This window comes from Podarcis muralis, chromosome 4, assembly GCF_964188315.1.
Source record: "Podarcis muralis chromosome 4, rPodMur119.hap1.1, whole genome shotgun sequence".
Lineage (NCBI taxonomy): Eukaryota > Metazoa > Chordata > Lepidosauria > Squamata > Lacertidae > Podarcis > Podarcis muralis.
In genome coordinates, this window is record NC_135658.1 from 97,701,616 (window position 1) to 97,773,704 (window position 72,089).

The following is a 72,089-nucleotide window of genomic DNA, read 5'->3' on the forward strand; positions in this document are numbered from 1 at the left end:
ATTCTTCCTCCATTAGAGTAGCCTAGTGTGTGTATAAAGTGAGGGATCCTTTTAGTTGTTGGTATGGTTAAATAATTTGGAGAGAGTGATCCTGGAGGGTCTACTGCAAATCTTCTAGAGATCTACCAGTTGATCTGGAGCTACCTTCTCACCTACGGGTATGAACATTGAATCAGGCTGGAACTAGACACATCAAAGAAGCGTTTCGGTTAAACGCATTGCAAACTTTGTATGAGAAATCAGGTTGGCAAAAATGGTACTCCACAGTGCCCTCTGGTGTCATCGTGTTAGACTGCATAAACAGTCTATAAAGCACTTTTTCTTTGCCAATATATGTAGCTGAGTCCTCAGTCTACAGCATGTGGTGTTGCATTTAAGAGTTGGTATACCAAAGAGACTCAGGTTCCTGGAACCCTCTGGTACAAATCTAACCTTGGCTGTGAACTCACTTGGTAGTCTAAAGCAAACCGCTATCCCTCCACGCTCTAGCATCTGCAACACAGAAGATGGGAAAAGATAATCATGTTGACCTATTAAGGTAAAGGACCCCTGGTTAAGTCTAGTCAAAGGTGACTATGGAGTTGCGGCTCTCATCTCGCTTTCAGACCGAGGGAGCCGGCGTTTGTCCACAGACAGCTTTCCGGGTCATGTGGCCAGCATGACTAAACTGCTTCTGAAGCAACGGGACACCGTGACAGAAACCAGAGCACACAGAAACGCCGCTTACCTTCCCGCCATAGTGGTACCTATTTATCTACTTGCACTGATGTGCTTTCAAACTGCTAGGTTGCCAGGAGCTGGGACCGAGCAATGGGAGCTTACCCTGTCGCGGGGATTCGAACCGCTGACCTTCTGATCGGCAAGCACAAGAGGCTCAGTGGTTTAGACCACAGCACCAGCCCTAATATAGGACTGTTATAAGCATCACTCAAGCTATATGTAGTGCTTTGCATACTAAAAATGCTCCTTATATATGCTTAATATTATTATTAAATGCATAAGACTTACATAATACAGGGTAGGCATGGCAATTTTTAATTTCCATGTTGGCTAAATGCCTTTCTTTAACATGGTACTGCACGAAGCTTTAATTAGTTCAGAGCAATTGCTTAACTTTAAAAGCTTTTACGCAATTATTTATTTTCTCCTAATGTTCATTAGATTCTCTGGAATTTGAAGAGGAAGTGGGATGTTCAGGCTTGAGAGAAACAATTATAAGAGAGAAGTGGATAGCTAAAATTAATTCAAAGCTGATAATCCAATAAGGCCACTTTTCTTATCGCAATAGCTATTAAAATCTAGTTTGGGATATCAGCACTGTAATTTTTAATCACAGCCTACTTGGATTATAGATGACTTCAAATTTGGCATGCAGACTGCAGCTTGGCTTAATCCAGAGAGAGCTGCAGAATATATAAAAGTTGACATCGACTAGTACAAATTGAGAAAACATGACCTTTTAACGATGTTACAAGGCACCTCACCAAAATGAATAATCAGTACCAATCTGAAAGTTTCCTTATGCTATATAATTGCTTGCGTTGCCTAAAAAAATACACTGCCCTGATAAGTGTGAGCACTTGTCAGACATAGCCTAGATTCCCAGTCTTTTCCTGATAATGACAAGACAGAAACAGCAAAGATGTACGGGGGAGCGGGGAGACCAAGCAGATAGGTAGAAGACAAAAAATACTTTTACGGTCTATTAAGTTGTTGATGCACATCATGTGTCCACTGATTTTGTTCTCCCTATATCACATCTGGTCAAATGGGTTTTGTAAGATTTTGTAATGCTTCAAAATCCTGTACGACCTGTTTACTGGTGATGAGAGAAAGATAAATGTCCACAATGATGACTGATTATTGTCTTGTCTTTGGCCCTACTGTGTTCTTGTTGCTGCCATAGCTATATATAAAGAGGCTCATTGTTTTTTTGATGTTGTGTTTCACACTAAATCCACTAGATTTAATATTCACCCCTCTCTTCCAGTATTAGCACAAGCATGTCTAAAGGTTCCACTTTGTTGAATTCAGAGTAGTGAAATAGCAGCTAAGATGCTCAAATCATATATATATATATATGACTGACACCCTTCTTTGAAAATTTAACCAATGTCCAGACTTTAATGTTCAAAAACTTTACTTGTGGAAACTTATAGTTATAGATAAATTAAAGCATAATATTTACACCCAAGCATGGGTTTACCATCTCTTCTTCTAACTTCCAAACAACTGTATTTTCCTCTCTTTCCAGAGCTCAGCACCCAGCCTTCGGAATCATATTTAGGCCATGCCTTGCAGCTCCTATGAGAGATTTCCACTTTTACCTATCATGGAAATTATCACGGGGATATGGGAGTTGTAGTCTAGCAACATATGGAGGGTCACAAGTCCATCACCCCTTCTGTGTGTACCTGGGAGTAAGTCTCACAGAGTTCTGTGGGGTTTACTGCTGAGTAGACATGCATGGGATTGTGCTGTGGGTCTCCTCCTCCTCTGCCTGGCAAAAAGGAGAAAAAGCACCCAAATATGTCATGTGAAGTTTCAGAAAGATCCCCTCTTTAGTTTTTATGGACGCAACAAATCAGGGGTCTGAAATAATCACTTAATCCCACATATGGTTGCTGAAGAACCATCTAGAGTTAACTTTTGGACACGGGAGTTAAATATCTGCTACCTAATTTGTGCCCCAGCATCTAAACCTACTTAATTTCATCTGTCAGTTTACAGCAATTTCTATCTTGTACTCATGTGTTTCTCTAGCCACATTATCCTGTCTTTCAGGGGAATGTTTGAAAATTAATAGCATTAATAAACATGATTGATTAAAAAATACCCCAAGACTTCATGCTGGGTGCTGTGAATAATTATGAAATAAATCACCAGGATAATCTTCACAATCAAGATGTCCTTGTTCCTCTTTATTTTAAAATCTGGGGCTCAGCTCTTTGTATAGGGACCTCAGAAAAAGTCCTCATAGACCTCAGAAAATTTGCCCAATCCCCCCTTTAAAACCATCTAAGTTAGTCAGTGGTCTTCACCACAATTTGAGGTAGTGAGTTTCATAAGTTACCATACTTTTCCTTGTATAAGACTATTTTACTCTAAAATAATGTTCAGAATTTGGGCTCGTCTTATACACGGATAGTATCTCCCCCCCCCCCCATTTTCTTAAATTGGAGTCCCCAAAAATAGTGGGTGTCTTATACATTGGGGGCGTCTTATAGATGGAAAAATAGTAATTATGTCCTTCCTTTGGGCTGTCCTGAATCTCCTTCCAGTTTCACTGAGCACCCCCAAATTCTAGCGCTGGGAGAAACCGCTGTCCAGGTTCTTTACATCACACACAATTTCCAATGTGTTCCTACTTAGTTGGGTCTCCCCCCCCCCCTCCTATATTAAAAGCTTTATAGCCTTTCCTCATAGGGAAGCTTCTGTAGCACCACAATAATTTTGGTTGTCATTTTCTGCACCTTTTCCAGCTCTACAATGGCCTTTTTGAATGGGGGCAGTCCGTAAGCGTACACCACATTCCACGGTCTTTGCATCCTGGATTTGTGTGATAAATATGCAGATGAGTGTGTAGCACCAACAGTTTCATCATGTGTTGCAGCCTGCCTGGTACTTAACAGCCCTGCTGGTTTTTAAATCCTGTGCAGGCAGCAGAAACAGGAAATGTACCATGGCTTGGGGACATCGTTGCACTTGGAGTCTCACAATTTTTGTAGGCCTGTTGTTGTCAGAACCTCAGACAGAAAAGACTCAAGAACATATTACTAGAAGGAACTGAAATTGAGATAGATGTATGTATGTTAGGACCCCTATTCTGCTAAGGTTAACCATGATGACTGAATCCCAGTGGAAGCAATGGAATGGGGAACCTGTGGTCATCCAAATATTGTTGGATTTCAGCTCCCATCAGCCCCAGCCGCTAAGGCCTATGGTGAGGAATGATGGGAGCTGTAGTCCAGCAACCAGCGGTCCACAGATTCCCTAAGCCTGATCTACATTGACTGACGGAGCCTCTCCAGGGTTTTGGAGCTTCTACCACTAGGCTAAAGCCCTGCCCGGTTGATTTCAATGGGATTTAGTAATACCTAGCTTTAGCTTTATTCAGCCCCATCATTCAGAACTTTCACTGATTTCACTAGTAGATTAATCTACTAAAGCTTTAGTTTATTCATCAATGGGATGGTTTGAGATCATGAAGGCACATATTTGTTTGAGGCTATTTTTTTTTGTCCCGGTGCACTTCTGTACTAGAAAGTACACATTTGTACCACTAACCATTCGTCGTAGTTTTTATTTGATGAATTATGATTAACCACACACTTATTCCAGCATCTCAGGGGACGCCTATATTGAGATTTTGGTTATATGCAGATTTGTTTTTATTAAGTAATCAATTGGTTAAAAGGAAGGTGATTAATCAACTAAAATTATTTAATCAGAACATGTTTATAATCTAATTGCAAAACTGGGTAAGAATTGAGTTGCGATGCCATATTAATGAATTAATGCAACTATTACATAATTTTTCAATTAGCTATCTCTTCCCCTGAGTTTTGTTTTTTTAATTTTTTAATAAAATATATTCCTTCCTGTTTGTGATGTTCTGGTTGAGTTCTCCTAATTTCCTCCCATCCTACAGTCGTTCCTAGAAAGAATCAACCTTCCAGTATTTTTAATCAGGCAGTTGCAAATTATTCCCTGAACTGAGTACACAAGGCTAGCACAAGGGAATTCTATATTGGCCGTCAGACTAGATTGCAATATTAGTTACCGGAAGACGAAAGCATAATTGCTTTTTCTTGTGGTGTGTGTTTTATACCTGCGCTTTAAAAACATTTGGCTAAATAATGACCTACTCCTTCTGTATCAGTGCATTGGCTTTCTGTTCCAAACGATTCAGGAGAGGGTTTATTTTGTTTTGTTTTAAAGAAAGCTCTGCAATAAGGCAACCTCTCTATCTTCCTATCCAGCTTCAGAGGACAGAATCCCAGCCTGGCTTAAATATCCAGGTGTCTTGAATGCCCATGGTAAGGACTTTTCTTATCACGAACTGGTATCTAGCTTGTGTCTCCAGCTGCTTCCAGGTAGTTGCTGTTTTTTGAAGGGATTCAGTCACATACCAGCAAATACATGTTGTGCAATTATGGTTTGGTGCTCTTGCACAGCAAGCTTGTTTCTCCTCAAAAAACAAACCTTTGTGATATGGAAAGCAATGGGAATAACTGCACTAGAAAGTGTGGGGTAACAGTTATTGGACATGTCATTGGTTAACTTCCCAGTAAGTTAACCGCTCAGTAAATATAGGGCTTCCATACGTCTGAAATTACCGGGATGTCAAAGACGGAATTGACGTCCAAAAGGCGGCACTTTGTCCTGGATCTTCGTCAAGTCAAAAAGCTCAACCATTTTGGAATTTTGGGGTCTTCCTAAAAAAATGCTCAGCAAGCCTAGTAAATAGTCAGAGTCCTCTAACCTCCTTGCTGGCTGACAGAGGAGAGAAGTATCCTCTTCCACACCCAGCATAGAGAATAGTGGGCATTTGGGGGATGGATAGAGCTCAAAATCCCTCACCTGTCAGTCACAGGAGGCAAGTGAATTTTGCTTTGCAAGTGAAATATACTCGGAGTCGAGTGTGAATTTCACGCTCTTTATTCAGCTCGTAGTAGCAACGAATGAAACTTCCCCCAAAACGTCTAGCTATATATACATTATTTACACAATGGGCCCCGCGTGATTGGCTAACTCCAGACTGCTCCTGTAGGCCAATCAGGTTGCAGATTCACCTCCTCCAGAAGCCTGATTGGCTGCTCCTGCAGGCCAATCAGGTCACTGATTCACTTCCACCTGGAGCTGGATTGGGTGGCTCCTGCGGACCAATCAGACTGCTGCATTTTGGGTCCTATTGTTCTAGGATTCAGCTCAGTACATAACAGCAAGGTAGCAACTTTTGTGGGTTTATTGACAGGGCCACACTATTGCATCACTTCAGAGTCAGCCCTGTTTGCTGCAAGCCAGGAAGATCATGCTGTAGAGGTATCGGTGGTGGTGATCAATCTTCTGTGACATGCTGCCTATTCTTTAAAAAGTTACCTTTTGAACCCGAATATCATACTCACGTACCAGCTAATTTAAGAAGGAATGAATGGCATGATGTTACTTAACTTGAAAATGAAGGATTCTGAATGTTGCCAAAGTACCAAATATATATTGCTGCTGTGTGACTCTGGTGCAAGATCCCTTTGTACAGCTGCCCCTGGGAGCCTGCAAACTGCTGTCAGCGATGGGGTGATTTTGCCCATTTGTACTTGTCAAAGCCAAGGCAATTTAAATGTTGACATCCCGCTGCCGTTTCCCTCTTTGGATATCCCGGTTTAATCCTTCTTCTATGAAAAGGGCTGGAAGAGACAATGACCCTCCAAACCGACTTTCCCTAGTCAAAAAAAAAAGAGGGGGAAAAAAGCATTAAAAAAGCAAAATTAATTACAGCTACTAAACATTTTATGAGGACCTTTCAGTTCTTCTGTGCTCCATTACTGAAGTGCCTGAAACACACATGGTTATAAAATTAACACAAAAACCAAGGCTGAGTTTGTGGCTTTAAATTGTGCAAACATTTACACTCAATGTAAATGTTTAGTCCAGTCCAAATCACCCATCCACAGAGAAGGCTGCCTACTGCATCTGTGCATAATTTGTAAGGTAGGTAAAGGTACCCCTGCCCGTACGGGCCAGTCTTGACAGACTCTAGGGTTGTGCGCCCATCTCACTTAAGAGGCCGGGGGCCAGCGCTGTCCGGAGACACTTCCGGGTCACGTGGCCAGCGTGACAAAGCTGCATCTGGCGAGCCAGCGCAGCACACGGAAACGCTGTTTCCCTTCCCGCCAGTAAGCGGTCCCTATTTATCTACTTGCACCCGGGGGTGCTTTCGAAATGCTAGGTTGGCAGGCGCTGGGACCAAGCAACGGGAGCGCACCCCGCCGCGGGGATTCAAACCGCCAACGTTTTGATCGGCAAGCCCTAGGCGCTGAGGCTTTTACCCACAGCGCCACCCGCGTCCCTTGCATAATTTGTAGCCTGGTATTATTCATTTTTATCACATTCTTCCTCGCAGTAGCTCAAGATGGCATACATAGCTCCTCATCCCTCTTTAAAATATATATATATATATATTCTGCTGTAGGTTAGCAGTGACCGGTCCTTGATGGAGAAATTCACATCTATACTAAACATTTCTATTATTTCGATTTTTATACCTTTAAAAGACAACTGAAGGAGGCCCTGTTTAGGGAAGTTTTTAATGTTTGATGCTGTATTGTTTTTAATATTCGGTTGGAAGCCACCCAGAGTGACTGGGGAAACCCAGCCAGATGGGTGGGGTATAAATAAATTATTATTATTATTATTATTATTATTATTATTATTATTATTCATTATTGCTGAAGAAAAAGGGATGTGTTGACTTTGGACAAAACAAGTTAGAGGTGGAGGTTGTGGTTCAGAGCCCCATTTTCCCCATGGGGAAAATGCATTTGGTACTCCTGACCCAGAAAAAACAAATGAGCAAGTCATGCCCTTGAATAATCCCCCCCCCCCCCGGTGTTTGAATATTATAAATTTTGCATGTGGCATGCAATTAACCATGTAGACCAATATTTCTGTATGTTGAGGAAACTAGTTTACTCTCCAAGAACTGCAAAGACATCGGTTGGGCTAACAGTCATACCTCGGGTTAAACGTGCTTCAGGTTGAGTGCTTTTGGGTTGTAACGGAACGTGTTACTTCCATGTTTCGCTGCTCATGCAGGCGCTCAAAATAACGTCACACCCATGCGCGGAAGTGGCGAAACGCTGCATGCGCAGACGCAGGTTGAGTTCACTTCAAGATGCGAACGGGGCTCTAGAACAGATCCTGTTCGTATCCAGAGGTACCACTGTACTGATTTCTAGGTGGCAGCATAGCCCAGAACCCCTGTCCTGTGGGCATCCATCTATTATGTTGCTGTGACCATAGATTTAATGACCTGTTTTGGCACAATTGCACCCCTGTAGCTCTTTTCATATTCTTGTGCCAGCATCTGGTTTGGGTGCTGCGTTTTTTTGGTTTGCTGGTGGTTTTGCTTTGTTTCACTCGTCCTGCCTTTTTTGGAACCGCATGACTCTCTTGTTGCTTTTTATTCACTACTTCACTCCACTGCATTGCTCTCTTCAGACAGTTCTTGGAGAACAGAGTCCCAGGTCACCCCTTCAGCTGCAGAAACTTCTGCTTTGCTCTTATGCACACCTGTTGAAGTTATGCCACTCTCAACAGCCTCTATGGCTCACTGTGTAACCTTGTGGCTCCCCCTAATTCCCTTGGTTTCTCTTTTGCGAAGAAAGAAATCTGTGGGGTCTAGAAGAACTTAAATGAACACAATGGATCATCAGTTGTCAGATTGTTCCAATCAATGTCCTCCTCCTTAAACTTGGGAACTTCAGGTTGAGGAACTGCATCAGGACTCTTCGGGGTGGGGGAGCGGGGTGGGGGAGCGGCGGGGTGGGGGAGCGGCAGGGGTCACAAGCCTTGTGAGCCGCTACTGGCCCATGGGCCTTAGGTTACTGACCCCTTTCCAGCCCCAGAAGAAGTGATGGGACACACCTGCCCACTGCAGCCGACACACTAATGTCTCACGACACACATTTTAGAAAGCTCAGAGCCAGTGTGGTGTAGTGGTTAAGAGCGGTAGACTCCTAATCTGGTGAGCCGGGTTCGCTTCCCCGCTCCTCCCCATGCAGCTGCTGGGTGACCTTGGGCCAGTCACACTTCTCTGAAGTCTCTCAGCCCCACTCACCTCACAGAGTGTTTGTTGTGGGGGAGGAAGGGAAAGGAGAATGTTAGCCGCTTTGAGACTCCTTAAAGGGAGTGAAAGGCGGGATATCAAATCCAAACTCTTCTTCTTCTTCTTCGCCATGCTTTTTCCGCAAGCCACAGTCCTCCTTCACCCTGTTCTGTGTCCACCTTGAGTGCTTTTGTCTGGCTGGAATGTCTCCTTGAAGGGGACCACTCATAGGGAGTGTGCAGAGACCCCAGACTTTAGTATGGTTGGCATGTAGCTACTGCCACATTGCTCTGCCCATTTTTGCCTCCATTCCACTTAACATTGGCAGGCAGCTGCTGGCTCTGCAGATATTGCGTTCAGGAAAGTGATTGGGGAAAGTTTGGCATGAACAAATGATTAACAGATAGATGCATAAACAGCCCACAAGCAAATCAGGATGACAGTTCCCTGCTGTATCAGCTCCCTGCAAACAAATCACAACAACAACCACAACAACAATTTATTACTTATACCCCACCCATCTGGCTGGGCCTAAAAGTCAGATAGTTGTTTATTTCCTTGACATCTGATAGGAGGGTGTTCCACAGGGCGGATGCCACTACTGAAAAGGTCCTCTGCCTGGTTCCCTGCAACTTCACTTCTCACAGGGAGGGAACCGCCAGAAGGCCCTCGGCGCTGGATCTCAGTGTCCGGGCTGAACGATGGGGGTGGAGACACTCCTTCAGGTACACAGGGCTGAGGCAGTAGTCCAAGCGGGAGATAACCAGAGCATGCACAACTCTGGCAAGACAGTCCACGGGCAGGTAGTGTCTCAGCTTGCGTACCAGATGGAGCTGATAAACAGCTGCCCTGGACACAAAAATGACCTGTGCCTCCATGGACAGCTGTGAGTCCAAAATGACTCCCAGGCTGCGCACCTGATCCTTCAGGGGCACAGTTACCCCATTCAGGACCAGCCTGCCCGCTGAACAAGTGTTCAGTTTTTTTTAAAAAAAAGATATAATCTAACTTCTGCATGAACTTTCTGAAAGCAAATCAGGACGAATGGCAAGTAAGTAAGTAAGTAAGTTTCCTGTAGGAGCCCTATATAGCCTCTCAGTCTCCCCTGAACTTTTGCTGAGTTAACAGCTCCCTTTGGAGCTCATTAATGCTCTGGCATCCACATTCGGTGATGGTCATGAGCAGAACCAATGCAGACATTGCACTATGCTTAAAACAGGCAATAAACTGGAATGTGTTTATTTATTACAATTATGTACAGTGGTACCTCGGGTTACAGACACTTCAGGTTACAGACTCCGCTAACCCAGAAATAGTACCTCAGGTTAAGAACTTTGCTTCAGGATGAGAACAGAAATCGCAGGGCGGCAGCGGGAGGCCCCATTAGCTAAAGTGGTACCTCAGGTTAAGAACAGTTTCAGGTTACGAAGGGACCTCCCAAACAAATCAAGTTCTTAACCCAAGGTACCACTGTATATCCTGCTTCCACAAATTCTTCTAAGGCAGCTTACAAGTGACATTAAACAGCAATAACATATTATAAAGTTGCCAGAATCCTTCCCACGGGGCAGTTGATGGCTGGTCATCCTGTTAGTGCCAGTACTAACCAGCTAAATGAAAATTGGGTTCCTGGCATATTGAGAACATCACCAACCATTTCAGAGAAGTCATTTGTAATAAAAACAGTAAACCTAGCATTTTACAGCCCTGATTTCATTCTCTGAGCAGTCCCTTGGGAAGAAGCGCCATAAAGAGAAAAGGTGCAGGAAGATTCCCCCAGAGATCCTTCAATGGAAGGATGCAAAAAGTTGCAGAAAAACATTTTTCAAAAAGAAAAAAATCACCTGTTCAGAATTTTGAATGAAAAAGGAGCTAGGTAAGAAAAGAAAATGTCACTTGGATTCCAACACTGTTTATGAAATAATAATTTAAAAAGGAAGCAATTTCAAGAGAAATGGCAGATCCCACCTTTCTAAGATCATTGGACAATGGGGACAGTCAATGAATCCCCAAGATGCATTGTGGTGTGATGGTTAGAGTTTGGACAAGGACGTGGGAGACCAGAGTTCAAATCTCCACTCAGCCATGAAGTTCCCTGGGTGACTTTGGGCCAGTCTCCATCTCTCAGTCAAACCTACCTCACAGAGTTGTTGTGAGGATAAGACGGGGAAGGGTACATGTGGAGGACCTTGTGCCTTGTGCGATCCCTTGAGTTCTGTGGAGGCAAGAAGCATAGAATCATAGAATTGTAGAGTTGGAAGGTAAAGGACCCCTGGACAGTTAAGTCCACTCAAAGGCGACTACAGGGTTGTGGCACTCATCTTACTTTCAGGCCGAGGGAGCTGGCTTTTGTCCATAGACAGCTTTCCGGGTCGTGGCCAGCATGACTAAACTCCTTCTGGTGCAATGGGACACACCGTGACGGAAACCAGAGTGCACGGAAACACCGTTTACTTTCCCGCTGCTGCAGTACCTATTTATCTATTTCCACTGGTGGGCTTTCGAACTGCGGAAGCTGGGACTGAGCAATGGGAGCTCACCCCATCACGGGGATTCGAACTGCTGACTTTCTGAACGTCAAGCCCAAGAGACTCAGTGGTTTAGACCACAGCGCCACCCATGCTCAAGGGTCACGAAGTCCAACCCCATGCAATGCAGGAATCTCAACACATGGTCCTTCATCCAAGCAACTGACATTTAAAAAAACATTGCACCACAGAAAATAAAAAAAGAAAAATTGATAAATAAAGTATTGACATTCCATGCAACATATAAAAAACAAACCCACACCCCAATAGAAATTTAATTTTTTTAAGCCAGTAAGTATATCCTGGGGGGGGGGGGGGTCATGTCAGGACAACAATGGTGGCATCTTTGTGCCCTAGAGATGCAGCCAGGCAGCTGAAAACAGTGGTGGCAAAAAAAATTCACTGAAAGGGAGACCTTCAGCTACCTTGCATTTAAAGCTAGGACATCTCCCCTCCTCCCTCATGAAAATTTGACTGATGTAACGCAGGTGGTGCTGTGGTCTAAACTACTAAGCCTCTTGGGCTTGCAGTTCAGAAGGTCTGCGGTTCGGATCCCCGCGACGGGGTGAGCTCCCGTTGCTCTGTCCCAGCTCCTGCCAACCTAGCACTTTGACAGCATGCCAAAAAAAGTGCAAGTAGATAAATACCTCTGGCAGGAAGGTAAACGGTGTTTATATACAGTGGTGCCTCGCAAGACGAAAAGAATCCGTTCCGCGATTCTCTTCGTCTAGCGGTTTTTTCATCTTGCGAAGCAACCCCATTGACAGCTTAGTGGATTAGCGCTACAGCTGTCTAGCGGCTTTTCACGATCAGCTGTTAAGCGGGTTATCAGCGGAACAGCTGATAGGTGGCTTAGCAGCTTAGGAAAGGGGGGGGGAGCGGAAAAAACCCGCGGGGATGCACAAGATTTTTTCGTCTTGCGAAGCAACCCCATAGGGAAATTCGTTTTGTGAAGCGCCTCCGCGACGGAAAACCCTTTTGTCTAGAGGGCTTTCCGTCTTGCGAGGCGTTCGTCTTGCGGGGCACCACTGTATAGGTAAAGGTAAAGGGACTGCTGACCGTTAGGTTCAATTGTGGCCGACTCTGGGGTTGCGGCGCTCATCTCACTTCATTGGCCGAGGGAGCCGGCATACAGCTTCCGGGTCATGCGGCCAGCATGACTAAGCCGCTTCTGGCAAACCAGAGCAGCGCACGGAAACACCGTTTACCTTCCCGCCAGAGTGGTACCTATTTATCTACTTGCACTTTGATGTGCTTTTGAACTGCTAGGTGGGCAGGAGCAGGGACCGAGCAACGGGAGCTCATCACATTGCGGGGATTCAAACCTCTGACCTTCTGATAGGCAAGTACTAGGCTCTGTGGTTTAACCCACAGCACCACCCATGTCCCTCTGTATATCTATACTGGTGTTAATAAAACAATCCCTTTAGTAAACAGTTATTGCAGTGCAAGTCTTTTACAGTCTTGTAATCTGGTGAACTGGGTTTGCTTCCCTGCTCCTTCACCTGCAGCTGCTGGGTGACCTTGGGCTAGTCACACTTCTCTGAAGTCTATCAGCCCCACTCACCTCACAGAGTGTTTGTTGTGGGGGAGGAAGGGAAAGGAGAATGTTAGCCGCTTTGAGATTCCTGAAGGGGAGTGAAAGGCGGGATATCAAATCCAAACAATGTTTGATTTAAAAACCGGACCAATTCAAGATTCCATTACAGTGGTGCCTCGCAAGACGAAATTAATTCGTTCCGCAAGTTTTTTCTTCTTGCGAGTTTTTCGTCTTGCGATGCACGGTTTCCCATAGGAATGCATTGAAAATCAATTAATGCGTTCCTATGGGAACCGACTTTGGACCAGGTCCGGGGACAGTCTGTCCCCCGACCTCTTCTGAAGGCTGGGGGGGGGGACAAGGGCTTTTCTTCCCACCCACCCCCAGCATTTTAAAAAACCCAGGGACAGCGGAGGACTTCTCCGCTGTCCGGGGCGATTTAAAAGCCCCTGGGAAGGCAGGCAGGGGGGACAAAGACTTTTGCCCCCCGCCAGCCTTCAGAAGAGGTCCAGGACCTCTTCTGAAGGTGGGCGGGGGGCGAAAATCTTTGCTCCCCCCCGCCTGCCTTCAAAAGCCGTCGGGGACAGGAAAGCCAGGAGAAGCCGTGCAGCCCTTTTAAAGTGCGCGCGGCTTCTGCCGGTTTTGCGGGAGGTGGGGGAATTCCCCCACCTCCCAGAAAAGCCAGGGAAGCCCTGCGCAGTGTCTCCCGGCAAGGAGAGGCTGCACGGGGCTAAAGGGGAAGGCAAAACAGCAAGCGGGATCCATCCCGCTCGCTGCTTTGCCTTCTTCCATAGCTGCGCGCAACCCCTCCGCAAGGAGAGGCTGCGCGGGGCTAAAGGGGAAGGCAAAACAGCGAGCGGGATCCATCCCGCTCGCTGCCTTGCCTTCTTCCATAGCTGCGCGCAACCCCTCCGCAAGGAGAGGCTGCGCGGGGCTAAAGGGGAAGGCAAAACAGCGAGCGGGATCCATCCCGCTCGCTGCCTTGCCTTCTTCTATAGCTGCGCGCAACCCCTCCGCAAGGAGAGGCTGCACGTTTCTCCGCTCTCCCGGGAAGGCAGGCAGGGGGGAGCAAAGACTTTCGCCCCCCGCCTGCCTTCAGAAGACCTTCGGGACCTCTTCTGAAGGCGGGAGGGGGGCGAAAGTCTTTGCTCCCCCCGCCTGCCTTCAAAAGCCGTCCGGGACAGCGGAGAATCGCGTTGCCCGGGGCGATTTTAAACCCGCTGTCCCGGGTTTTTTAAAATGCTGCTGGGCGGCAGCGCTGCCACCTGGCAGCATTTTAAAATCGCCCCGGACAGCGGAGAAGTCCCCCGCTGTCCTGGGGTTTTTAAAAAACCTCTCCGCCCCCGCCAGGCTTCGGAGCAGCCTTCTGAAGCCTGGCGGCGGGAGGAGGTCCGAGGACAGTGGGGAAGACGCGCTTCCCCGCTGTCCCGGAGATTTCCCTATGGGCTGTCGTCTTGCGAAGCAAGCCCATAGGGAAATTCGTTTTGCGAAGCGCCTCCAAAACGGAAAACCCTTTTGTCTAGCGGGTTTTCCGTCTTGCGAGGCGTTCGTCTTGCGGGGTACCACTGTATTAGCTTATAAATAATTTGCCGTACTGTATTTTACCCATGCTTTTGAGCACCAGCCTGAAAAGTCCCCTTCAACGACAAAAAAAACTACTCAGCGTCCGTTGCTGTGTCACTACTGTATTAGTCTGACTCAGTGTAAACATAATAATAGTGGTATAATATAGGTCAGCTTACATAATCCTAGACCTATAAAAAGTAGCAGATGAGAAGCAGAAGATGAAAAAGTTATTTACACACGGATGAATTAAGCTGTAAAAAGACTTTTCATCTAACCAAACCTAGGGTCAACAGCTTATTACCAATAGGAAGGCCTGTTAACAGATTGTAAAAATATAATAAAATAAATGAACATCAGATAAATGCACTGATGCTGTGCAGCTGAGCTTGAGAATTTAAAGTGCAAGAACGTTTCACACATTTTGTTCCAGAAAACAGGAAACTTTGAGGGGAAGCGTTAAGATAACTGAGAGGGGTTAAGTCAAGACACTTCATTTTAATTGTTAAGACTGCCAAAGGCTCTTTAAGTAAAGGTAATCTTGAATTTGAAATAAAAGAATATTTGAAATTTTGGGTGATCAGTGAAGCAGCAGTGACCTGGCTTATTCTTTTGAGGTCCTCTGATAGTTGGAGTATTATATTTAATTGTAACCAGTGCATTCAAACTGTTAAAACATTTATGTTTTAGCAGAGATCAGCAAACCTTTTCAGCAGGGGGCCGGTCTACTGTCCCTCAGACCTTGTGGGGGGCCAGACTAGATTTTGGAAAAAACTATGAACGAATTCCTATGCCCCACAAATAACCCAGAGATGCATTTTAAATAAAAGGACACATTCTACTCATGTAAAAACACGCTGATTCCCAGACCGTCTGCAGGCCAGATTTAGAAGGCGGTTGGGTCGGATCCGGCCCCTGGACCTTAGTTTGCCTATCCATGTTTTAGAGGAACGTGCCCTAGGAACAACTGAGCATCTGATGCTCACCTGATTGGCAAACTGAAAAACCCTGAGTTTTTGTGGGTGGACGAGTCAGTGAGATTGCACACTCCATGAATCTCTGAGGTCTGCTAAGTGCTGATGGGATCAGCCCCTCCAAGTGTCCCTATTTTCCAGCGACAGTCCCAGATTTACTGAAGCCGTCCCAGTTTCTGATTTGATCCAGGAATATCCCGAATTTTCTTAGGACATCCCTATTTCATCAGAGAAATGTTGGAGGGTAGGGAGTTATGCGACCCCTGAGCCAAGGAGGTAAGAAACTATATAACCTTTAGAAGACATCTATACTACTTTTGGGAGACATCTGTCTAGGGAAGTTTTTCCAATGTTTAACATTTTCTTCCATTTTTGTATATGTTGGAAGCTGCTCAGAGTGGCTGGGGCAACCCGGTCAGATGGGTGCGGTGCAAACAATAAAATTATTACTATTACTATTATGGAATAAAGGTAAAGGGAACCCTGCCCATTAGGTCCATTCGCGGACAACTCTGGGGTTGTGGGGCTCATCTCGCTTTATTGGCCAAGGGAGCCGGTGTACAGCTTCTGGGTCATGTGGCCAGCATGACTAAGCCGCTTCTGGCGAACCAGAGCAGCGCACGGAAACGCTGTTTACCTTTCCGCCAGAGTGGTACCTATTTATCTACTTGCATTTTGACGTGCTTTCGAACTGCTAGGTTGGCAGGAGCTGGAACCGAGCAACAGGAGCTCACCCCATCAGGGGGTTTCAAACCGCCGACCTTCCAATCAGCAAGCCCTAGGCTCAGTGGTTTAGACCACAGCGCCACCCACGTCCTTATTCCTATTATGGAATAGGACATCCCTATTTTCATCAGAGAAATGTTGGTGGGGATGTGAGATCCCTTTGTGAGGAGGTTAGATTACCCTCTTCACAGGTGAAGGATGGAATTTGTTTCCACTGCAATGCAGAACTTGCTTTTATCTGGTTGGAAAATGTAAAATAATGCACCTGGGCAAAACCTGCTAAATTAGGCCATTTAATTTCTCTCGTATTATCCTTGAGAATTAGCAGAGGTAACTGCATGAGGTTTCCCGTTTATCTGCATTGCTCACTCCAGGATTCACTTTGATGGCCACACTTGAGTGTGATGGGATCTTGAGACTATGTGCCTTCACAGATGTGCATGTTTACTTTGTGAAACTGCAGTATGTAGAGCCCTTGACTACCAATGGATGTATACTAATAGATACAGTGTAGATACCATCACATTCTCCCATGCTTTTAAAAAATACAAACCTTTCTAGTTTATTGTGATTGATAATGGTCTGATTCCCTGGAGGCAGAAATATTCCAGGCATACAAATGCTTCCAGACATTGCCAACATAGTAGTCACTTGCTTGGTTTGATGTTCATTGCAGAATTTTGTTTCCAGGCAAAATATACACTTTGCTTTTGAAGGGCACCCAATCCTTCGAACAATGAGTTGTTTTTTAAGGCAATGAAATGTAAACTATCTCAAACATCTGTACCGATGTTTTGGTAACTTCCTCCCCAGAGTTCTTTCTCCTCCTTCCGGTTCGAAATTCACAGTTTCTGCTGTAACTCCTGATTCCTCACAATCCGTAATAAAACCCAAGTGTGTTTATGTGTTTCCTCACATTCTTCCTGGCTGCCGCCTCAGCCTCTTCTAAGTGCCTCATCTCGTACCCTACTTCCAGCTCAGTCAAAATTTGATGGGGAAAGGAACTGCAAAATGCCTGTAAAAAAAAAAAGTATGTCATTGGTGTTGCATACGCACACACACACACACAATTTTTATATATTACTGTACTTTTCCGTGTATAAGATGAGTATTTTTTACTGTAAAATAATGTTTAAAAACTTGGGTCAACTTATACACAGGTACAGTGGTACCTCGCAAGACGAATGCCTCGCAAGACGGAAAACTCGCAAGACGCAAGGGTTTTTTGAGCTGCTTTGCAAGACGATTTTCCCTATGGGCTTGCTTCGCAAGACGGAAACGTCTTGCAAGTTTGTTTCCTTTTTCTTAACACCGTTAATACAGTTGCGACTTGACTTCGAGGAGCAACTCATAGCACGCGGTGTGGTAGCCTTTTTTGAGGTTTTTGAAGACTTTGGTGATTTTTGAAGCTTTTCCAAAACTTTTCCGACACCGTGCTTCGCAAGACGAAAAAAATCGCAAGACGACAAAACTCGCGGAACGAATTAATTTCGTCTTGCGAGGCACCACTGTAGTGTATGTGAGGGACGTGTCATTGGTTGCAGCCACGAGCAGGAGCTTTCAGCTCAACAACTCCGGGCCATCTCCCGCAATTTTCTTAAATCTGAGTCCCCAAAAATAGGGGTAGTCTTATACACGGGGGCGTGTTATACACGGAAAAATACGGTAATTGCTTATTTACAAATTAGTAGTGTTTACAAGTAGTACTAATAACTTGTTTACAAGGCAGAGTTATTAAGCTCACACTTCTTTAATCAGCAGAAAAGCTGAATGTGAGTGTTTTGTTTTTCACACCCGGAGGACATGTTTATTTTTAAAAAATAAAAAATACAATAGAACAAATTTTTTATAATATAATGGCTTTATGTGCAGGGCTGAGGGTGAGTTTGTGGCATTAGTCAGTGGTACATAGAACCAGCTCCTCTTCTTTTTGCTGCCCATTTTACTGTCACCTTCCACGCTTTTAGTAATAGATGGATACCACCACCACAATCTTCACACACACACACACACACACACACACACACACACACACTTTCTCTCTCCCATTTATCGTACTGGAACCTGGGATCACCCAATGAAATGAATGGTGGCAGTTTGAGGGCAGACAAAAAGCTTAGTACTTCACACTGTATATTTTTAAATTTTGTTTATTTTATAAAAATGTCTTGTAAAATCAAATAGTTGTTTATATGTTTGGCATCTGGCGGGAGGGCGTTCCACAGGGAGGGTGCCACTACCGATAAGGCCCTCTGCCTGGTTCCCTGTAACCTCGCTTCTCACAATGAGGGAACCTCCATGCAACAATATTATATGCGGCACACCTTTAGTCAGCTTGGCGTGGGGTTTTGTTTAAATTAAACATGTGTTTCTGAATTAATAATTGTTTCCATAACTTCTCCGTCCTTTGCTTTTTGCAGTTTTGGTTAAGGATACTCCCTTTTGTAGCCCCATGGGACTTGTTTTATTTATTTATTATTAGTTTGTTATCTACCACCTTTATCTTGCAGCGATTTGCAATGAGAAGGCCTGCATGCTGAGACATTGGTTCATATAGTTGGCACCTAAAGCACCTGGCTAGATCAGTTGATTAGAACATTGGTGCTGATAATGCCAAGGTTGCAGGTTTGATCCCCATATGAGACGCGGGTGGCGCTGTGGTCTAAACCACTGAGCCTCTTGGGCTTGACATTTGGAAATTCACTTAACACCGTAAACTGTTAAGTGAATTTCCAAATGTCAAGCCCAAGAGGCTCAGTGGTTTAACTTAACCGGTGTTAAGTTTACGGCATGTAATGCCTTAAGAGAAAACATAATGAAAATGATTTACAGGTGGTACATGACCCCAGTCAAGCTTGCAAAAATTTACCATTTGCCCGATAACAAATGTTGGAAATGTAAAGAGAATGAAGGTACCTTTTATCACCTTTGGTGGACATGCCCGAAGATTAAGGCTTTCTGGGAAATGATTTACAATGAAATGAAAAAGGTACTTAAAAGTACTTTCCTTAAAAAACCAGAGGCCTTTCTCTTGGGTATTGTCGGCCAATTGGTGTTAAAGAGAGATAGAACTTTCTTTATGTATGCTACAACAGCAGCAAGAATACTTATCGCAAAGTATTGGAAGACACAAGATCTACCCACTCTGGAAGAATGGCAGATGAAAGTGATGGACTATATGACACTGGCCGAGATGACAGGCAGAATCCGTGATCAAGGAAAAGAGACGGTGGAAGAAGAATGGAGAAAATTTAAAAGTTATCTTAAGGACTATTATAAACTTGATGAATGTTAGAGTGTTATGGTTTTCAAGAACAAAGGGATACAGTGATATAAGGTCAGACTATAGAGATAACTAAGGACAGAGGCTGGAAAGTAACAATTGGGAGTTGCTATAAAACTATGGACATTGGGATGCAGAAAGGAGGGGGTATGGGGGAGTCTCAGAAAAGAGGTTTATGAAAAACATTAGGAAATTATACGTGTTGGTATGTCTTTTTAAGTGTTTGTTTGTTTTTAAAATTTTGTAAAACCAATAAAAATTCTTTAAAAAAAAAAAAAAAAGACATTTGGAAATTCAGCAGTTCCAATCCCCGTGACGGGGTGAGCTCCCGTTGCTCGGTCCCAGCTTCCGCAGTTTGAAAGCACACCAGTGCAAGTAGATAAATAGGTACTGCTGTGGCGAGAAGGTAAACAGCGTTTCCGTGTGCTCTGGTTTCTGTCACAGTGCTCCATTGCTCCAGAAGCGGTTTAGTCCTGCTGGCCACATGACCCAGAAAGCTGTCTGTGGACAAACGCTGGCTCCCTTGGCCTGAAAGCGAGATGAGCACTGCAACCCCAGAGTCATCTTTGACTGGACTTAACTATCCAGGGGTTCTTTACCTTTTACCTTTACCTGCATTGCAGGAGGTTGGACTAGATGATGCTCAGGGTCCCTTCCAACTCTGCAATTCTATGATTTTGTTAAAAAAAGGTAAAGGTAAAGGGACCCATGACCATTAGGTCCAGTCGTGACCAACTCAGGTTGCGGCGCTCATCTCGCTTTATTGGCCGAGGGAGCCGGCGTACAGCTTCCGGGTCATGTGGCCAGCATGACTAAGCCGCTTCTGGTGAACCAGAGCAGCGCACGGAAACGCTGTTTACCTTCCCGCTGGAGCAGTACCTATTTATCTACTTGCACTTTGACATGCTTTCGAACTGCTAGGTTGGCAGGAGCAGGGACCGAGCAACGGGAGCTCACCCTGTTGCGAAGATTCAAACCGCCGACCTTCTGATCGGCAAGTCCTAGGCTCAGTGGTTTAACCCACAGCGCCACCTGCGTCCCATGATTTTGTTACAACCTCACAAATTCTCCAAGGTTGAGTGTGTGCAGATCGCCAAATGTCTCAGCCAGGCCTTAGCAACAATATTCACAAGGAGACAGCATAGAAGAAATGGTTGGTTGCTGCTTTTGCAGGAAGGCTGTGTGGTGGATGAGAGATCTTGTGGGATCAGAGGGTAGCTATATGAAAGCATATGGTGTTCACCTGTGGCTTCTGGAGGAAGAAGAGAAGATTTAACCCATGGACCATTCGATTCCTGATGCCCAGGATTCTTCTAAGCAGGCCTGGAGCAGGTAGCACCTCACTTTTTGAGCAGTTGACAGCCACTTCCTTCCTCCCCTTCCCTTCCAAATGGCAAATCCATTGATCTGCAGCATCTGAAAAAAAGAAAATGGCTTTGGGAAATTCTCCTTAGTCGAGCTAATCTTAACAAGACAAACTGCTTTTCTTTCCAGAGTGCAATGAAAGGGACCTCTTCATTCCCCAACCCTGCTTTGATTGACACAAAATGGTTTCCAAGCACTAGTGTGGCTGTTAAAAGATTAATTTTAATGGCTGAGAATAATAATAATAATAAAAAGCATGGCTCCCAGATATGCTATAAATCAGTCGAGTAACAGGTTTTCAAAATAGCTAAATATAAAAGCTGCGTACATGGATAAACAAACAATTCCTCTTGAAAAGGTATGGCCTGCACTTGGTGGGTTTTATGCAAAGTGCTCATCTGGGAATCCCTGCTAATGTTTGCCATTGTTGCTTCGTTCATCTTTTACTGCGCCAGATTTATTAAGTCCTATTCTAATCTGCTTTTTGTGAAACAGTCCAGTTTTAATGTTGTCTCGTGGGTATTGTTTTCTAGTACTAGAAAGGATCGTTGCATTTCAGGGGGTTGGGCTAGACGACCCTCAGGCGTCTCTCCCAAATCCACAATTCTATGTTTTCAGGTTTGTGCATCACAGGTAGGTATGACTGGTTTCAAATTTGCTTTAGTTTTTAAAGTTTATTAAGGTTTTGTTTCGTGAATAAAGGTAAAGGTACCCCTGCCCGTTCGGGCCAGTCTTGCCAGACTCTAGGGTTGTGCGCTCATCTCACTCAAGAGGCCGGGAGCCAGCGCTGTCCACAGACACTTCTGGGTCACGTGGCCAGCGTGACAAAGCTGCATCTGGCGAGCCAGCGCAGCACACGGAATGCCGTTTATCTTCCCGCTGGTAAGTGGTCCCTATTTATCTACTTGCACCCGGGGGTGCTTTCGAACTGCTAGGTTGGCAGGCGCTGGGACCGAACGACGGGAGCGCACCCTGCCGCGGGGATTCGAACCGCCGACCTTTCAATCGGCAAGTCCTAGGCACTGAGGCTTTAACCCACAGCGCCACGTGAATAGGAACAGATAAATACCTGTAAGTGTTTCTTTTTGTTCCGGTAATGGCTTTTGAGTGCCTTTGTTTTTTGGAATAGAATTCCTTTTGTCACAGATTTGTACATAGTATATATAAGATATCTCCACACACATCCTACACTCCCAATTGAAGCTTTGGTAATAATACTTAACCTCCTTGCGCTCAAGACTTGTTAAACCTGCTTGGCATTAACTTAGTGCTGGTATTCTGCGGTGGTTGGGGAAAGTTTTTAACTGCGTTGGTGATAAATCTTCAAATATGAGGAAATCTTTGCTGTCTCGAATGCGGGGGCACAGCTGGGTTCCAGGCCGGTGTGTTAAAAGCTCAGACTTCAGTGCTGGAAAGTGAGGGCTGTCAAAGGCCGGGGGAAGAAACAGAGTTGTCAAATCTTGGCAGGCTGCCTTTGAATTGAGGGTTTCTGAGCAGCTTTGTCAGCGGTGAATGGGGACTGAAAAGAGGTGATCTAAGGGAGAAAGCGGCTGCATTGATCTGGGCGCAGCAAAAGCAAAATAAGAAGAGCCCAAACCAAACAATGGAAAAGAGGGTCAGTAACGATTCCACGGAGAAGGTGATCGTTAAAATAAAACCTGTTTTTGTAAAAAAATCAAAAATCGCTGCAAGGTCTGAAAGAGAGGGAGAGACCAGCGTGGAGGACAGATACAGTCTAAATGAAAAGCCGTATGAAAGAATGGCCTGTTGTCTTTGAGAGCTGGACCATAAAGAAGGCTGATCGCCGAAGAATTGATGCTTTTGAATTATGGTGCTGGAGGAGACTCTTGAGAGTCCCATGGACTGCAAGAAGATCAAACGCATCCATTCTTAAGGAAATCAGCCCTGAGTGCTCACTGGAAGGACAGATCGTGAAGCTGAGGCTTTAATACTTTGGCCACCTCATGAGAAGAGAAGACTCCCTGGAGAAGACACTGATGCTGGGAAAGATGGAGGGCACAAGGAGAAGGGGGCGACAGAGGACGAGATGGTTGGATGGTGTTTTTGAGGTTACCAGCATGAGTTTGACCAAACTGCGGGAGGTAGTGGAGGACAGAGGTGCCTGGCGTGCTCTGGTCCATGGGGTCATGAAGAGTCGGACACGACTAAACGACTAAACAACAAATGAAAGAATGGATCAGGGTCAGGCCATGCGGTACCATCCTGAACCAAGGGAAAGGGAAAATATTGGGCAAGGCTGAATCTGGTCCAGCTTCAAAACCAAGTGGGAAGGGTGTTTAAAACCCTTTCAGTCCTTTTCCGACTTTTGTTGACTGCTTCCTGCCTCTAGGTACCAGGAGGCTTCAAGGCTTCCTCCTCAGACACCTCAGTCTCTTGGTCCCCTCTTTCATCTATTCCCCATGCTCTTTTATAAGGAACGGTGCAAGCCAATCACAGGAGCTGCACCTGCAATCGCAACAGGAGCCCGTTTCCCCAAACTCCCTGAGCTAGGGCTACCTAGCCACACGGCCACATGCCGCAACCTCCAGACCTTTTCTACTTCCCTTAACTCCTCCTTCCCACTGGGAAGCCTTGGCCTCTTACAGACATACTTGGGAGTAAGACCCAGTTAGTTCAATGGGACAAACTGGAGAGTCAGTGTGGTGTAGTGGTTAAGAGCGGTAGTCTTGTAATCTGGTGAACGGGGTTCGCTTCCTCGCTCCTCCACATGCAGCTGCTGGGTGACCTTGGGCCAGTCCCACTTCTCTGAAGTCTCTCAGCCCCACTCACCTCACAGAGTGTTTGCTGTGGGGAGAAAGGGAAAGGAGAATGTTAGCCGCTTTTGAGACTCCTTCCGGTAGTGATAAAGTGGGATATCAAATCCAAACTCTTCTTCTTCCTAAAGATCGCTTACTTTATCAAAACTAAGCGAAAGAACTGATGTCATTCAGAGGTCCAGTCATTATTCCACACTTCTGACTGGCACTCTTGTTGTTATAGTGGAGGATCTGGGGCAAATAGTGAAATCTTTAACTCTTCCTCGAAAGGGCATACGTGGAACAGGTTTTATGAATCTCTCTTCTAAGACTATTTCCTGTTCCAATCAGCAGTTACCAGCTGTGCTCTGTTTGAAATTAAGATGTTAAACACATCACCGGGGGAATTTTCTCTGCCTACAGATAACACTGTTGTTAATATCTATGTGGTCTCCACACCCTAAGTTTATTGACAATGTTCTGTTCTTGTAATGACTGAGGAAGACCAGAAATCACTTGTGGTCCCAAAACAGACTCTGCAGAACAACTTGGCTAAGATTGGGTGTAGGAATGTTCACCATAGCGCTGGTTTGTAATGGCATGTCATTCCTGTTATTGTTATGAGCCGTGCGCTCTAGGAAAGTGTGAACCTTCTCCTTTTATTTACACAGCCATTTCCGCATTGCCAAAGAGGGCATTACATGATTTCAGGACACTTGGTACTGCTTTATGCAGCAATTTTGTTAGCTGCAGATGCGCCAGTGTACACCATAAAAAGCATGCAAAACGGCCAGGAGATATGCACATTCTTAAATAAGCAGCAGGCCTACACTGAGAATCAGCAGCCTCTCAGCTTTGCTAAGAAGGACATCCTAGGAAGGCTTACTAAGATGTACCAACCCTTCATACTTTGCATCTGTTCTTCCAGAAAAGCTGGTGCAGCACTGCTATAGTTGCAGCAAACATGGCCAGCGCATGAAGCATGAAGCAGCCCATACCCACAAAATTAAACATGTTGGATTAGATCCCGAGACATGTAAGCAGGGGCGGGAAATCTGCCAGCATCGTCGTTCTGCAAACTGTTGCACAATTACTAGTGGAAGATTTTGTACAACACAGACTTAGGGCAAGCAAACTTCTTTAAGCCATTGTGAAAAACCTGGTGAGACCAGAAGCACACTGTTCTATTTTCTCACACAAGGATCTTGTGCTGTGTTGGCCCAAGTCCTTCCACACTCGTTCCAGAAGACTGCCTTCAGGGCAGCTCTGAAGTGAACTTGGTTTTTTGTTTTGTTTTATGTTTATAGAAGAATAGGTTAAAAGAAAGCGTGACTTCGTCTGATATTTGGCACGGCAAGTCCAAACTGTGCCAATTTGTATGCCTCTGAAGATACCATTGCTCAGTTTGATGTGATATAGCCAAATCTGACATGATGGTTCTAACCAGTGCCGATTTGGATGCCTCTAAAGATGTTGTCACCAACAGCAGATGACTTCTGAGGTGGGGTGGGGGGTCTCTGTTTATGTTTAGATGCCAGATGCCATGTTGACTCAAGATGGTGGACCAAACAAACCATAATTCAGCACTAGTAGCCCACCACAAATTGATTTGAGGCTAGGTCAGGTGTTCCCTGGGTCAGAGTCAGGTCTGGGGTTGGTGTGTGGGTGAGTGCGTGAACAGCCCGGAAACTCACAAATTACAATATCCATATAAAAATCGCAATGTTGTTGGTTTCTTCAGATTCTCAGGCAGTGCCAGGCATTTCCCACTAGTAGATGAATAAATGACCCTAGTCTTGGCTTGGCTCTCTATGGGACATTAATGGGCAATTAGGCTGCCTTCAATCCTGATTCCTGAGCAACCTTGCCATTCCCCCCCCCCCCCAGAATGCTTCCCAGCATGGCAGGAACATGCTGTGAAACTGTGCCTTCTAAACATGGCAAGCGAAAGACCTGTGCTATTTTGAATTGACCGGCAGAAGATCTTACCCATTTTTGGGGTGTACACTGATTTCCAGGAACTAGGACTATTTATATACCATACATTCAAGCACATGACTTCCCCCAAAGTATCCTGGAAACTGTAGTTTACCCACACACAGAGCATCAGTTCCCAACAGCCAGAAGTCATGTGCTTTAAATGTACAGTGCACATGCAACATAGATTGAGCTCCCTCTTAATGCTTGTGTGTGTGCTCACTTCTGCAATTCTGTGACATCTGCTTTTACATTAGTAAAGAAACAGATTATTACAGAATCATTTGAGTTTCCCGTGCTATGTCTCTAAAGAATATTGGATAAAGGAAGGCTGCCCTGAACTTCCTATCAGTAGTGGGGGGTCATGAAACAATATATCGGGTGGAGGGGGGGGGGAATGAGATGAAAACTGCAGATGTCTTCAAATGTCTTCCTCTCCCAGGAAAGCAAATCTGACAAATTCCTTATATAAGCCTTCAAGTCTGGGTGGCGGATGTTTAATCATCCAGCTGCATCAGACACACTAAGACATTTTCTAGTGCTTGTGATTAATCACTCAAAATCAATTGTGACTGACAGGTTTATAGTGAGAATGAACCAAGGAAGGAAGGGAGGGATGAAAATGTTACTTTGTTTGCCTAAGAGTCACTGTACCAACCTCAACAACAACAATATTCCTATTATTACTACTACTGCTATTACTACTACTACTATTACTATTCCACTCAGTGTTGTTCCATCTGTAGTGTTGAGAGGCAGCAGGAATCATCCCCTCCTGTGCTTGATGGAGCTTCCTGCTGGAAGCACCAAAGGATTTCAGCTTTTCCGGCAGTCCCCTTTTCAAGCTGCTCCCTCTCCCTCTCTTCCCTCAAGATTGACATCACTTTTCCATCATCATGAAAGCAGGCAGATCTTGCCGTTGTGATTTCAGGATCTCCGCAGCTAGCCAGAAGCAGACCATGGCTTGGATCCTTAGAAAAGTTAACAAAAGTTAACGAAAGGTATGGGGCAGGGGGTTTGGATCCTAAGTCAAGGAATTTTGCATAAACTTTTCCCATTTCCTCCCCACCTCAGCAGGCCCATGTCTCATCTCACATTGTTTTGGAGGTCTTCCGACTCTCCCAGGAGACTTCAGGGGTTGCAGGGGGGCAGCGGGGGGGAAGGTGTGGGGTCAGTAAACTTTTCTTCCATGAGTTTCCATAAGCTAAGAAGTTCTAAGCCATGATTATATTTGCCACTGCTCCCACCACCTATTTTCAGTCCAGTTTTGAATGCAGGTTTTCAAATTTACATTTTGACATTTAACAGCTTACCTAAATATTTAAAATGTCTCTGCTTTGGTTTATTCCGCAGGCGTCAAATATAAAACATCATAAGCTGTCAACTGTTCATGCAAAACAGCATTACATGTCAATTATCAAAAACAGTCAAAATATTAAGCTATACCACACCAATGCAAATTATCAGATACAAAATACCATCGCAGTTCAGCTATTAAATCTTGCCAAACATCATCTGTAAATTATTTGAGAGTGAAACTGTATATCACTGGGGTAAAACACACTGAATATTTGGCAAACGTTCACCAATAATTTAGAGAATTGCAAGTAGAACTTTTCACAGCAAACTTGAACTGCGGTTCAAGTTTCTCTGTTCAGAACTTTTGCATTCTGATTTGCCAGGGCTGATCTCTTTCCCCTTTCACTGCTATCGAGGAGACGTGTGCAATAGTTGCAAAGAGCAATTTCCCACTAAGATAAATTTAGAGCAAGTGACTAAGTTGATGGCTGAACCTCAAACGCCCACCAACTTGACGTGTCAGATGGTTTCCTTAGTAATGTCTACCTAGGATACCTGTCCTCAGCTACCAGCAAGAGGCTGCGTGAGACAGTGGATTCCTCCAGGCCGGCGTTTCCTTGGTGATGCCATTCCAGAAGCCAGCCACACGCTGCAAGTCTCCTTTTTAAAACGTAGGAACAGGTTAGACTATAACCCTGTGCTAATGACTTTGGGGACTCCTCCAGACATCCTCTTTATCATACATTCATTACGATGGGTGCTCCTATGATAGGATAATCTTTATTGTTATTGTCCCATACAGAACAACGAAATTGAAAAAATCTACATCAGACATTCAAAAACCAACAAGCCTGCTATCCCAGCCTGGTTAACCCCCTAAAAACTCTGATACCCCATAATTAAATACAATATACTCTCACAGAGACTACCTAACACTGCTTTTAAAACCAAAACTGCATTTGGATAAAAACTGTTTCTCAGGCAGCTAGTCCTGGTCTTTATAACCCTGGACCTTCTTCCAGAAGGCAGAAGCTGAAAGAGATCGTTTCCGGGGTGTGCACTATCCTGCACTATCTCTGCAGCTTTCTTATGGCACCTGGAAGCATAGATTTGATCCAAGGTGGGAAGAGTGCACCCAATTATTCTCTCCGCAGTCTTTACAACCCTGGACAGCGTTGCTTTTCCCCTGACCGTGCAGCTCCCAAACCACAGACACAGACCATAAGTTAATGCACTCTCAACAGTACAATGGTAAAATGCCATCAACAGGTCCTTTGAGAGATTATTTTTCTGGAGGATTCTCAGAAAATATAACCTCTACTGTGCTCTCTTCATCAGGTCTTTACTGTTTTCTCACCAGGTTAGGATCTCTCAACTCCATTCCCAGAAATCAAAACACTGAAATCGAGATACAGATTCTCAATGTGAAGGGGAACACTGATCCCTCCTCATGCCAGGAATTTCTGCATGTGTGTACCTCGGTACGGGTGTAGAGTCTCTTCTAATGCAGGGCACCTGCACAGACCTGTGGTCCTCCCTTGAGTTTGTGGTGGACTCTAAGCCATTGGAGGTTTTGAAGCAGAGGTGGGAGGGGGCCCATTTGTCCTGGAGGCTTTAGTTGAGATTCCTCCATTGCAGAGGGTTGGACTAGATGACCCCTGGGTCCCTTCCAACTCTACAGATCTATTTATGATTCTCAGAAGGGTTGTCTGAATATGCTTTCATTTACTGTGGCTTTTTCTCAGTACTGGCCCAAACAGAATATCGGTTCTGATTTCAGTGTTACCAGAACACCAAGGAGCTGCCATGATATCACATTGCCTCAGACAAAGCCAAGACGTTCCAGAGAGCAGCATTCAGCTGCTCCCAAGCTCCTTCTACTCTGCCGCTCATAACTACTGCAAGCAGAATTTCACTGACAGAAATGTGCCAGGAGTTTGGGATTTGATTATTATTAATACAGTGGAACCTCTACTTACAACCATAATCTGTTCAGGAGGTCCGGTCATAACTAGAAACGTGGCTTAGGGCCCTCATATTTACGGGACCGCCTCTCCTGGTCTGCCCAACAGAGGACCTTATGGTCCATGAATAATAATAGTTTAGAGGTCCCGGGCCCTAAGGAAGTCCTCCACAAGGGCCAGGGCCTTCTCAGTGATGGCTCCGACCTGGTGGAATGCTCTGTCCCATGAGACCAGGGCCCTGCAGGATTTAACTTCCTTCCGCAGGGCCTGTAAAACAGAGCTATTCCACCTGGCTTTCAATTTGAACTGAGCCTGATCTTTTATTCCCCTTCCTTCCCTCCCCCTCCCCTTTTTATGAAGATTACCCGCTCTGGGATCCCACAGCTAATTCTCCCCTGGTCTCCTCACTGGTCCAAATAGAACTAATTTAGCCAGCTAGCCCTGGTGATCATCTAAGGTTTATTGGGTGGATTTTCCCCCTAAATTGATTTTTGAATTCTGAATTTATTGTTATTCATGTTTTATACTGTATTTTATGCTGTTTTTTGTTGCATCAATTAAGTGATTTAAATTTGGTGTTAGCCACCCTGAGCCCGGTTTTCTGACCGGGAAGGGAGGGGTATAAATAAAAAATTATTATTATTATTATTATTATTATTATTAGAGGTGCACTTTTCCATAGAAAGTAATGGAAAAGTGAATTGATCCATTCTAGACAATGAAAAACACCCCCTAAAACAGCAATTTAACGTGGATTTTGCTGTCTAACAAGACCATAGATCCATAAACTGAAGGCAATAATCAATGTACTGTACTATAAAATAAATAAAACTGTATTGTAGATTAAAACAAACAAACTTTTTTTCCCATACGTGCACTGAGGGTGGGTGGGCTTACCTGGCTACAAGCTGGGGATGGGGCAAGGGTCAGTAAAGAGCTGACTCACTTTGGCCGGGGTCACTTTTTTTTCTTTCCAGGCCAGGTTCTTCTCTGGACTTTCTCAGGTTAGTTCCTTGGTGGGGTTTGGGGCTGCAGTCCGCCCTGCTGTGCCCCTTGCAGGCGGCACCTCTTCCACAGCCTCGGGGGTGGGATGGGGGCCCTCTCCTCAGCGGTGGAGGCCCCAGCGCTGCCCCGCAGCCAGCCGGGCGAGCTCCAGGCTGCTAGCAAGGCCTCTGTTCATATCTAGAGGAAAGTTCATAAGTTGAAGCATCTACCGAAGGTCGTAACTGGAATCGTACGTAAGTAGAGCCATACCTTAAGGTCCATGAATAACCATAGTATAGAGGTCCCGGGCCCTAAGGAAGTCAGACTATCCTCCACCAGCACCAGGGCCTTTTCGGTGATGGCTCCGACCTGGTGCAATGCTCTGTCCCATGAGACCAGGGCCCTGCAGGATTTAACCTCCTTCCGTCAGGCCTGTAAGACAGAGCTATTCCGCCTGGCCTTCAATTTGAATTCAGCCTGATCTCTTATTTCCCTTCTCTCCCTCCCCATCCGCTTTTATGAAGATCACCCGCTCTGAGACCCCACAGCTAATTCTTCCCTGGCCTCCTCGCTGGCCCAAGTAGGACCAATTCAGCCAGCTAGCCCTGGGGATTATCTAATGCTTATCTCCCCTAAAGTAATTTTTGAATTTTGAATTTTATTGTTATTCATGTTTTTATACTGTATTTTATGCTGCTTTTACAATTAAGTGTTTTAAATTTGTTGTTAGCCGCCCTGAACCTGGTTTTTGAACCGGGAATGGCAGGGTATAAATAACAATTATTTCTTCTTCTTCTTCTTCTTCTTCTTCTTCTTCTTCTTCTTCTTCTACGTAAGTCAAGGTTCCACTGTAAATTACCGTATTTTTCGCTCTATAAGACGCACCAGACCACAAGACGCACCTAGTTTTTGGAGGAGGAAAACAAGAAAAAAAATATTCTGAATCTCAGAAACCAGAATAGCAAAAGGGATTGCTGCGCAGTGAAAGCAGCAATCCCTCTTGCTGTTCTGGCTTCTGGGATAGCTGGGCAGCCTGCGTTCGCTCCATAAGACGCACACACATTTCCCCTTACTATTTAGGAGGGGAAAAGTGAGTCTTATAGAGCAAAAAAATACGGTATAAAATTACTATTGTTATCTCTATCGTTATGGCAGCAGTGACAGAGCGGATGGAAAGTGGAACCATCCAAGTCCTACTTCCTGACAACGAGAGAGAGTGTGGTTCATCTAGCTGAAACTAGACTTAATGGCGGACTTGGGCTTCCCAATGAAAACAAGCAGTATTTCCGTTCTGCAACATGCAATGTACCGTATTTTGAGCTTTACCAGCGCAGGCAGGCAACAGTCAATGAAGTGAAAATGGAGGAAACACGGAGCAGGATGATGTCACACAACACCTTTCTTTTTAGATTATTAGATGTTCCTGGGGGAAAGGAGGGGAAAACCTAGGGGCGGCTGAGTTCAGAGGCAGTCACATGCCTCCTACTATTTCTAGACTTGTGAGTTCCAGAAGTTGGTGAACAATCGTGTTTCACACCACCCCAATCTCTGAGCAGTGCAAGATCCCAAGGGATCCAGAGGCTCACCCAGGATAACGTGTTTCCTTTTGGAAATGAGGCACAGTGGAGAGCGCGTTGTCTTTATGATACATGGTTTATATACAACCTGAGCCTGCGGTGGAGTGGTTCACAGTATTAACACCACAAAAGGGCCTTGTTTCTCCCCTTGGATTCAAGCAGAGATCAGCCACAGCCCTCTCTCTGCCTTTCCAACCCGCTGGTTTTGCCTCCAGCATCTAGCTTACATAATTGTTCAACTCTGGCTTTTGTCCTCTCCATCTGCAAGTTGAGGGAGGTGGTCCCACCCATTTGCCACCTCGCACCGAGCCCATAAATCCCCCTTAATGGCTCATCACCCAGGTGATTGCCTCATTAGGAAGCGAGCCTGGCTTGATTAGCTTTTAACACATGCTGGATCCAGGAATTGCAGTCGTCTGGCACCCACAAACTCATAGCACTATATTTATTTTCCCTTCTTGCGGTTGTACCTCACCTTCCTTGCCAGTTGGCTTCGGGTCCTACTTGTTCCTTCACCTGGAATATTGTTCATCTTTCCATCCTTAGCAGATCAAGCATCTTTGCTGCAGTAGCAATACAGGCTATGATTTCTTGGTCTGGGATTTCTTTAATTTTTACCCACCCGCTCCCTGATCCAGCTTTGGATTATACATGCTGGATAGGCAAAGAGGTTTTGTTCCCCTTCCTGATCCAACAGATACCTGCTGCCTAGCCTTGCAAATAAGTTGCAGACTGTGAAGATCAGCTACTCGTGAGAAGAGCAAAAGGGACTGGATTTCACCTTCTGCCTGCTCTCCTATTTCCCACCAGAAAAGATAATCAGCCTTTTTTTTCACAACTCCCACTGCTTTGTTGGATTGGGGCTACTGTGTGCATTAACAAAAAAAGATAAATGCTCTAAGATTCTTGTTAAGCTCATAATTTTATTAATCAATTGCCTGATTTTCATTCAGTAGCCTTGTGCTCTTATGTCTCTAGAAAGACAATTAATCATGCAGTCATTTATTTATTTATTTGTTTATTTTCTTGCACTGCTTTTCATACCTAATTACAAAGCGATATCTAAAAATACGGTAGAATGACAACATTCAGAATCAAACAGCAACTGCTAGGTCAGTCGCAGGTGGTTAAAGGAATCCATCTGGTATGAGTGGTCGGGGAAAGCCTCCAAAAATAAATATGTTTTCAGCAAGTACTGAAATTGCATCAATGTGGGCACTCGCCTCAGTTCAGAGGGGAGGTGGAGGTGGTTAACTGATAAAAGGGGAATTTATGAGCGAAGAAAATAAATACAACATTTTATGGCTGGGTAGCAACAAGAAAGCTCTAATGGATTTTTTTTTAAGGCAACAACTAAGACTTCTTTATTCATATTTTAGTGACTGTTGTGGGGGTGTGTGTAAAGCAGATATTGCAACGATACTATGAAAACCGCATGCTTCATGCAATGAAATAAATGCATGCGTGTGTTGGGACTGGGAACTACAACCATCTGATCTCATAGATGTCAATTAATTTACTTTCAATCAAATCTCTCGTGTAATTTATGGCTTTTAGATAAGCCATCATTTTTAGGTCCCCAGGTGTCACAACGATGAGCTTTTGACAGAAAGATACATAGATTAACTGGCTGCAATTGACCCATGTTCTTCTTTATTCGTTTATCTATAGATGAATGCCAGCCTAGTTTTGAAAAGGGAGCCTCTTGATTTTTCCCCAGGAATACTTTGTATGAAATTTGCTAGGCAGCCCAGAAGTCTTATGCAAACTTAGACCCAGGCTGTCTTACGACCCTTGCCCTTTTCCCATCCCTGCCACCACCATTGTGACCTTTGCCGTGGACACGATCCCTCCTTTTCTACCTCCCCCTTCTTGCACCCCTTTTACCCTTCTCTGAAACCCTGCCTCCACCACTAGCATAGGCAATGCCTTCTTTGCTCTGCTAGGGAGCTGCCCCAGACAGACAGGATCCCAACGTGGCTGCCTGCCCAGGCCTGCTTACTCTTTTTGGTCCTCCACCTTCTTGCTATCCGCTGGCTGCTTCTTCCTGCCTTGGGGAACAGCCAACGAAAGCATCTTGATGATGCTTTTCCATTCTTATTATATTGTTATGAGTGCCAGACCTCTCAAGCTAAATTAAGGCTTGGGGTGTTAAAACTGGGTGCCAGACCTGTGTGTATTAAGCTGTGTGCTAGACGCTCCCAATCCCCTGGAATCAGCAAGTGTTGAAAGCTCATTAAAAGGTAAAGGGACCCCTGACCGTTAGGTCCAGTCATGGCCGACTCTGGGGTTGCGGTGCTCATCTCGCTCTATAGGCTGAGGGAGCCGGTGTACAGCTTCCAGGTCATGTGGCCAGCATAACTAAGCCACTTCTGGCAAACCAGAGCAGCGCACGGAAACACCGTTCACCTTCCCGCCAGAGTGGTACCTATTTATCTACTTGCACTTTGATGTGCTTTCGAACTGCTAGGTTAGCAGGAGCTGGGACCGAGCAACAGGAGCTCACCCTGTTGCAGGGAATCGAACCGCCGACCTTCTGATCGGCAAGTCCTAGGCTCTGTGGTTTAACCCACAGCGCCAAGCAAGGATAAATTCCTGATGAGGTAATTGCCTGGGGTGATAAGTCATTAAGAGAACAGCGGATCAAAGGACTCTGTCAAATGGGCAGACTGATAAAGGGGGGAGCAATGTAAGTTGTGTGACCGAGACACAAAGCAGCAGGGAGAACATGATGTTTGATGTCTGCTGCATTCCAAGGCTGCAGCTAGAGAGAAGCAAGACCCTCTGGGAGTGATTATGCTGTGAATCCCTCCATCGTAGGCCCAGGTTGTATATATGTGTAAATAAACCATCTATCATTAAGACACTAAAGTCTCCACTGTGCCTCGTTCCCCAAAGGAAACATGAACCCTTAGAGATTGCAGGTAACGTGCAACAACATGCATGACATATGCAGTTAACTGGGATATCCAGACCTTGCAAGACGCACGAAGCCATGTTTGTTGCAGCTGCTTCCCTGTTCCTCCCCACACTGCACAACTGAGCACTGTTGGTCAAAGAGGAGCTTGCCAAAACCTTAGTTCGAGCAGGTGGTTTTGAGCTTCACTTTTCCTTTCCATTTGCTCGAGAGGTTCCTACGACAACAGAGAGCCTCATACGTCTGTGTTGGCAAGTGTGCAAGCCGAGAGGCAGATGTTCTTGCACCCACCCATTCAAATCGTGTTGCCAAGCTAGTTAGCATGAGAACTATTAGTTAGCATTTGAACTGGCCACCTGGGAGTAGAGTTGTAATAAGGCAGTTTTAGGCCATGTGCTGCCACTTTATTCCTCATCTCTGCAGGAACGGGAAGCCTAAATTAGTTTGGAGAATGCTGAGTTTCCTTTTCTGCTTTTTCGGCACGTTGCTCATTAGCCCAGAGACTGAATATCTTTCCTCCTAGCCATGAACGTATGCAATGAGAAAGTAACACAATGGGCCCCATCTGAGGGAAGATGGCCTGTGATCGGTTTCAAATTTGCAGAATATTTATTGTTGTTTGGTCCACACAGGACGATCCTCAAAGTCACAGACAAGATGATAAACACCCAGCCCAAGTGCTTCGTGTGGCTTCAGACGACTTTTCACAGGGCATTCACACAAAACTATCATCCAGTTACTTCTGTGGTTTATCTGCCCTTCTTCCACCTTTTCTCAGAGCGCAGAAAGTCTCCGCAGTGTGGTGCTAGTGTGGTGTAGAGAGAGCCAGTGTGGTGTAGTGGTTAAGAGTGGTAGACTCGTAATCTGGGGGACCGGGTTCGCGTCTCCGCTCCTCCACATGCAGCTGCTGGGTGACCTTGGGCCAGTCGCACTTCTTTGAAGTCTCTCAGCCCCACTCACCTCACAGAGTGTTTGTTGTGGGGGAGGAAGGGAAAGGAGAATGTTAGCCGCTTTGAGACTCCTTAAAAGGGAGTGAAAGGCGGGATATCAAATCCAAACTCCTCCTCTTCTTCTTCCGCAGGTGTAGGAGTCCCTTATGCTACTCTCCCACCTTCTTTTTTAAGAGGCAACGCATATCAAGTGAATGTACCACAGCTCAACACACATTCACTATGACCTTTGCAGTGGCTGCCATTTTATCATTCGTCTGACCATCTGCCATGGATGCTTTAGTTGAGATTCCTGCCTTTAGCTGAGATTCCTCCATTGCAGGCAGTTGGGACCAGATGACCCTTTTATTTATTTTCAGCTGACCTGTTGATTAGTGCTAAAACACTTTTCCAGCTATCTTAAAAAAATACCCCACACATTGTAATGTTAGCAAAATGCAGCTGAAATGAAAATTGGACTGATATTCAAAAATGATTTAAAAACACAAAAACTCTTTCTAATAGCCGCCATTTTGGCAACTTTCTCCCCCCCTCCCATTGATCACTGCTCCAAAACAAACATTGAATGGTTTGCTTTTGTGCATTTTAAACTTAAAGTGACTGTATTTTTTAGTGATAGGAACCGCATGTCTAGGAATCAGCCAGGTGCTTTGCATGTTGACTGATCCAATCCCAGACATCTCCGGGTAAAAGTTCTCAGGAAGCAGGGCTGGGAATGGTATCTTCTTGAGAACCCAGAAACCCACTGATGCTGAGATAGGTTGACCCTACAGCACTTGATCTCCTTCCGCAGGGCCTGTAATACTATTCCACCTGGCCTTCAATTTGAATTAGCCTGATCCTCTATTCCCTTTCCCCCTTCCTCTTCTACGAAGAAACCCTTTCTGGGACACCACATTTAAATTCCTTATTCACACACCTAGTAGGACCAATTTGGCCAGTTAACCCTGGTGATCTTTCGATGTCTACTGACTGGGTTCCGCCCCCCCCCAAAAAAAATGACCCCCGAATTTTTGAATTTTACTGATATTGATGGTGCATTTTATGTTGTATTCTATGCTGTGTTATGCTGTTTTTAAGTCGCATTTTAATCAGTGTTTTATATTTGCTGTTAGCCACCCTGAGCCCGGTTTTTAAACTGGGAAGAGTAGGGTATAAATAAAATATTATTATTATTATTATTATTATTATTATTATTATTATTATACTCAACCAGGAAGGAAGCTTCATATGTTGCATTTTATTATTTTATGTAAAGCATTCTGTCCCATTTTATATGTGTTTTGGGATAACCACATCACAGCCTCAAAAATTTCAGAAGGGCACAAGCCACAGATTCATAATTTTGATTAACAAGACGATGATAAAATCCTATTGCAGCGAACCTTTAATTATTTAGTTAGCTTCTCTCTTTAGCATCTTTTCTATATAGTAATGTTAAATTCTTGAGAATAATCTTTTGGAGAATATTCTCGATTAATGAGACTATTAGAGAATTTTCATTTAAAATAGGACAATATTCATTTTAATGCATTGAAAATTATATAATTGTAATGCATTGAAAATGATATAATTATACATGTTTATAAATGGGTAAACTTGTTCAGATAACAACCAAAAACTGTACAGATACTTTTATTCAATGGGTCAATGCGGTGAATTCACATTCTTTGATTTTTTGCACCAAACTTGAAATTGAAAATTCAACGTGAATGACTCGCGTTAATCACTAAGCCTGCCACTAACCCATCAACTCTGAATTCTAATTATGTTGCCAACTGCCAATGGTGAATGACAGAATGCCCAGTAATGTAACTGGATTAAAAAAAATCATTATCCATTACTTACACTGGCAATATCACAGCTTGCCTTATTATTTACTAGATTTTTTAAAATGTGGGTTGTAAAACTGGTTCTTACATTAGAATTTACAGTTTGTGGAGAATATTCTCCAGAGAATTTTCTAGCAGAGAATATTCTCGAGAATATTCTCATTCTCATTCTTGAGAATATTCTCACCTCACATCACTATTCCCATACTGATTCCTTCCTCCCCTACTTCTCCATTTCCCAGTTCTAGCCTTCACTTCCTTGCTTATCCTGATCTTTCTCCCTATATTCTTCCTGTTTGTAGCTTCCTTTGAGGAGGGAGCTGTTCTGGCCCATAAATGCAGTGGACAAGCATCATTAATATCTGGTGCCCTTGGGTAACTGTTTTAGGTCAAGTATTTCAATAACCACCTCCTCCTCAGAGAACTGGCATTTTTGTCTCCTTTTAGTATTACAGATTACATATATCAAGGAGAGCCATGGGGTCTATTAAAGGGCTCACAGGGGAGTGATGCCACTACTTTTGAGTGCCAGCGCTTCACTTAAACTTATGAGCGTACATATATAATGAAGCCCTTTTCCAGGAGCAGCCAGCAGCAAAACTCTAAAAGAAATTAATTTATGCCACTTTCCTTTGTACTTACCTTTCCTGGCTCCTCACTCTGAAAAGCTTTGGATCAAACGCACCTTCATATTTTTCTCCCTTCCACTGGTAAATAAGGCTGTTAACTAAAAATCTATTGTTAGCGATCACTAGGTTTTGAAAATGACCATCGAATCACCAAGCCAATTCTTCTATGGGAGAGTTTTATGTTTCTTAAATGTGGTTGTGTGGAGAATTGCTGCTCTGGTTTCCATGGTCTTTTCAGACCTCTACATTTGCTACATAGCGCATGACCTTCTTCTGGAAAGATGCTTAGAAGATTTCTGAATTAAAATTTATCTGTTGCATTTGTTATAAAGGTAAAAGGTAAAGGACCCCTGAACAGTTAAGTCCAGTCAAAGGTGACTATGGGGTTGCAGCACTCATCTTCCTTTCAGGCTGAGGGAGCCAACATTTGTCCACAGACAGCTTTTCAGGTCATGTGGCCAACAGGACTAAACCACTTCGGGCACAATGGAACACTGTGACAGAAACCAGAGTGCATGGAAACGCTATTTACCTTCCCGCTGCAGCAATACCTATTTATCTACTTGCACTGGTGTACTTTCGAACTGCTAGCTTGGCAGGAGCTGGGACAGAGCAACAGGAGCTCACCCTGTCGCGGGGATTCGAACCACTGACCTTCTGATCGGCAAGCCCAAGAGGCTCAGTGGTTTAGACCACAGCGCCACATGTGATATCGAGTCAACAAAGCTATATGTGCATTGGGGTGGGCAGGAGGGAGGGAGAGAAGAACTGTGCATGGATAGCTCAGTTGGTTAGAGCGTGATGCTGATAACACCAGGGTTGCAGGTTTGATCCCCTGATGGGACAGCTGAATTCCTGCAGGGTTCCTTCCAACACTGCAGTTCTATGATTCTAACTGTGCCCACAGCCAGGGGCCTCTTTGAAGGTTTCGAGTGTAGACGCCAGCGCTGCTGAAGAAGCAAGGTGCTTTTCCATTTCAAAATTCAACCTTTCCCTTCAGTTATGTCCGTTGTGTTCTCGGAGGCTACTCAAAAGTGCAACGGCGACCCTGATTTAATCACCTCTAAACTGTTTGACAGGAAGGGTGTAGGGGGAAGAGAACGTTGAAAGGTTATGTCAAAGGGTGCTTTATGCCTCTGAGCAAGATTCATGAGGACATCCCTTTTGCCCATCTCCTTTCCCCTATTCTTCCTAAGAAACGGCAGAGATGCAGGAAGGTTCGTCCGGATTTGGTGAAGGAAGAGAGGGTGGGAGACGGGGGAAAGTGTGTGTATCTCCAGGCAATCGCTGACAAGGGAGAGAGGCGGAGGCAAAGCGGCAGTGCTGCTGGGGTCTTCGAGAGTACGTTTATGGGGGTGGGAGATGTGGTCTGACCCGGGAAGCCGACAGGGAGGAGTGGTCCATAGAGTGACAAGCACAGCCCAAGCTGCGAGGGACAGAATGGCTGTGAGGCACCGCATTTATCAGATTATTTTAACACCCTGATCAGGGAAGCAGTTCACCTGGAGAACTGAAGTGCCAGGATTTAATGGACTGAAAGGGATACAGGATTTTGGAGGGATACAGTATGTTTGTTTGTGTTTCTGTTTATGGTATACAGTGGTACCTCGGGTTAAGTACTTAATTTGTTCCGGAGGTCTGTTCTTAACCTGAAACTGTTCTTAACCTGAAGCACCACTTTAGCTCATGGGGCCTCCTGCTGCTGCCGCGCCACCGGAGCACGATTTCTGTTCTCATCCTGAAGCAAAGTTCTTAACCTGAAGCACTATTTCTGGGTTAGCGGAGTCTGCAACCTGAAGCGTATGTAACCCGAGGTACCACATGTGTATATATGGATCTGTGTATAAATAAACCTATTTTGCAACCCAAAATTGAATCCCTTGTGGATAATCAGGGTCTGAATTACACTAAAAGGGGAAATCACGCTTAATGGGCCAGATGACTTTATTAGAGTTTATATAGGAAAGCTTCTGCCCTTTTGCTCATAAGGGTGATTTCTCCTTTTGGCTTCCAAAAGGGCAGACTAGGTTCTGTCGATCACTGGGCCCCATGGGGAAGTTTTGTTCCTTCCAATTGACCGTTTCACCATGATTGGCTTCTCTTGCCTTTAATATGAATTATGTGCCCATGTGTGGTAGGGATGGGGGAGCTGCTCCATTCAGTTTGCCTGCAAAGATGAATCTACCGAACCTGCCATTTCCATTGCGTGGACAGGCGGAGTCCCCAGATCCCGAGCGGTCCGTCCCCCCTGTCATGTGGAATAACGACTCAAGACAACGTGCTATGGGATTGAATTGGCCACAGCTTTATTAAATTTCAAATGTGGGTAGACCTTGGCTCAGGCACTGGGCGTTCTCCCTCCCCAGTCCCCAGCCGGGGACCTAGGGAGCATCAGGGTTATCCAGTGGGGGGGGGGATGGGCTGGCTCTGGAGAACGTATGTTCAAGAAGAGATAGCCGCCCCCGTTACGCCGCCGCCACAGGGGAGAGCAATGACAACCTTTCGGCGTACGGTCAAAGCCTCCCTTCAGAAACCCCTTTAACAGGGAACCCTGGTATCACCGCCGCAAAGAGGAAGATGGACAAAAGGATTCCGCCCAAGGCCTGATACCGCCAAAGTTGTGACGTTTTGCTACGGGAAAGGCGAAACCTGCCAATGCAGGGAAATTCCTTTCCGGCCCTTTAACAGCAACCTTAATGTAGCAGCGCCCGCATACCTGTGAAGAAAAGTTAACCTGCAAAACCTGTGAAGAAAAGTTAACCTGCAAAATAAGACATTAACTGAGGGTGGGTAGGGTGGGAGAAGCTCTGGAGCCAAGTGAGGATTCCCAGGTATGATCCTCCCTCTATTGTGTGGGCAGGTAATCCCTCCCCTACCTGGCCTGGTCTCCTTGGCAACGCTTCCCCCAGGTGGGATTGGACAACTGACTGAGGTAGGCGGAGACCTCCAGGTATCCCACCTGAGGGAGGGCAAAGCCAAGCCTATGCTGATGGAGCCGCTCCAGATCCAGGGGCTGCGCGCGTCCACGCAAAGGGCACCCCCCATTTTAAGCGGGGAGCGGTCATTACCATATGAGACAACAAATGCAACCATCTTTCAAAAGTCACACTGCTCTGAATTTTGCAATGCAGTTTCCCGGCCAAGTAGCATGTAAACATTTATATACCGGGGTAGAGCGTGCATAAAAATGCATATGTTCGTGAAAATAATATACTAATAATATGCATCATCTTAGGGGAAATGGCTTTTCAAAAATGTATATATTGGGGGGAATGCATACAAGCTTTAGGGGAAATTTGCACTAAAATGCTGATGACTTAAGTCACAAACTGTCATGTGGAAATGTGAATAACTGAACTCAAGAATGGAAAAATATGGAACTTGGAGAAACCGAAAGATCCACCCATTCCTAATTTGAGTGGGGGGAAGAGAGAGCGAGCACTATGCTCCGGCCTTTTCATAAAATCCATGTTTTTGGGTGTTATGCATCAGATCACACTTGCATTTCTCTTCCCCTTTGTCTAGAGGTCGGCAGGGCTACCTGAGCTCTGTGTAGCATGTCTGGACTTTTTCCCCGAGCCCTTCCTACAACCAGGAGGAAGATGCGCAGAGCAGGGAGGTGTTCTGCAATCTCATGATCTGCAATTAAATAAATCTACAAACGCTCCAGCTTAATGACTGGCCTTTTGCGTTACCTACGTTGTTTTTATTGCTTCCCAGCGCCCGCATCTGCTGCGTTATTTTTAATCTGCGCCAGCAAATTACAGTGACCCTCTTTATCTGAACTTCTGATCGGAGGCCGCCTAGTTCTCCCCAGGTCTCCCTCCCTCCCCTCCCCCCCCCCCCCGCCTGGAACCAGGGAAGCAGCTGCTGAAAGCAGAACAGTTGCCATAGCAACCTCCTGGCAGCTTCCTCCAAGTATCTGACTGAGCAATAGTGTTGATTCCTGAGGCTGGCTGGGAGGAGGTGGGACTGGGAGGAGGTAAAGGAAGGTTACTGTGCACTTAGTTAATATGCAAAACCACTTACTGCAGTGTTGGATGAGCAGGGAATCAATGCAAACAAAGCAGCGCTTGAGCTCCTAACGTGGGATTGACACACAAGTTGCTCTGTCCAGGGGAAATTCAGGTGGTTTGTCTAAATAAAGATGTTTTGCAACCAGACCAAAAAAAGCACTGAGCGGATATCCTGAATACATTTCTTAGCAGGGCTCTGCCCCTATAATGTCCCCCCCCCCCTTAAAATAAAGGGTGGTGGGAATGGATGGGGAATTGGATATAGCTGGGTGCGCAGACACGCAGGCACGTTCACTCCCCTCGTCGTGTCAATGCCTTTCTTCTTTTCAGAGGAAAATCCAGCGCTGAATCTCTGTGACATTGTCTGCCCTGTGGAGCCGACGCTCACAAGTTCAGGTTTGCATCGATTAAGCCGCATCGGTGACAAAACCAATGTGTTTGGATATGAAGGAAGGCAAGGCGATTCAGATCCTAATTCTGGGAGGCAGTTCAGCAAGTCCATCATCACGAAAACCACCAAGAGCCCTGCTGCACCTTTTGAAAAGATGCAAACTTATTCTTCCACGGACTATAACTCACTTCATCAGACACAGACAGCTCACCTTAACACAGATCATATTTATACCAATCGTAAGACTTAATAAGGCATAGTTCCCTGAGCAAAGTCATGAAGCCCAGGAACTTTCAGAGACCTTGTTTATCTCTTGGGATGGTGTCTTGCTGGAAATTCATTTAAACAATCTTTTTTTTAAAAAAATGCTTAATCTATAATATCATTATGGGGTGTTTTTTAAGCAATACAAGACTGCACATGGGCAGTGGTACAGTGGTACCTCGGGTTACATACGCTTCAGGTTACATGTGCTTCAGGTTACAGACTCCGCTAACCCAGGAATAGTGCTTTAGGTTAAGAACTTTGCTTCAGGATGAGAACAGAAATCGTGCTCCGGTGGCACGGCAGCAGCGGGAGGCCCCATTAGCTAAAGTGGTGCTTCAGGTTAAGAACAGTTTCAGGTTAAGAATGGACATCCGGAATGGATTAAGTACTTAACCCGAGGTACCACTGTATTGCAAGACAGCCTTGTGGGATGAAAGTCAGTCTACCTCAAGCTCACCAGCAGCTGCCATTGGGAATGTGAAGCAAGCCTTGTGAGCCTGGGAGACACCATGGTGCAAAAGCAAATTGTACTATGGGTCCCCCTCCCTTAAATATGGGGGGGGGGAGTTGGACTGGGTAGCAGTGACCTGCCTTTCACAAGGGTCTCTTGCTAGACAAGGAGAAAAGGGTTGACTTAATTAGTCGTGGCCTTTCACTGGGGGCTTGGTGGGAGGAAGAGAGAATTTAGTGGAACTAAACTCCAAATGATTATTCTTCTTGGCTACTGTCAGGGGCTCAGGAGCAGAGGCACAGGAGAGGGAGGAAATAGAGACCGAGGGGGAGGAATCTGAAGGAAATGTTAGCGATGACAGCCGTCCGAGGTCTCTGAGTCTCTCCAGCGACTCGGAGGATTCACAGAAAGGGGCTCCCATGGTCAGAGCAAGGGGGGTGCCTAGGGGGACACCCCAGGAAGAAGGGGCCAGAGGGGACTCAGAGAGCAGCAGTTGGAAATCAGGACCAGCTTCTCCACCAGAGCGCAGTAGGGGGGAGGAGTCCCAGGCATCGGGATCAGGCGGCGCACCGCCAGCGGGAGGACATGAGTCAGGATTGGCCACACCTCCATCGGAGAGCGAGGAAATGGTCAAAAGGAAGGTCGGAGACTGGGCGCGCGCGCCAAGTTCAAATGTACAAGAGGGCGGCGCAGTGGGCAGCCCGGATAGGGAGCCAGGTCCTAAAGCCCGCCGAAAGGAGGGAGGAGACTCAGGGGGGTCAGCGTCAGCGTCAGAAGAGTCCAGGACGGAAGGGACCCCGGGGGGTAGAAGGACCCAGAGGAGAAAGGAGAGACGGAAGAGGTGGAGTAAGGTTAGAGTCTTAAACTGGTGTACAGGGGGCGGAGACTCAGATGGAGCTTCGCCGGTCTAGCCTCTAAGACGTAGAGCTGGGGCGCTCCGGTTTGGAAATGGAAACTGTACTTCAATAAAGACTTTTGTACATTACTGCCGGCTAGCGTTGGTCCTCTGTGAGCTGGGACCTGGAGCCAGCTCTGACAGCTACATTTAAGGTTAATTCACAGACAAATTGTGGTGTGTTAGGTTGTGATTTAGTTTTGGTTTCATGCCTCGGAAGTCCACAATGGTGCTATCTGCACAATGATTTTCATTGTAAAAATATTTTTGGGTGCAATTGTTGGGTAGGCCAACAGTGATGATCTGGTGTAGAGAACTGTTGTGCTGGTCAAAGCGAAAAGTCTCCCAAGAGGTCCCATGCAGTTCAAAATATACTTCCCACTACAGTGGATGTATAAAAATAGGCCCAATACTTGTTGGAAATGTAAAACACAGGAAGGGATATTTTATCATGCTTGGTGGACATGTTAAAAAAAACAACCCAAAATTGATATGGCGAATTTTGAAGATTAACTTTTAACTGAAGCCAGAATTCTACCTGCTGGGATTTAATGATATACAGTTAGTAAAGAACTATGGAACTTTGCTTCAGTATATGATTTTGGCAGTGAGAATTACATGCACAAAGATGGAAGGGCTCATCACTTCTAACAATGGAAGAATGGCTGTTAAAATTAATGGACTTAGCTGAGATGGCAAAACTGACATGTTTATTCAGAGAAAAGTCGTTGTTAATGTTTATGGCAGATTGGGAAACTTTCATAGACCTTTTGCGCAAAAAAGAAAATGAAATGATGACATTTGAATTTGAGGATGGAAGATTAGGTTTGTTTGTAGAAAGTGGCTTTGGAGGGTGTTATACTGGAGTGGATATTGTTTATATACAGTGGTCAGATGAAGAACTTGGAAGTTCTTTAACTTCTGAACTTTTTTCTCTCTGTTTCTATCTTTTAATCTCTTGTATATTCCTTCTTCTTTATTTCTCTCTCTCTCTCCTTCTTTCCCTTTTTTCTCTTTTTTCTCTGTGATCTAATTGTATTCAGATCAATGCTTTAGTTTTGGACAAAAAAGGACATATGATATTAACCTTTCTATTTCTCTTTATAAAAAACTAATAAAAAATTATTTCAAAAGAGAGAAAGAGAAACACTTCCCAATATTTTTGCCGCCCATGTCCTTGTGTTCTCCATCTCTGCCTGAAGGAGCTCTGCCCTGTTAAGTGACTATGCCCTTTCTCTCTTGCTGCTCACTATACAGTGGTGCCTCGCAAGATGAAATTAATTCGTTCCGCGATTTTTTTCGTCTTGCGATTTTTTCGTCTTGCGAAGCACGGTTTCAGGAAAGTTTTGGAAAAGCTTCAAAAATCACCAAAGTCTTCAAAAACCTCAAAAAAGGCTACCACACCGCGTTCTATGAGTTGCTCCTCGAAGTCAAGTCGCAACTGTATTAACGGTGTTAAGAAAAAGGAAAGAAACTTGCAAGACGTTTCCGTCTTGCGAAGCAAGCCCATAGGGAAAATCGTCTTGCGAAGCAGCTCAAAAAACCAAAAACCCTTTCGTCTTGCAAGTTTTTTGTCTTGCGAGGCATTCGTCTTGTGAGGTACCACTGTACCTAGAATTCTGTGCCAAAGCACTTACATCATAATTTCGCCTCTTCCTCTTCAATTTCCTCCTCACAGACAGTGTTTTCTGTGAATTCTTTGGCCTACTGCCTCCTCCAACCAAAGCAAAATCAAGATATAACTAGATTTGCTCTTTTCTTTCCACTCCTCCCCCTGTTGACTTCCCCATCACCCAATTGTAAATTGTAAGCTCTGTTGGGCAGGGGGCTATATCTTGTGATTATGTTTCCCTATAACACACCATGTACATGATCTACAAACCAAGAACAGGAAGCCTGAGGCCCTCAAGCTGTTGCTGGACTCCAGCTCCCCATCAGCCCCAGCTGGCATAGCCAGCGATCAGGCATGTTGGGAGCTGTAGTTCAGCGATATCTGGGGAGCTGCAGGTTCTCCATCCCTGGTATAAACAATCATCCAAAATTCAAAATAGTCATAATACGGGGGGGGGGTATTTTGCATGTTGCCAATCAACCCTTAATCTGGTGTTCTTGCAGCACAAACTTATACATATCTACTCAGAGGTGCAGTGGGATTTACTTCCATGTAAGTTTGTACATAATTGCTTTCCTATGCTCGCTTTTGAATTATGGTGCTGGAGGAGACTCTTGAGAGTCCCATGGACTGCAAGAAGATCAAACCTCTCCATTCTTAAGGAAATCAGCCCTGAGTGCTCACTGGAAGAACAGATCATGAAGCTGAGGCTCCAGTACTTTGGCCACCTCATGAGAAGAGAAGACTCCCTGGAAAAGACCCTGATGTTGGGAAAGATGGAGGGCAAAAGGAGAAGGGGACGACAGAGGACGAGATGGTTGTACAGTGTTCTCAAAGATACAAACATGAGTTTGACCAAACTGCGGGAGACAGTGGAAGACAGGAGGGCCTGGCGTGCTCTGGTCCATGGGGTCACGAAGAGTCGGACATGACTAAACGACTAAACAACAACAACAAATGCTCGCTTATCTGGGAATAAGGCCCATTAAACTTCTGTGAGATTTCTGGCTGAGGAGACTTGCCTTGGATTCCACTTCCTATCACTGTGAATGATGAGCCATCACAAGTCTTGCAATCATTTTGTACAATACATTTTTTTGCACTCCTATCTTAAACCCATATACTTATATACATGCCTCATCAAGTTCAATGGGACTTAACTTCCTCGAATTGTAGCCTTTTCTGAAATTTGTGGTTACCGCTGTGAGATACGCAGAAAATCACAGGAACGTTTTGTGTGATGTTTTCTTATCACGGCTTCTCTGATCTGTATCCTTCCTCGTTCTTCCTTTGCTTTATGTCCCTTAGTCGTTTGGCCACTTCATTGCAGTATTTCATTTCTCACCACTAATACAGAAACGTTTCAAATCTGCGTTCCAGATGCGAAGATATAAAAAGAGGCAGGGTTTTCCTTTAAATTGTGCTTCTTCCTTAGAGATATATGGTTTACCTCCAATGCCTAGATTTCCAAAAGCAGTGTTGCTGCGTTGGCTGAAGAGTTGTTAAAATGGATTACTGATATTACAAGATTGTCAAAACATGTTTTGCTGGCAAAGGCAAACTTCCTTGCACATTACATGACTGTGATGTATTTATGTGGGGGAAAGTATTCCTTTTAGTGCTTTTGCTTCTATCCATTTGTTCAGTTTGCCGGCTTCTTCCTGATTAAATGTCTGGCTTTGATCAGTGATTTTCCTAGGGCCCTTCAGAAGCTTATCAGGGATTCCTCACCGAGAAGATCAACGGTGGTGGACAAGCATCTCTGAATGGCAGCTTAACCTCTCCCATTGCTTCCTGCGGAAAGTGCGGCTGGGGCAGGCTTTTTGAACTCTGAATTCATGTACAATAGCCGTACAACGGCCACTCAAGGCAGTGCACCATATGAACTGAGTCTGCAACATATAATATGCCCCAGAATTCTTCGCAAACTTCTAGAAAGCTAATGCAGCTAACGTCAGGATTCCTTTTAGCCAGATGAGTCACTATGGAAAAGGATTAAAATAGCATCCCAACCATTTCTACCTTCAAGAATCTCCATGTTTTCTTGTCTGCACCATGGAACATCTTCCATGGAATTCCAGCATCTTGCAGAGGATTCTGGGAATGAAGACCAGCATTCTATATGTTGCAATGTAGAGTTACTGACTGCCTCGTTGTCCTAGGCAGCCCCAACAGAGGAAGGCACACATCTGGTAGTCAGTTCTTTGTTGAGAACAGGACGTACTTGGCAGCAGCTCCCACGATGCCCTGGATACACATGCTGTCCCCAGGTCTGCACCCTGCGGAGCAGTTGCAACAGCAGTGGGAGTGTGTGCCCCCCCCCCCAGCTGATGAATGTCATGCGCCAGGGGTCGGCTTTACCTGAAGGAGCAGAAAGCGAAGTGACTCCACCTGCTGCTGATCAGCCTTCTTGCTCCTGATGAGAACCAGCTTTTCTCCAGCTTTTTAAAGCAGGGTTTCCAGCCTCAGTCAGTTGCTGGAAACAACATTCGTCATTCCAGACCAGACCTTGCTGCTTCTTGCTTCTTGTGACCTCGGCGTGCACAATCTCAGGCTTCTCCTACATGGAAGTTGTCGCTGCTCTTCCCTCTTCAAACCCCTCTTGATTCTAGGAGACATTGTGGTGGGAGATGGCAGGTATTTGACTGGCCAGTCCCTCTCTGGAACAGCCTCTCCCTCCAACACATCCTGAATGCCCACCTTTGCCTCTGAGAGCTCTGATCATTCCTCCGCCCCCTTCCCACCCTGGCTCCTGCCTCGCAGGTGGTGCCTGTTGGGATTTTGACTACGAGCCATTCTGTGCAACTTCACACAGAGTCAATTAAGAGTTGGCCGAAAGCCAAGAAGACTGAGCAGAGAGGAGTTATTCTGCCTGGAGATATGAGACCTTGGATACAGCCCTACCATTGGTTGAGGTTTCACACAGGCATGATGACTTATGACCTTACTGACTGGAGTGTGTGTTGGTCAGTGTGGTGTTCTGAGAGTCATTTGGAGTTTGTTAAGAGAGAGCTAGTTAAGATCCGTATCTGTTCTTGTATATAGTAACTTGTAGAGTCTGCTGTAAATAATAAACATCTCTAAGTAACCAAGTTACTAGTAGAAGCATCTGGTTCCTGCTTCGTCCATCCTGCCTGCAACTGATTGCTTTCTGGAACTCTGCGCATGCTCTGCTAAGGTCTAGCTAAGGTCCTGCAAAAGGTCTAAGTTGCGAAACACCGATAACCCCCCAAATCACTAGCCCCCTCTGCTGGGTCAGTCCCCTAGTGTCCTGCCTCTGACACACACTTGTCGGAGCCCTGCTAGTCCCTGACACACTTGCAGCAGGTCCCTTTCACATGCTTTGGAAACAAACGGGGGCTGCCACAACTTCGGTGCCCAAGCAAATGTTTAAAAGATAGTGGCATACAAAGGATCATGAACTTGGGGTACTGGAGGAGACAGGTGGGTCCTTACACATGCAGCATACAGATTTATTTTGGCTGTTCATACACACACAGCCAAATTGGCCACAGATATTACTGTGCTATTGTGTTCGTTTCTCTCCCCCAGGAACTGACTCTTTCCCCCTCATTATGCTTTATTGATAATAACCAGCAACTTTCAAGTACGAATGTGTCAGTTGTCATTTAATTTCCCCGTTCCTCCGTTTGGAAGAAATGGACTGGAAAAAAGCTGCCCCAGCAAGAATCCTCTGTGAACTTTGGAACATACTTAGTAACATATTAATGTGGGGAAAAGGAAGAGTTTGTATATTCTGGAGTTCAGTGTAGCTGCTGAAATTGTAAGCTGTGGAGTCCACAGTTCAGATCTCATCTTTGCCAAGAGCCAAATCTTTAGGCAGCCTTACGGGCAAACTATGTTACATTACATGCCTTTGAGGTATCTGCCTTCCAAAGTGATGGCAGTGGGACGCAATTAGCATTGGGTGAACCTTGTCCAATATCTGCGCCAACAGCGGGTTAATTTTTGTCAGACAGCAGCATGGCGGGGGATAGATTGATCACCCCTCCCAGTGCCCTGTGGCTCCAGACCTGATTGGTTCCCCATGTGGGTGCCATTTCCAAAAACAAAAATGTATGTTAAATGCGATGGCACCTTAAATGTAACATGTTGCTCAGCTGTTAGGCACAATAGTCTTCTTTTAGACATTATTTCTCAATCTGCAATCTATTGCTGTTCTTTCTTACTAGTTGCAGCCATGCGCAAACATACAATGGATGAGATTGTGCAGAGCACATCATAAACAAAGAACTGCCCTGAACCTTCTTCAATGTTGCATAAATGCTCGAGGATATTTTTACGCATGTGTGTAGCAAGTGTCCAAATTATGGTGGCTGTTGACAGTCCCACATGATTACTGACAACCCCAGTTTAATTTCATATATATTCAAAACAGATCCATATATTTCCACGTTTTTTAAAGACATGTAATAAGAATGGCTGGCAATTGGATTAAGGTTTGTGAATGTGTTGCCGAATTTTCGTACATTCATAAAACTTGTCAGGGCCTGTTGACCTGCACAGCGCACCTAAATGTCCGACGTTTGCTTTAACAATCTTACAAGTGCCTGTTTTATTTAATAAAATTTAGATGCCTCAAAATGGTTTACCTGCACACACACACACATGTTGTGTCTCCATTGCAATATTGGACACTGACCAATCTGGGATTTTAGAATAATCTCTTGATCTCTTCCTCTGTTCCCAAGTATGCAGAATCTTCCAACTGCAGTTCTCTAATAAGCTGTCAGGCCAGAAGATGAATATAAGCCAAGGGTTTTTTTTTTTATATCAGGAAGGAAGCTCTGCTGACGGAGCCGTACTTCTATTTAACACTTAATTACGAAGCAGGGCACAAAGACAAAAGCCTTTGAGATGGTTGCCATTAGAAACTGAGCCACCGTTCTTAGGGCTCTGGTCACTCTGCACTTCCCCACCTGCTCTCCTCTCTTCACCCTGCCGACTCACCCCCTCCTCTCCTTTAATTGACTGACCTTGCCTTGCCCGGGCGAGGTGAACTTGGTGGTTTTGCTGTTTTCCGTCGCTGCTAAGCTGAGCCACTGAAAGCAGAAGCTGGTAAAGGCTGGTGCCAGGTTTACAAAGAAGGAATTCCCCCCTTCCCGCCAAAGGAGGAGTCTTTGCAAATATGGATCTATGTAAAGAAAGGGCTGAGTGAGTGTACATGTGAATGCATGCACCCTCTCCTGCAGAATTGGATACGGACATTTCCATTTACTCAAGGCAACTGTGGAAAGAAAGCTCTGTTGACCTATTTTGCCATCCAGCAAGGGAGGTGTCCGCATTAATCAGGAACCAGCTGACCATTTTCACTGCTAATCTCACATAGCCAACATGCTTCTACTTTCAAAGGGAAAAGCCATAATTTGTTTGCTTGTTTTCTACTTACCATAATTTCCAGAAACATACTGGATTTAGCAATGTGGCATTTTATTAAATCAGTGGTTTTCAAATTGTTCTCCAGAGTTCTTGGAAGTTTGTATTTGTATTATTATTATTATTATTATTATTATTATTATTATTATTATTATTATTATCATTTTATTTCTTGTGTCCCATTGCAGCTTCCAATGAAATATAAGGAATACAACAACACATCAAATATTAAAAGGTTTCTGAAACAGAGCTGCCTTTAGATGTCTTCTCAAAGTTGTATAGTTATTTATCTCCTTAACATCTGATTATTATTTAAATTTGTATACTGCCCTATACCTGCAGGTCTCAGGGCAGTTCACAATATAAAATCACAATATAAAACACAAAATACATAATCAAAACAAAAACAACTGAATAATCCCCTCTAGCTCACATCAACTCCCAGCTCTCGCTTTGTCCTTCTAACCATTCATGTGTTGAGGGGCCCACCCTTTTGCCACCTAGAGCCCCTTTCCTTTGTTCTCCTAAATGGAGTCAGGGACCGAGCTGAGGAGGGCTGCACTGAGGAGGAATGGAGGGAGCCTTCCCTGGCTCTTGATCAGGATCCTGAATCTTCCCAGGAGCCAGGAGGACAGTATAGATTTGGAACAGTGGTTTGCAGAGGGACATAGTTCAGAAGGCAGAAGCTGGGAAGTCCTGGGTGGTGAACAGCTAGGAGAAGAAGAACTGGGAAAGAGAGTTGACAGACTCACTGTCACTGGAAAGCATTCATCCGCTCAGCCCAAGGTCAAGAAGAGCGGATAAGGTGGCAGCACAGAAAGCACAGTGGTTATGAGCTCAGGTTGCAAGACGCAGTAGTGATGTGGGTGACTAGGGAGGAAGTGGGTGCAACCCTTAATTGGGAGCACCACCATTCCTAGGAAATTGATTCTTCTCTTGCTGTGATCATTCAAGTTTCTAACTGGTAAGAAGACTCCTTTTCCTTTGTTCTGCTTATCTACTGTCAAAGGGGGGAGGAAGTTGATTCCCTGAAGCCTGACAAATGGCCCATCACCCAGGCGATCACCTCATCAGGAAGCTAGCCTCGCTTATATTTTAACACTTGCTGGAGCCAAGAGTTAGACAGGTTTGGGCATAAAGCCTACTTCCACCCACCGAAGACTCATAACAATACTGTCCCCTTTCTCTTCCTGAACTGCGTTGCTGTTCACAGCCACAGCAGATCCGTCTGAAAGCTGAGAGGGGTACACGTCAGGCAGAGGAGAGGCAAAACGTGTTTTATGGACAGGGCAATGCTTTAGACAAATTCAGGTGTCCTCGACACTCTGCAACAACGGCTGTCATGTCTGAAACTGCTCTCTCATAATCAACTTAAAACTGTAAGAAAGAGCTTTAGCAGGGGAGAGAGGTTGAGTAAATTCTCCTTTGAGGCAGCAGCAGCAGCATTAGGATAGCAGCCGTCACCTGTGGATGGTTGGAGCCCTGGAAAGGGGAAAGGTTAATCTAAAAGTTAAATAGCAGGGAAATTGAAGGCAAGGAAAAGCCTGAAAAGTCGTTCTTCTCTCACCCTTACAGCTTATCTTCGTCAGATGGAGTAACTCTCCCTCGTCTCCTGTGGACCATAGTGGGTTTCTTAATCCATCTTGATGCAAAATATAATCCTTTCAATTAGACTTTCCCTAACCCTAATGCAATGGGCCATTAAGATCTGAAGAGCTCTCTAGCCTGTTTTTCTTATAACAAACATCCACCATCTTTGGCGTCAATCCTCTATACTGTATGTTGAATAGATTCTGTAAACAAAGGTCCTTTCTGCCATTTTAATATAGCCCTCATTTTCTGGGTGAAGACATGTTTGGAATAGATAGCTTCAGTCCACCCCCCTGTGTGAATACTGTATAAATGGAGGGGAATAATTTAAATCAGTACGGTATTTCGTTCTTGGCACCAGATCAGGCATCTTAATGCCCATAGAACATGCTCCACCAATCTTTCTCCGGCTCAGGCAGACTCGTGGAGTTCCCAGTTATGCCCAACTCAGGGACTGGTTTTTCTAGAAGAAACCTTTTCTGTGGGGAGAAACATGGTCAGCCATACCTGGTTCATGGGCCTTAGATTTCCAATTCCCATGTTTTCAAATTGTGATTAGGTTTATACAACTTTGTGCATGTAAACCACGGCTTCCTTTTCACCTCAGGAGCCAGAAACAAATAACAGAAATGTAAGAAGCAAAGCAAAACACAGTGACAAATAGATACAGCATTATGAAATATATATGGACATTAAAATATATCAGCTTGGTCACTATGGTACACGATTTACCAGTGGCAACCATTTGGGGATTCGCTAGCGGTATTGGAATGAATATCAGAGGCTTGTCCTTCTAAGCAAATTTCTGAGTCAGCTCTCTAGTCTGAACTATTAGAATTATTTGCGTGGCAAGTCCCCTCCCCCATGTGAAATGAAGACACGGGACACATTATTTAAGGTTAATGGGCATAAAAAGGCCACAACTTTATTGATTACAGGAATAGGAAGGTATTGGCCTTAGGCATTGGCTCCTATCGACTACCCGGCATGGAGACCAGGAAGGGTTATCCACAAGCCGTGGGGGTCCTGTTGAAGTACGCCAACTAGGATCCCACGGGCTCGGGGGCGTGCCGGAGGCCCTTACCTCCCTAGGTTTCGGACAAGGCAATGCCCCCCGGAGTCCTCTACCGGACTACCCTTTTCATTGGGGGAAGGTGATGGCGCTTCCTTCCCCCCTTCATTTACATAACAATTACCCCTGCCAATGCCTAACCGCCAATACCGAGGAAGTTGTGACGTTTGCTACGAGGTAGGCGAAAAAACCAAAAGGCTGGAAGTGCGCCAAGTTGAAAAAAATTCCTACCAGGCCCCTTAGCTAGCTAAGCCTAAAGGGTGGGTGGGATGGGAAAACCGGTCAGCTGGAACAGGGCAAAGAGGGCGGTCCCCGGTCGTGCCTGGCCTTAAATGGGCTAGGCCATGCCTCCCTAGCCCGCCGATTGGCGGGCAGGGTTGCAGGCACGCCCGGGGATTCCCCTGTTCTCGCGGGTGCAAAAGGCCAGCCCCCACGAGTGTGGGAGGGGGTAGCCCGCAACCCCCTCTCCTCTCCAGTTCGGAAATGGCTTTGGGCATTCACTAACCTTATTCTAGTCACTGGTCTTCCTATTTGTTGTTCTACGGGAGTGCTTGCATACTTGATCGCCTGCTACTGATCTGCTTCTTCAGAATAAAGCTTTCTGGATTTCAGACATACAGCTCATCACAACTATTGACTACCTCTTGAACTGGAGGCCCTGACCAAATTATCATCTTAACTGACCCCTTCCACACAAGATCAAGGCGTCATAATAAGCTTAAGATGCTGGCCCAAGTGACTCCCTTCCCCAAAAGTCAACAATGGACAAATGGCTACCAATTATTCTGCTGATGCCGAGATATCTGGGAGAGCTCTCACAAGCACAGCAGTTTGTGCTATTGCATTTGTGTGTCTTTAAGACACCATTGAGCCCTCAGACATCTGATTATGTCAGTAGTTGGGAAGTTGACAGAAAAGTAATGAAGCTTGCAAAGGTTAATTTGTGGAGGCAAAATCTTGTCAGGAAGCAGCAGTACAGAGCAATATTTTCTAATCTGTGAGACTTATGTTCTCAGATGGTGGAGCTAAAGTGAGGAAAAGGGGAAATTAAGCAAAAAGGCTTTGGGTAAAATTTGTTGTGGGAGACTTAGCCCAGGTTTTGAATGGATGTGTATAGGAGTCTGAGACTTCTTAAGAGATTGTTGAGCAAGTGAAATTCCTGGATATGTACCTGGAATTTGTCAAAACAATCAGATGAAAAACTATAATTTGAATATAATGTGGAGAGTCAAATAGATAAAACAACATCTGTCCCTGGATGAACTCAGGTTGGTGTTTGAAACCCCTAATAAGTGTGAGTGTGTGTGAATCCCACAGTGTTTAGTTTGATTTTGGTTGTTAGTTTGTTGGTGATGTTAATATTGTTTTGTGGATTATGAATGCTGTAAGGCTTTATGAAGTTTGTAATACGACTTTTCTTGTGGTTGTGCTGTTTACCCTATTTTTAAGTTGTTCTGTTAAATAGTGCTTTACAGAAGGTGGCTGTTTTACAGATGATTTGTTAATTATTTTATATGATTTATGTTGTAATTGTGATGTTCTACTATGTTATTATAGGGACGCGGGTGGCGCTGTGGTCTAAACCACTGAGCCTAGGGCTTGCCGATCGGAAGGTCAGTGGTTCGAATCACCGCGACGGGGTGAGCTCCCGTTGTTCAGCCCCAGCTCCTGCCCACCTAGCAGTTCGAAAGCACACCAGGGCAAGTAGATAAATAGGTACTGATCCGATGGGAAGGTAAACGGTGTTTCCGTGTGCTGCTCTGGTTCGCCATGCTGGTTTTAGTCATGCTGGCCACATGACCCAGAAAAACTGTCTGTTGACAAACACCGGCTCCCTTGGTCTATAGAGCAAGATGAGCGCGCAACCCCAGAGTCATCTGTGACTGGACCTGACTGTCAGGCGTACCTTTACCTTTACTATGTTATTATTATTGTATGTAAGCCACTTTGTGACTCATGTCAGTAAAAAGTAGCATAGAAATACAACAACAACCTGTTTCTGTGGAGCCCCAATGTTTCCCAGCACACAGTTTGAAAACTACTGTCCTAGGTGAGGTCGGGGTAAACAATAGGGACTTCCTTGTCACATCAGATGTCACGGTGATCTTTAACTACACAACTTTTAGAGGACATCCTTATATCAGGAAGTTTTTAATGTTTGATGTTATATATGTGTCTGAAGCTGCCCAGAGTGTCTGGGGCAACCCAATGGTAATAATAATAATAATAATAATAATAATAATAATAATAATAATAATAATAATATTCAGCTGTACAGAAGAGCTGTAGGTCATCAGGAGAGCATCTGCTTCACATGCACAATGTTCTGAGTTCAATTCCTGCCATTTCCAGTTAGGACTGGGAGAGACTCTGCCAGAGGAATCATTGATTCAGGCAGCTTCGAGTGTTCCTTTGTTCAGCCTCAGTCCAGGTACGAGCTAGCGATGGAGAGCCACTCAGCTGCCACGGCTATTTAAATAAGCTCAGGCAGGTAACCATAAAAGAAATTCGGTTCCTCAAAAACACGGGCAAATTAGGCAAAGCTGAGACCTGTTAAGTCACACAATAATCCAAATGCCAATACCATCGTAACAGTCAGGAAAGGAAATAAGATTAAAAGACACGATATCTCGCCGAAAGGGGGCAAGTGCTAAAGGAAATGGCTGCAGTAAAAAGCTCTGGGAGCCTCACAGTCCATAGGTGTGTGGATGATGGATGTTAATTCAATTCCATATAACAAGGCTGTTCCAAAATGTTATTGGCCCAATAAATTCAGGGCACTGCAGCATATTGCAGGCTATGGTGGCCGTGCCAGAAACAAAAAAGGGAGTGAGAAATGCCATCCGAAGTGTCTTATTGCGCTGGTTTCCCTTCAGACTAGCCAGCCAACCATCTGTAACCTGGCAAAAGCTCATGGAAAGTTCATCTGATCAATATGGGTTGTTGTTGTTTTATATTACAGTGGTACCTCAGGTTAAGAACTTAATTCGTTCTGGAGGTCCATTCTTAACCTGAAACTGTTCTTAACCTGAAGCACCACTTTAGCTAACGGGGCCTCCCGCTGCCACCACACTGCTGCTGCACGATTTCTGTTCTCATCCTGAAGCAAAGTTCTTAACCTGAAGCACTATTTCCGGGTTAGCGGAGTCTGTAACCTGAAGCGTCTGTAACCCGAGGTACCACTGTATTTCGTGCATTCCTAAGTCACACATACACACCCCTTAAGCTAAGGAAGTGAAGGAAAAGGCAGTGGCAACAAAAAACCCCAGGTCCACTCAAAAGTAATGATTATGTTCTCAAAGATGAGGGTGTGTGGGCATATCCATGAGGAATGCCATTGCTCAAAGCAAATAAAATATGTGGGTTGGGAAAATATTGCACTGTTATCCCTATGCCTGCTGCACTGACCCTGCAATCATACCCTTCAACAGTACAAGCAGGCAGGATTGGGCTGGCTCCAGGTTTTTATGGGTTGTTGGACAGTTCAGTTATGAGTCCAAGGGTGTCCTATTTTCAGGTGGAATTCAAGCACATACTGGCAAATTCAGGTTGCACAATTACAGCTGATTTGGAGCTCTTCTGCAAAAACAACAGCCCGCCTGGCCCACCTAAACCCCCACAGACTTTTTGTGATAAGGAAAGTGATGTGGAAAAGCCCTGGAAAGTATGAAATAGCATTTTCTTGATCATCTAAACTCCCTGCAAACAAATCAGGATGGATGCTCAATAAACAGGTCTTCAGTGCTTTCCAGACGAAAATAAAGTTTTAGCGGAAATGCTTGATCAGTTTTCCTGACACGTTAACCTTTTTTATTGTCTTCAGTCACACCCCCAATGTAACCACAGCTTATGATCACTTAACAAAATTGTATGCTGATCGTTGTCATGGATAAGCCATTCCGTGATTAAGGAGGAGCCAATACAGGTTATTAAAGTGATCTCTTGCCAACTAAACTGGGAATTTCTAAAACCCACGGCCAATTGGATGAATGAGCAAATATTGTTTTGAACTGCATGCTTACACAGACACACAAATGCTGCATTTATGTTCATTTTAACAGCATTTGGTTAGAATTTCGGTAATTATATATACAATGGTACTTCGAGTTACAGACGCTTCAGGTTACAGACTCTGCTAACCAAGAAATAGTACCTCGGGTTAAGAACTTTGCTTCAGGATGAGAACGGAAATCGCGCGGCGGCAGCAGGAGGCCCTATTAGCTAAAGTGGTACCTCAGGTTAAGAACAGTTTCAGGTTAAGAACGGACGTCCAGAACGAATTTAAGTTCTTAACCCAAGGTATCACTGTATTTAGCTAGGGCCTTTACTGTATTTTCTTTGCGTAGTTTTTCTTGTACATATTTTGCCATGCAAATGTTTATATAATCTTGGTTTTTGTTTATATTGCTCACTGGGTGAACTTTTAAAGGCCAATTAACATAGATGTTCAGAGAGAGAGAGAGAGTCACTTCTTTAAAAAGAAAGAAAAGCACACCTGAGAGTGACTTCAGAAACTTAACAAATGATGCTTGATAAGGTCTAGGTGTTTCTCTGCACATGGTATTAAGCTAGATTTTACTCAAAGTACTCCTATTTAATATACCTAACTTAATCATGTTGATTAACTTCAGTGAGCCAACACATAAAACGTGGTTGAATACCACTGATGAAAGCACTTTCTGGAGACAATGAAATTATAATAACCGTCAAAGCCAAACTGCCCTCTGCCGGGCAGGGGAATTGGAGAAAAACAGGCCTTCCAAGTTCCTTAAGTCCGAATGTTCAGGTCAGATTTTGGTATCCAAAGCCAACGTTTGAAAATCCCAAAATTGGGGAGAAATTATTTGAGCTCTCGTTGTCATGACTTGCTAATGCTACTGCAGTCTCCCTGCTGCCATGTCCTGCTGAACAGCCCAGTCCCTAAAGCAGAAATGGAAGCTTGTTTCTTCTGAGGGGCTATTGACCCATGGGAAAAGTCAGTTGGGGGGCTTGGAGCTGATGGTGGGTGGAGCCTGAAACAGAACCAGGTGGACTAGGCAGATTGTATCGCTCTTTCTCTCTTTGTGCAACCTCATCATCCCTAAGTCTCAAGCAAGCTGTCCAGATGATGTTTTTGACGATGACGAGAGACACGTGAAATTAGGCTAAAGCCTGCGTGTAGCCCTTGTGCCTGCAAGTTCCTACCAGTATCCCTAAAGAGATTTGACAACCCAGACAGGTGGCAAAACTAGAAGGAGCTCTCAAAGCTGATATTGGTGAGATGTGTCCAACTTGATCAAATGTTGCTATAGAAGACCTGCTGAATATAGAAGATTCCTAAGCTTCAAAAATGCTTTCCCACCTGAGCATTTTTCTTAGAAGATCCAGAAGGGCGTTGTGGCACTTCAGCAAGTGTTACTCAAGCAAGTGCAGCCCACAGCCCATCTGCTGCTCAGTATTAAATAATTATCCGTTCCAGGGGCAACCTCGAGATTTCTTTAAAAGTATGTTAATTAATGCTGTATAACAGAAGAAACAGAAGGAAGTGTTTTTAAGGCAGCACACAACTGAACAGAGGTGTATTCCCCATTGCCGGGGAAAAGCTAGCGCTATAAATGAATTCGGAAAATGATTAGACACAACTTACAGAGCTTACATCCATCTGTTAACCAGGATGGAATCTAGGAGAGCCTCATGTTCATGAACTCTTAGTGCCAATTGTTTTGTATAGATGCTGCTGTTTCTATGTTAAACCCAAACAATACCCCCCCCCCCAAAGTGTAGCCATATAACTTCAGTGAACCAACATTTATAGGCGTAAGGAAAAAAGACTCTACCAAAGGCTCATGATGACACACAAAGAGATGACCAATGTGGTACTGTAACTCATGGGGCGGTGCCACTGTAAGGCTATGTGAGATGCAGCAAGGGAAGAACCCATGCATCGACAGGTAGGATTGACAGGTGACATCTGATGACCTAAGTGACAGGTGGGTGTGGTTTGTCAGAAACAGCCTGGTTGGCCTTCTGAAGGGGTTCCACCATCCCTGGTGTAAAAGTGTTCAAGCTTTTATAGCCGCACAGGTCTCTTTATCAGTCACCGTAGGAAGGTTGTGACATCATTCTCAGGTATTTTTATTTATTTGTTTGTTTGTCTGTTGTATTTATATCCTACCTTTTTCTCCAAGTTGCTCAAGATGGCTCTCCCCTTCCTCATTTAACCTCCACAACGGGTAGGTTAGGCTGAGAGGCAGTGGGGATTTGACCCTGGTCTCCCAGGTACAAGTCCAACCCCCTAACCACTACACCACACGGACTCTTGATCAGGTATCAATCTGCTATGCTACTGGACTGTTAATAGATTTAGATTTAGATAAATTTATTGTCATTGTCCGTATATACACAGTATACACAACAACGAAAATCAAACACCCACCCAAAGACCGGGTTCACATACACATTTGCACGTATCTCCAACACTCTCATCCTATTCAGACATAATCTATAAAAACATAACATAATCCAGAATATAACATAACCTATTAAAGGCATAACATAACCTAAAACCTATCTCATTCCTTCCTACTCCCTGCTTGCTATTTCTTGCAACTGGCCCTGAGATCATTATTTAGTGCAATCAGAGCTCTTGGATAGAAACTATTCAGAAGGCGTGTGGTTCGTGTTTTCATTGTCCTATATCTTCTGCCCGAAGGCAACAGTTCAAAGAAGTTGTGAGCAGGATGGGTGGGATCTCTCAGGATATTGTGTGACTTCTTCAAAGTGCGAGACGTGAAGATCTCATCCAGGGTTGGTAGTTGGAGCCCAATAACATTCTGGGCAATTTTAATTATTCTCTGTAAAGCTTTTTTATCCGTTTCAGAGCTGCTCCCATACCACGATAATATACTATAGGTTAAGACACTCTCGATGGTACTGTGATAATAGGACAGAAGTAGGTGCTGAGATAGATTCAGTCCCCTGAGCATTCTCAGGAAATACAACCTCCCCTGCACCTTCCTCACAACCATATTAATATTTGCAGTCCATGAGAGGTCCTCAGAGATATAAATGCCCAGGTATTTAAAACTACCAACCCTCTCCACCTCCTCGCCATTTATGTGCAATGGTAAATCACTGAATACCGGTCTTCGGAGTGCCGAGCCGCTGCAAGTGCTTGCGCCACCATCTTGCTTGAGCTTGCTATAAGCAAAATCAAACCATTCCAGTTTGATAACTTAATATAACTCCCACACTGCATGATTTTCAGCAGTGGAACTTACGTGAGGCTTCTCACACAGGTTCTGAAATAGCACATTGCAAAGATGTGTCTCATATAAGTATACTCATCAGATGTACAGTGGTACCTTGGGTTAAGTACTTAATTCGTTCCGGAGGTCCGTACTTAACCTGAAACTGTTCTTAACCTGAAGCACCACTTTAGCTAATGGGGCCTCCTGCTGCCGCTGCACTGCTGGAGCACGATTTCTGTTCTCATCCTGAAGCAAAGTTCTTAACCTGAAGCACTATTTCTGGGTTAGCGGAGTCTGTAACCTGAAGCGTATGTAACCTGAGGTACCACTGCATACCTGCCAGGTGCACACTTGCTGACAAATACAGGTTTGCCCTGCAACATCAAGGTGTAAAATGGTCTTTCCTCAGGACAGAGGTTTACTGGAACACAGATCTCAGGGGCACCATTTCAGAGGCAAGATTCTGAAAGTCAGCTTTTCAGATAAATATTTTATACGATCTTAGCTTTCGCGGTTGTGTCATATGTTTGCACGCTACTGGAGAAGAGCCATACAACACACATTGACAAAGATCGATTGTGCCACACACATGAATTATAGGGTGAGTGCAAGGGCTGGGGACCATAAGGCTGATCAGGCGGTAGGATAACATAAACAGCTTGCACTACGTTATGGCTGGACAGCCCATGTTGATCATGCATCCATCTCTGCCACACCGTGGACCTGCTTGGCTAAAAGACCCTCCTTGCTGGAACTGCAGGGGTCCAATATGTTCAAGCGGCGCCTCTAAATTAGCCATCTGGATGTGTAATCAAGTGGCACCCCAGTGAGGAAACAGAGGCCCCACGCCGATGCTCTTTGTGTGGGGAGGGGCAGAGTGACATTGTAGGTAGGATGATCTCAGCGCTGAGGCTCAAAATACCTCGTGGTTCCATCTGAGAGCCAGTAGAGAACCTTTTGCTTGGACTAGAGAGACCTGTGCTCAAACTGCTACTCAGCCCTAAAGCTCAATAAGTGACTTGAGCAAGTTACTGGGCATCTGACTCACCTTGGCACTTCATTTGGAGAGTTAAATGGAATAACCCCCGTGGAGGAAAGGCAGGATGCAAACGCTTAAGGCTGCAAGTCTACAGTGGTGCCTCGCAAGACGAAATTAATTCGTTCCGCGAGTTTTGTCGTCTTGCGATTTTTTTCGTCTTGCGAAGCACGGTGTCGGGAAAGTTTTGGAAAAGCTTCAAAAATCACCAAAGTCTTTAAAAACCTCAAAAAAGGCTACCACACCGCGTTCTATGAGTTGCTTCTCGAAGTCAAGTCACAACTGTATTAACGGTGTTAAGAAAAAGGAAACAAACTTGCAAGACATTTCCGTCTTGCAAAGCAAGCCCATAGAGAAAATCGTCTTGCGAAGCAGCTCAAAAAACAAAAAACCCTTTCGTCTTGCAAGTTTTCCGTCTTGCAAGGCATTCGTCTTGCGAGGTACCACTGTATTTCCTCCAACATTTCCCTGATGAAAATAGGGAGGCCCTACTGTATTCCACAAAAACATGAATAATTTTATTATTTATATCCCACGCATCTTGACTGGCTTGCTCCAGCCACTCCGGGTGGCTTTTAACATACACACATAAAAACCTAATAAAACATTTAAAAGCTTCCCTACACAGGGCTGCCTTTGGATGTCTTCTAAAAGTTGTATACAGTGGTACCTTGGGTTACAGGTGCTTCAGGTTACAGACGCTTCAGGTTACAGACTCCGCTAACCCAGAAATAGTACCTTGGGTTAAGAAATTTACCTCAGGATGAGAACAGAAATCGTGCGGCGGCAGTGGGAGGCCCCATTAGCTAAAGTGGTACCTCAGGTGAAAAACAGTTTCAGGTTAAGAACAGACCTCCAGAACGAATTAAGTTCTTAACCCGAGGTACCAGTGTAGTTACTTATCTCCTTGGCTTTTTCTCTGATAAAATTAGGGAAAGCGGGACATTCAGAGATCAAATCAGAAACCGGAATAGCTTCTGTACTGTAAGTCCGGCACTGTCCCTGGAAAATATCAGCCACTTGGGGGGACCACTTAGAGGATCTGATATTTACACTTGCTCAGAAGTAAATCCCATTGACCTACTTAGGACTTACCTCTGAGGAGACATGCATAGGCTTGCATGGTACGTCTGGCTTCTGACTAGCGGCATTGAAGAAAACTCTTGAGCCTGACTTAACAAAAGGTGGAATCATGCCATGTCAGTAACCAGTGTCTTTAGTTTCTGCCGACTCTCAGCTGTGGAAGGATTGGATTCTGCGAGAATATTTATTTTTCTGCATTTTTTTCTATTACAACGTCCCCAGTGTTTTTAAAGTATTACTTTTAGCACCAAGTGCTTTGATTAGCGAACTCTCTTGATGTTGCCTTGCCACTTATTGATAAAAACGGCACAAGGCGGCTGCAGCATCAGATATGCTTATTCATACTTTCCATGCGCTGATGCAAAAAGCCAGGCTGGGAGCTCACATTTCTAAACGGACAAGGGGCTGAACTTAGCCAAAGGCTCTTCCACTGCTGGAACTTTACTCGAAAACAATCTTGGATTTGCTGATAATGAGCAAAGAGCGGTTGGCTCCATCTTCCCCCTTCCCTCCCGCTTCTGTCCTTCTTTTCCTGGGCAGCTTCAGAGGAAATCTATTTGTGAAGGGACGTGGGGTTTATCTCACCCTGGCCTTTTATCAGCAGAGGCAGGAAGCTGCACAAATCCCTGGCAAGTGTCCATCTTCGGCTTACAGAGAAACACTTACTGGGTCCCAGACATGGTTCTCTTTAGGAAGGTAGACCTTGCTTGGGGTGGGAGGGAAATCCCCACCAATGATGAGCGGTACATCATATTTCTTCAGCTCCCTTGACCTTTTAGAACAACAAAAGGCAAGTCAGGAAATACAATTTTTTTTTTACTCAGGTTTACTGCATACAAGTAGAAGGGAAGGGGTCGTGTTTATGGCAAAAATACTCCATAGTTCTGAAATATAATATAGACCAGGGGTGGGCAACCTAGGGCCCGGGGGCTGGATGCGGCCCAATCACCTTCTCAATCTGGCCAATGGACGGTCTGGGAATCGGCGTGTTTTTACATGAGTGGAATGTGTCCTTTTATTTAAAATGCATCTCTGGGTTATGTGTGGGGCCTGCCTGGTGTTTTTACATGAGTAGAATGTGTGCTTTTATTTAAAATGCATCTCTGGGTTATTTGTGGGGCATAAGAATTCGTTCATTATTATTTTTTTCAAAATACAGTCCGGCCCCCCACATGGTCTGAGGGACGGTGGATTGGCCCACGGCTGAAAAAGGTTGCTGGCCCCTGATGTAGACTGTTTTAGGTTTGCCTGCCACTCAAAGAACTTTAGTTCACCTGTTTAACTGCTTTTATTTAAATGTATTTGCATGTTTTCATGACCGTAACCTTGGTACACTTTTATAAAAGGGAGCTTGTGGAAACGGAAGTACTCCGTGTTAGAAGGAAAGGCCATCTTTTCCCCATGTGTTTCATATTTCAACATCAGAGAAGAATTTTTGATATATTTATGTTCATCCTGTGTTCTTGTAATCTGCTAGAGCAACGCTAGCCTAAAAATAACAATAATGCGGAAGTAGGCATTTAACCCTACTGTGTAAATGTTGCCCTCACTAACTAAAATTGATCCCTGCTAATGAATCAACTGAAGGTTACTAGCCAGCGACAAACCGGGGCTAGTTGGAAGGTCATATGAGGCACAGCCCTACATTGTGGGTTGCTCTCCTAGTAGTCCAATGGGCAGCAGGAAGGATTACGGACTGCAGAAATGAAATGAGCTGTGTGTTCTTGCTGGAGTTGTGTGTCACATCAGTTGCCTAGAAGGCCTGCTTTGTGTCTATTCTGCAACACCCATACACTTAGCTACTTCTGGGGGCACTGGTGGTCTTTATGTTCATTTCTAGGAGAAAACAAATCATTACAAGCTTGCGACAGCCTTTCCGTTAATGGCCTTCTGAGGTAGGACGGTTGCCCATTCCAGACAGTTTCCTCATGGAAAATCTGGGCAGGAAGAGGTCGTTGACAACATTCCTGGGGACTGAGGCACTGAGCTTTACTGCTACGAGGGGATTGTGCAAGCTGGTCTTTTGGAAAACACAACTTTGAGAATGGATTTGGGAGTCTGAAACAAGACCAGCAAGGACGTGAGTCAGAATATGCACAGCTTTCACCATGGGGGATGTCACCCAAATCAGCAAGCAGCATTCACAGTCTTCGTTCCAGTTGCAATGGCTAGTTAGAACTATGCGTTATGAGACTTACGGCATTGTGGCACAAGTCGCTTGCCATTCTGGGATGTGTCCGAGCAATACAGAAACATGCACATGAAATCTATGTGGAACTGCCTTGCTGATTTTCCCTTAGAAGTTAAACTATGAGCAAACCTTTAATCACACACTGGAGGGACTCTGCAGGTCCACAGATATCTGTTCCAAGGGCATAATCCAACCGGCTGGGCCCCTGGATCATCATCCTTTTTGAAAATGAAAATGGGCTTTGATCACTGCTCAGTAGCACCATCCCATTGTGAATGCAGATTAAGGTAAAGGTAAAGGGACCCCTGACCATTAGGTCCAGTTGGGACTGACTCTGGGGTTGCGGTGCTCATCTTGCTTTATTGGCCGATAGAGCCGGCGTACAGCTTCCGGGTCATGTGGCCAGCATGACTAAGCCACTTCTGGCAAACCAGAGCAGTGCACAGAAATGCCGTTTACGTACCCGCTGGAGTGGTACCTATTTATCTACTTGCACTTTGACGTGCTTTCAAACTGCTAGGTTGGCAGGAGCAGGGACCAGGCAATGGGAGCTCACCCCGTCGCAGGGATTCGAACCGCCAACCTTCTGATCAGCAAGCCCTAGGCTCTGTGGTTTAACCCACAGCGCCACCCGCGTCCCTGAATGCAGATTACTTCTCTATTTTGGTTCCTACTTTGTTGACTGTTGCTAAATCCTGTGACAGAGGGTGGAGCTAGCACTGAGTGACAAGAGAGGAGCAGCAGGGAAACTTCTGCTATATCTACCTGCTCTGTGTTTGATGCTGCACCAGCTCCCTTCGCTTCTGTTTTGCAGCTGCTGGCCATGACACTGGACTTCAGGGTGGAGTAGGGAGATGCCCCAAAATGCTGGATTAAGGACTTCTAGCCTCGGCTGGGGTGGGTGTGAGTTTCCAGGTTTTTGTTTTTCTCTGCTGGTTAGTGGTGGGCATATTGTTCCGTTTTATTTTTACTCTACTGCTAAGGTTGTGACTGCTGTTATGAGATGCTGTTATTTATACCTCTATCTGTCTATGTTGATGCTTTATATGACTTTCTTTTCTATTTTCTAATATATTTATGCATATGTTCTTTAGTGTGAGTCGCTTGGAGCCATTTCAGGTAACAAGCAACTAATATGTGTTATATATACACAGTCATACCTTGGCCCCTGAATGCCTTGGAAGTTGAACATTTTGGCTCCCAGATGACTGAAAACCAGAAGTGAGTGTTCCAGTTTTCGAACGTTCTTTCGGAAGCTGAATGTCTGATGGGGCTTCCACGACTTACAGGTTGCAGGAGCTTCCCGAAGCCAATCAGAAGCCGCGTTTTGGAAGTCAAACGGACTTCCGGAACAGATTCTGGTTGACTTCCAAGGTAAAACTGTATACACACACACACACACACACACACACATTTAGAAAAATAAAGAATAAGAAAATAAGAAAGATAAAATTATAAGTGTACAAAGTAACATGACATAAAAGAATAAAATAACAAAAAAAACTTATAAGCATTACATGAATGTTATTGCAGTTAACCTAAACTTAACCTTAATACAGTGTCCATAAAAATGAATTCCAAATATCATTAAATTTGTCCATGGCAAGTTTACGTTTGTATGCAACTTGTTCGTGTGTTTTTTAATAAATATTTTTAATGAATAGTAACATCAAACAAGGTGAATGGAAGAGGTGGAAAATAATAGTGGGAGGGGACGGGAATCTGCAGGAGAAAGCGGGATGTTAGATCTTTCTCCTCCCGCCCCACTCGGACATACCTATTTACAGGTTTGGAGTCCATCTTGGAGAGAAATGGTCAGCAGATTTCTGAGGGACAGCTTCCCTGAAGAATGGACAGGCAGGAGACAGGTTAAGCCCTCGCCTCCTGCTCTCCAGTTTCCCCCCTGAAAATGGTCTCCTGAGTCCAGACTTGCATTATGAAGGAAACGTGAGGTTAGGCTTTAATGCTTTCCTCATAATATGTCTTTCCAACCTACATTCCACAAACCAAATCTAAAGAAAAGCAGGACATTTAAAGGCCTTCAGTGAGGGGAATCATTCATATGGACCGCCTGATTTTTCAATGCCTTTTCCTTGTTACACTCTGATAGGCTATTTAGGTATTTTGCTTTGTGGCAAACCTGCAGTATTTGCATAAACTGCTCATGAATCATTGATATAGAAACGAGAATGAAACAGGTTAGAAAGCTTTGATATTAGTGAATTTCTAAGAAAGAATATCTACTTTCCAAAGCTGCTGATATTTCAGTACAAGACTACCTGTCAACAGCCAGAGCTAAAAACATAAATCTGTTTTATTGTGAAACATCTCTCCGAATTAGAAACATTGATGGGCGCTCATATCATTAAAGCATTAACGAAGCAAGATTACCTAGATAACTCTGTAGCAACAGAAGTAGAGTTGTGCTAAAGGAGGAAAAGGACATCAAATATAGTTTTGTGTACACCTAAAAGTGTTATGTGTGAGTGTGGAGATTTCGACTTGTCTAGCGTGTGTCTGTTACAGCAGCGGTCAGCAAAATGAAAAGCAATTTTGCGTTGTGCAGATCTTCCTGGCAACCTGCCTAGACATTTCTTTTGAACTAAATGTTGTCCCTGGACATTTGAAGGGAAATCTGAAGAGATTAATTTCCATTTATATCTGAAAAGTGTCTATTAGAGTGTGTCCAACAAGCAGGCAGACAAAAGGAAGCGATAGGACTGCTAAGAATTCGAAATCGGTGGGTGACAGAGGGTGTGACAGTCGTCTGGGATCACACTGGGGAACAGGAGAGGGTTCTGAATACTGCGAGAGAGCTGATTCTTTCATGTGTAGCCTGCAAATATTTTCTACTTGGTACTCTAGGTGGGAGGAATCCTTTGATTTCCAGATGTTGTTGACTGACTCCCAACACTAAGCAGCTCCAGCCAGCATGTTCAATGGTCAAGGATGATGGAATCTGTAGTCCAACACCCATCCTGCTCTAGGATATTCAAACATTAGACATAAGCTGAGATTTAATCAGGTAACCATGCTGTATTTCCATATCCAGAACAATGGCACGTGAAACACATTGCTGTCAGTAGCACGTTCTGCTTAAATCACACACCATTAATGCAGATGTGCTTGTCTGTTCCACTGGCTGCAGGTAGGGGAAGTGTCTCTTGTAAAGGCTAAAATAACTGATGAGATCCAGCAAATAAGTAGCCAAGGAAAAGAGCAGCAGCATTGCAAGCAGGTTGGCTTGGGTTAAATGGTACAGCAAATGTAGATGACATGGTATCTACATAACTCTAGAGGCCACTGTGTGTAAATGCAGACCACTAGAATTTCTCCCAACATCACCTTGCCAACAAAGGTCCATATAGTTAAAGCTATGGTTTTCCCAGTGGTGATGTATGGAAGTGAGAGCTGGACCATAAAGAAGGCTGATCGCCGAAGAATTGATGCTTTTGAATTCTGGTGCTGGAGGAGACTCTTGAGAGTCCCATGGACTGCAAGAAGATCAAACCTATGCATTCTTAAGGAAATCAGCCCTGAGTGCTCACTGGAAGGACAGATCCTGAAGCTGAGGCTCCAATACTTTGGCCACCTCATGAGAAGAGAAGACTCCCTGGAAAAGACCCTGATGTTGGGAAAGATGGAGGGCACAAGGAGAAGGGGACGACGGAGGACAAGATGGTTGGACAGTGTTCTCGACGCTACCAACATGAGTTTGACCAAACTGCGGGAGGCAGTGGAAGACAGGAGTGCCTGGCGTGCTCTGGTCCATGGAGTCACAAAGAGTCGGACCCGACTAAATGACAACAACAACAACAACAGAATTTCTCCCACTGTCTTATGGATTATGATGGATGTGAGGAAGAGATCGGATCCATCACATTGACCGATGCCTTCTCCACATCAGTTGTTTCACTTACCAGGAAAGTGGTGAAGCGGGGAGCTAGATCTTTGGGGCAAGCAGGGGATCAGAATGAAAAAGGCCCCGGAATCTGGTACACGACATCCAGATCTCGAATAAAAGAGGCACACAGAGGATACATATGGAGGGAAGCATTACTTCAGATAAAACTCATTTCTCAAGGATAATTAAAGTAGCCAAATCTGTCCATTTCAATTCCTCGTTTTTCCCAACTTAAGTTCTCCGTATTTCCACATCAGATTGTGATATTTTCCTAGTGAAAAATCACCAGCATTTTAGTGCAAAGTTCTCCTAATAGGGTCATGCTTGCAATTTTGCCTACGATCTGCATTTTTGCAAAGCAGATTTCCATAACACAATGCAGTTTTGTATACTGTTTTCACCAATATATGCATTTACATGCACGTTTTACTCTAGTATATACATTTTTTGCAGGATGGAACACTTCAGTGCTTGGGAAGTTGGGAAAGTTTATGGGTTACAGGATGGCTGTGTTTGGGGCCATTTTGTCGTTTTGAGAAGTGTGGATTAGGTACGCTCGCCTTTAAACGTAAGTGCATTCAAATGTGTCGCCCGCCCCCCAGCCACCCCCAGTTGTTACCTTGCAAGTCACACACCAGAGTGGCAGAAAACCAGACACAGATCTCCAAGTCTCCTGAAACAGTGGAAGAAAAAGCAGCTGCAGATCCGTCCCACCCACTCTCTCTCCCTGTCGCTTCTGTCAGCCCCTTCCACCACCTGCCACACGGCACATCTGGATTTCTGTTCATCACACAGCAAGGGAAGGAGGGTGTGGAACGACATATGCAGAAATTGAAAGGGTGTGGAGGAAATGGATGGGAGGCACAGTCGATGCCTTGTGTTTTCCACAACTTTGGGAGACTGAAAGGCCTGTTTCCTGTTTCTGGTTTGCAAGATGGAAACTTAAGAGTTTCACCGACTTGAAAGGGATTTGTCCTAGAGTAAGCCATTTGAGGTTGGCCGTTTCCCTCCCTTTGGAATATCACTTTAAGATCTACCAAAGATTTTCTTTTCAGATTTAAGGAGAAACACCACAGACAAAGGCAAGTGTCCTTGCAAATATTGCCTGTGAAATGCAATAATAGGGTGTGGGTGTGGGTGTGCAAGGTGGGTCTTTTACGGTGCTTTTTCTTCGAATAACTAAAAGCTGGTTAACGGCCAGTTTTGTCGCTTAAAAAAAGAAAGGAAAGAAACCGCATGCAATTCAATCCTTGGAAAATGTGATCAGTAATGGTTTAGTGAGTCTAATACAAATAAAATCCAGATAATTAGCAGCTAGAGCTACCATCTACCAGCTGCACTGACTTACAGATACAATAGGAGTCATTTATGCAGCAAATGCTGAGTTAGCCCAAAGTAGCTGATTTTAATTTGATTTACAGCAAAATGTTCCCCCCATCCTACATTCCTCTTTGACCACCCTATGTTCCCTGCAGCCCAAATAAGGAACTACCATCTCCTGAGTCAGGAATATCAAAACATGGTTTGATACTTGTTGGAGGGATGAATTGTCCCAACTCTCATTAAAATGCTATCCCAGCCCTTAAGGCTGTTAAAACATGGCAAATGTCACACATTGTCAGAGAGCAATAGCCCCCCGCCCCCAAATTTAATGGATTTCAAAAGATGAGCACACCCTGGTGCTCCATAACGTACCATAAGAACAGCTAGTGTTTTCTCGTACCAATGAAAGCATGGCACTATTCAGGTTTCCTGAGAAGCCCCATTAATTTCAATGGGATTTACTTCCAAGAAAATATTGTTTAGCACTGCAACCTTTGATCAAAGAAAGAAAGAAACAGAAACAAGCCCCCAAACCAATAAAATGATAATGAGGGCTCTCCCCCGCCCCACTGCCACCCCCCCCCCCCGAGAGCTTTGCATGTGTGGGTCTATATACAAAACAAATTAAGCTAGGAATTGCTTTTAACAGCTCTTTTGTGGCGTTCCTCTTTTGGAAATCTACCTTCATATACTAATTAACCTCTGGGTGACTCTGTGTAAATTAGACGATTCGTTTGCCGAATTCCTGCGGTAGTGAAAATAAGACATCTGAAAAGATTTAAGGGTAGCCAGCAAAGTTTCTTTTCCGGTACAGCATTAAATAATATACTGATACAGATGCAACATGGCTGGGGGAAACAGATGTCCCCCTGATATAAAGGGGGGATACTGGGGCCAAGAACTGGAATAGGAAAGAGTGATGAATCTCCCCACCCCTAAGGTTCAAGGGCAAAAACCTTGGTTGTGACCTTATCTGCAGGGCTCCATGAATTTCGCGGTGCTCATACTGATTTATACTAATTTGTGCTTTGAGGCCTTTCCCTCTTGCAAAATCCGAGTCCCTGGAGTTCAGGGGTGTGGTTCAATCCTTGGGGATGTCTAGCTAAGGAATCCACCCCCACCCTGCCCCCCGCTGCTCCAGAGGCTAGATCCTGAACAAATTAAAAGAGAGTCCCACTAAACTTTAGGAAGGACTTTCTGACAATAAGAGCTGTTCAGCAGTGGAACGGACTCCCTTCAGAGGTCCTTCCTTGGAGGTTTTTAATCAGAGGTTGGATGGCCAGTTGTCATGGATGTTTTAGCTGGGATTTCTGCATTGCAGGGTACTTGGACTGTATGACCCTTGAAGGATCTTTCAGCTCTACGGTTTTATGATTCTGTGATCTCCATTGTTCCTCATTCCAATGCCTGGTTCTCGGTGAAGTGGTTAAACCTGGGTCTGGGCTCTATCACTGTGGTGTCCTCTCATGACTGGACCGCTCCTTCATAATAAAACGTGTTCTGCGCATAGAAGACCATGTGTCATGGAGATGGGTTTTGTTTTGACGTGCCCTACTGCATTTTAGGGACGCGGGTGGCGCTGTGGGTAAAAGCCTCAGCGCCTAGGGCTTGCTGATCGAAAGGTCGGCGGTTCGAATCCCCGCGGCGGGGTGCGCTCCCGTCGTTCGGTCCCAGTGCCTGCCAACCTAGCAGTTCGAAAGCACCTTTGGGTGCAAGTAGATAAATAGGGACCGCTTACCAGAGGGAAGGTAAATGGCATTTCCGTGTGCTGCGCTGGCTCGCCAGATGCAGCTTGTCACACTGGCCACGTGACCCAGAAGTGTCTCTGGACAGTGCTGGCCCCCGGCCTCTTGAGTGAGATGGGCGCACAACCCTAGAGTCTGTCAAGACTGGCCCGTACGGGCAGGGGTACCTTTACCTTTACCTTTACTGCATTTTAAG

General features: G+C 44.8%; 1 long non-coding RNA gene across 1 annotated transcript; it reads right to left on the reverse strand.

Annotated features, from left to right (window-relative positions):
* Window positions 1-16,827: 16,827 nt before the first annotated feature.
* LOC144327556 (uncharacterized) lies at window positions 16,828-50,434 on the reverse strand. Its single transcript, XR_013392695.1, has 3 exons — window positions 50,321-50,434; window positions 20,685-20,857; window positions 16,828-17,173 (listed from the first exon to the last, which is right to left on the reverse strand). It is a non-coding gene; the product is annotated as an uncharacterized LOC144327556 (long non-coding RNA).
* Between the last annotated feature and the right edge of the window lie 21,655 nt (window positions 50,435-72,089).